At 41.7% G+C, this 72,089-nt stretch overlaps 2 protein-coding genes across 4 annotated transcripts; one reads left to right on the forward strand and one right to left on the reverse strand.

Annotated features, from left to right (window-relative positions):
* Nucleotides 1–1,961: 1,961 nt before the first annotated feature.
* On the forward strand, nt 1,962–8,724 carry LOC311309532 (tripartite motif-containing protein 3-like; the record flags this gene model as incomplete). 2 transcript variants are annotated; one of them, XM_084438858.1, is made up of 11 exons in its annotated part: nt 1,962–2,107; nt 2,928–3,192; nt 3,391–3,614; nt 4,359–4,539; nt 4,901–5,627; nt 5,749–5,852; nt 6,017–6,184; nt 6,276–6,444; nt 7,685–7,755; nt 7,972–8,112; nt 8,572–8,724. In XM_084438858.1, 11 exons carry the CDS (start codon nt 1,962–1,964, stop codon nt 8,722–8,724), a joined length of 2,349 nt encoding a protein of 782 aa, XP_084294984.1. The 2 variants fall into 2 exon arrangements, with proteins under 2 accessions (XP_084294984.1, XP_084294985.1); XM_084438859.1 differs by having other exon boundaries at nt 2,928–3,168; nt 3,463–3,614.
* Nucleotides 8,725–12,360: 3,636 nt separating this feature from the next.
* c4 (complement component 4) lies at nt 12,361–32,968 on the reverse strand. Of its 2 annotated transcripts, none has more exons than XM_084443587.1 (41): nt 32,744–32,968; nt 32,372–32,570; nt 32,042–32,264; nt 31,030–31,100; nt 30,153–30,238; nt 28,623–28,705; nt 28,148–28,235; nt 27,543–27,651; nt 27,333–27,456; nt 27,047–27,159; nt 26,756–26,935; nt 26,465–26,662; nt 21,920–22,120; nt 21,665–21,811; nt 21,403–21,541; nt 21,023–21,094; nt 20,626–20,826; nt 19,956–20,076; nt 19,777–19,847; nt 19,560–19,699; nt 19,247–19,441; nt 19,106–19,157; nt 18,913–18,996; nt 18,579–18,782; nt 18,139–18,214; nt 17,869–18,025; nt 17,464–17,565; nt 17,197–17,359; nt 16,833–17,047; nt 16,518–16,673; nt 16,332–16,391; nt 16,101–16,194; nt 15,823–15,997; nt 15,606–15,693; nt 15,434–15,508; nt 15,183–15,285; nt 14,753–14,842; nt 13,448–13,540; nt 13,272–13,358; nt 13,056–13,194; nt 12,361–12,913 (listed from the first exon to the last, which is right to left on the reverse strand). In XM_084443587.1, exons 1-41 carry the CDS (start codon nt 32,806–32,808, stop codon nt 12,772–12,774), a joined length of 5,181 nt encoding a protein of 1,726 aa, XP_084299713.1. In that variant the 5' UTR covers nt 32,809–32,968; the 3' UTR covers nt 12,361–12,771. The 2 variants fall into 2 exon arrangements, with proteins under 2 accessions (XP_084299713.1, XP_084299712.1); XM_084443586.1 differs by having other exon boundaries at nt 19,956–20,118.
* Between the last annotated feature and the right edge of the window lie 39,121 nt (nt 32,969–72,089).

Raw genomic sequence — 72,089 nt, forward strand, 5'->3', positions numbered from 1 at the left:
GTACATCCCACAAGGGTTTACTATCCACTATCAACAACGAATGTTGTTGAAGTTAGAGGCTGTCTTCTGGTTGTTGAAGTTAGAGGCTGTATAAGTAAGAGGCTGTCCTGGGTGTTGTTGAAGTTGGAGGCTGTAGATTTTAGAGGCTGTCCTGGGTGTTGTTGAAGTTAGAGGCTGTAGATTTTAGAGGCTGCCCTGGGTGCTGTAGAGGTTAGAGGCTGTAGATTTTAGAGGCTGTCCTGGGTGTTGAAGTTAGAGGCTGTAGAAGTTAGAGGCTGCCCTGGGTGTTGTAGAGGTTAGAGGCTGTAGAAGTTAGAGGCTGTCCTGGGTGTTTTTAACCCTTTCCTCAGCACACAGACACACTGACAGACAACGCTGGAGGTGGGGTCAACGCTGGAGTTGCTGCTATTAATTCCTCCATCGGCACAGCCAGGATTCATGGGAGAGAACAAGCCATACAACTTCTATGGATGCACATAAAATCTGTGTTTTTTTAACACATCCGTGTGTTTGGTCGAGGACAATAGAACACATCTGTGCGTTTGGTTAAGGAAAATATAACACTACATGTTTTGTTTTTAACATATCTGTTCTCAGAGTGTTCAGTTTCCATGATTCCTCTTTCTTCAGCAGCACCAGACCAGAAGGGCGACAGTAGCTCAGCTGTTTTGTGCCTGGCGGCCATGTAAGGCGCTGATCAGACAGTCTGGTGTGTGTGGGAAGGGAGAGAGAAGTACAGCTAATGTCGAAGTGGAACAGGAAGAGAGAGTGGGAAGTCATGGTGAGCAGGAAGCCACAAGCCCCAACAGTCTGCCACAGCTTAAAGCAGTATCAGTGAGAAATCGGTTGGGTTGGCTTCCTTTAAAGAGGGATTACAGTCATGGTCTTTGGTGCTGCGGATAACGTAGCCAGCCTAAAATCCCAAAATCCCAAAATCAATCGAAGCTGCAGTAGGTATCTTCTGTGCTGTGAGCCTGTTTCGAGCTCACTACAAGATAGTAACAAGGGGAAATTCTGTCTGACAAGTTAAATTCAGGTAGCTTCAGTCTCATGGTTTGAGGGTTTGGGTACCCGTTATGGTCAGCACACATTACATTACATTACAGTCATTTAGCAGACTAACAATAATTGACACACATATGTTACAGAACGAATATAATGGAATGTTTGCCCTAATTGAAAATTGAAATAGGATATCTCATAGACAGACATGCAACTGTTTCAGTAAGAGAAGCAATTTCAGCCTATAACAAATTGAATGTGCTTCTGCAGTTATAGCTGTTACAACCCGTTTTCTCTCCAGGGTATGAAGGGCTTCTAACACTATGACAACATCAATCACTGTGAGTGTGCACAACACAAAGCTCATTGACCTTTTCATGGAATGTTCTATTCAAAACAATAATACCACAGTTTACAGTGCAGTTTACTTGGGCCAAGACGTCCTTGCCCTAGTGACCAAAAGTTCCATGGAAAGGGTCTATATTATTAATGTTTTCTGAGCAGTTACAATTAACATACCGTTTTAATGCAAAACATGTAATCTTGCAATGTAGTATTATTTATCAGGCCTTTGAAATATTCACTAAAAAAAACCCACTGTGGTCTTCCTTGGAAGATGACACAATCTTTACCAGAGGGAGGGAAGCTGATTTGAGGTCTGCCGTTTGTATAGATTAAGTCTGACTCTGAACCAGTTATCTAGAGTTCTGTTACCATAGGTGACAAGTTCTGTACTTTTGATTGACTCTTTCTTGGTCTTCCGCTGGTCCCAATGAATTTCTAATTTCCGCCTTGTGATGATGCTGTTGTCCACACCTTGTAATACCCAATCTCGTCTTCAGAGGTGGCTTTCTTGTCTCTTATCTTATCCTTCTGTCTTCTTATCTTATCTTTCTCAGCGTATGAAGGTGAAGTGGTGCCTGTGCCCCCTCCTCCTCCTCCTCCTCCTCCTCCCGTGAATGTCTCTCACCATGGCCAAGCGTGAGACTGGCAGCACCAGCCCTGTGGTCAGGCAGATAGACAAGCAGTTCCTGGTCTGCAGCATCTGTCTGGACCACTACCACAACCCCAAAGTCCTGCCCTGCCTGCACACCTTCTGTGAGAAGTAAGATCAACCATCAGTTCAGTATACTGTAGCATTTTGTAATCTGGTGTAATTCTAGTTTTATTATTTTAGGGTTTTTTAGGTTTGATTGATTCACGCACATACAATAGACAACTGAAAGACAACCTGCAGATAATAAAAGAACATTTTCAGAAAGTGAAATTGTGCAGGTGGGATTTGAAGCCCAAAGGGCATTTATACGAGAACCCACGCCTAAAAAGAACAGTACAGATAAATATATTCAAGATAAAAGGTTGACAAGACACACTAATTACAATTACACACAAAATTAAAACGAAACAAAATACTAGTGTTAAATTATGTGAAGCATTATCAGGGATAGCATGTATGTATCTTCGTGTTCCATTTCACTGTGTAGGAGGTTGTGACAATATTACAATGAGATTTTGATACAGTAACTTGATTAGGGATGTAAACCAATAATTTAATAATTAAATAATCAGGGCACCAGTCCAAATGGACAGTCTTTTGCCTTGATTTTAGCGTTACAGTAAATTAAGAGAAATAATATCTCCACAGTTGTAAAGATGGGAAGCTGTTTTAATAGCTCCCCCTCTAATTTAATCTGATTTAACGACCACATACACACACGCACACACACACACCTGCTGTAGACTGCTTTTATTTATGCCGGGGTTTGGCTTGAATGTGCCTGGGCACTGCCTCTGGTGTGTTTGGGTAAATATTGAGGCAAACATTCCCAGACTGCATTATTGCGATATCTTTGACAACCAAACATATTGAAACCTCTGTTATCACGTTAATCTTTATCTTGTCTTCTCTCCCTGTGTCTGTGCAGATGCCTACTAAACTACATCCCCCCTCAATCCCTGACGCTGTCGTGCCCAGTGTGTCGGCAGACCTCCATCCTCCCAGAGAAGGGCGTGGCCGCACTGCAGAACAACTTTTTCATCACCAACCTGATGGAGGTGCTGCAGAGAGACCCAGAATGCACCAGGCCCGAGGCCTGCGGTGTGCTGGAGTCAGTCAGCGCTGCTGCAGCCTGCCAGCCCCTCTCCTGCCCCAACCACGAGGGCAAGGTAACCTGCTGGGCGCTACTGAGAGTATGGTGCTGGGCAGCCACATTATAACTTAGAGTATTGTGCTGCACCTATATACCTTAATAAATATATACCCAAGCATCATCTATATACCTTTATATATATACCCAAGCATCATCTATATACCGTTATATATATACCCAAGCATTCAAAATAAAACAGAAATGTAAAAGCTTTAATTTTGTTACTTATTATTGATAGCCTATATATTTTCATTGCATTGATAACTGTGTGTGTGTTCAGCTGTCCCTTGCTCCACTGCGCCCTCTGCAGGTGATGGAGTTCTACTGCGAGTCATGCGAGACGGCCATGTGTCTGGAGTGCACAGAAGGGGAGCACAGGGAGCACGTGACCGTCCCCCTGAGGGATGTGTTGGAACAGCACAAGTCAGCGTTGAAGAATCAGCTGGACGCCATCCGCAACAGGTACACGCGTGCACACACACAAACACACACACACGCGCACACACAAACAAACACAGACACACACATACACACACACGCACACACACACACACACAGACAGACACACACACCCACACACACACGCACACATACACACATACAAACACACACACACATGCACACACACACACAAGATCCCCTTCTGCACATACAGATATTATAGAGCAGGCATTCCCAAACTGTGAGGTGGGCCTCCCCTGGGGGGCCCCAAAGAAATTCAGGGGAGGCGCGGAGGGATGGTTAGAAAAAAAAAAAAGGAAACCTTTTTTTTGTTGTTTAATTTTCTATGGTTTTTATGAATGAAACATGATTTTAAAGGTCAGAAAATCTAAATAAATAATGGGAGAGATGTATATTAAATTTGCGGATAGTGCAGAGAGAGCCTCCCCCCGCAGGCATGAATGTATTGTGTGAAAACGTCATAACGTTAACTAGCAACAGCAGGTGCCACCAAGCTAACTTAGCTGTGTAACGTTAGCTAGCTAACGCTGCCTTGCAAAATGGACAAATTTGGGGGGTTGGGGGGGCCAGTGTGTCACTGTTTTCAGAGGGGAGGCCCACATTGATGGAGTTTGGGAACCCATGTTATAGAGCTTTATCAACAGCTTTACTCAGGCCACACACCATCTATCTTTGCCGGTCCTGCATGGCTCTGCATGCGCAGCCCTCCCCCCCTGACTGTGACTCCGACCCCTGACTACCCAGACTGCCCCAGCTGACGGCAGCCATAGACCTGGTGAACGAAATCTCCAAACAGCTGACGGACAGGAAGAACGAGGCGGTGACGGAGATCAGCAGCACGTTCGAGGAGCTGGAGAAGGCCCTGCACCTGCGTAAGACCGCCCTCATCACTGACCTAGAGAACATATGCAGCACCAAGCAGAAGGTCAGAGTCACTGGAACGCACCAGCGGTCATTACAGCTCTCTCGTGCCTAGATTCATCCCAAATTACTGTCTCTTCATTTGAAAGAGTAGCACTTGTGGTTGAATGCAACCGCTTTGCTGATGTGTAAATCTCACTGACTGCCATTCCCTGATCGTGTGTGTGTGTGTGCGTGTGTGTGTGTGTGTGTGTGTGTGTGCGTGCGTGTGTGTGCGTGTGTATGTGTGTGCGTGTGTGTGCGTGGGCGTGTGTGTATGTGTATGTGTGTGCGTGTGTGTGCTTGTGTGCGTGTGTGTGTGTGTGTGTGTGTGTGCGTGTGTGTGTGTGCGTGTGTGTATGTGTGCATATGTGTGTGTGTCGCAGGTGCTGCAGGCCCAGCTGGCCTGCCTGCTCCAGGGGAAGGAGAACATCCACAGCAGCTGCAGCTTTGCGGAGCAAGCCCTGAGCCACGGCAGCGCCACCGAGGTCCTGCTGGTCCAGAAGCAGATGGGCGAGCGGGTCGGCGCCCTGGCCCGCCACACCTTCCCCGAGCAGCCGCACGAGAACGGACACCTCCGGTGCCAGGTGGAGACCGAGGGCCTGCGCCGCTCCATCCAGAACCTGGGCGTGTTGATCACCACCGGCGCCGTGGGCCACACCAGCGTGGCGGCCGGCGAGGGTCTGAGGCACGCGCTGGTGGGCCAGCACACCACCGTCACCGTCACCACCAAGGACAAGGACGGCGAGCTGGTGAGGACGGGCAACGCCGCGCTGCGTGCCGAGATCGTCGGCGCCGATGGACGCGCCGAGGCGGAGGTGGTGGACAACAAGAACGGCACCTACGAGGTGGGCTACACCCTGCGCTCCGAGGGCGAGTTCGCCTTCTCTCTACTCCTGTACGAGCAGCCGGTGAGGGGGAGCCCGTTCCGCCTGAGGGCCGTCAAGCTCTCGGACGTCCTGCAGTCGCCGGACGACGTCAAGCGGCGGGTGAAGTCGCCCAGCGGGGGAGGCGGCCACGTCAGGCAGAAGGCGGTGCGACGCCCCTCTAGCATGTACAGCACCACCAAGAAGAAGGAGAACCCCATCGAGGACGAGCTCATCTACAGAGTGGGTGGGTACGGCCGCTGGCGTGTGAGCTAGCTGACTTTCATCGTAACTCATGACTGCGTTATATAAAGCGAGTGCAGGGTATTAGCGCTGAGACGCTGTTCTGGCTTATGTTGATGACACAGGAACAAGAGGACGAGATAAAGGGGAGTTTACCAACCTACAAGGCATCAGTACCTCCGGCAACGGCAGGATCGTGGTAGCGGACAGCAACAACCAGTGTATACAGGTGAGAGCGCTGTACTGTAGCATGATGTAGTGGAGTGTGGCGGTGTGGAATGAAATGAGTTTGCTTGAAGAAGAAATTGAGGCTTAGATATCCTGACCCACATGTGTGAAGTACCGATCCCAGTACCTGGGGCTAATGATGAGTGGCTGGGGTTTCCTCTACAGGTGTTCTCCAGCGATGGCCAGTTCAAGCTAAGGTTTGGGGTCAGAGGTCGTTCCCCAGGTCAGCTGCAGCGCCCCACGGGGGTGACCGTCGACATGAACGGCGACATCATTGTGGCCGACTATGACAACAGATGGGTCAGCATCTTCTCCTCCGACGGGAAGTTTAAGGTACGTTCAAGTTTAAGGTGTCCTGAAAGGAGAAAACAGTATTCCTATTACAGGTGCAAGTCTAAACATTCTCCTTGTTACTCTTTAACAGAACAAGATTGGGGCGGGGCGTCTCATGGGCCCCAAAGGCGTGGCGGTGGACAGGAATGGACACATCATCACCGTTGACAACAAGGCCTGCTGTGTCTTCATCTTCCAAGCCAATGGAAAACTGGTGACCAAGTTTGGAGCCAGAGGAACATCAGACAGGCAGTTTGCAGGTATACTGTCCATCTACTTTGGAAGCCCCCTTGTTTTTATGCAATGTACATTTCCCATAGCCTACGGTTGGGCGATTTGACGAGTCTCCTCAACTGCGCATTTCAAAGCTTGTGCCAATAGGCTCTGTGTTGGGCAGCAGTCAATGCACTAAGTTGCATTTTTATCATGTGAATGTTGTAATGTTTTTTCGGACCCAGGAAGACTAGATGATGTCTTGGCGTCAGCTAATGGAGATCCTTGCCAATAAACAAATAAACAAAACGTGATTGCTGGCGCACAGTAGGCTAGGCGCACAGCTGAGGGGAGAGGGGTTCCCTCCTGTTCCCTTTCTTAAGTCTCCTTTTACTGCACAACCAATAGCAACAGTAATCGGTCTAGGTCTAAAAAGAATGATTGGCCTGTACAATCCTATACAAATCACAAGGCAGGTGAGAGGTCTTACCTGCAGGTATACGTACCAGCACATGTCCTGAATGAAATGGAATATCGATCACTTTATTTAAATTATTGTTGTATGAGTTGGTCCTGAGCGGGGTGAGTTGTAGTTGATGCCAAGTATTTGATTTTATAATAATGGTTAAGCAATAAGAATGTCCTGTACCTGTTCTATGTCCAGTTCTTCAGAACTGGTTAGTGGGACTAATGTGATTTGGTTGCATTAATACAAAACCCCCGTTGATATGGCTTCAGGCTTGCTGCAGGGAGAGTGTACGTTATTATTTATGCAATCTATGAAGGCCTTTCAGTCATCTGAATCTAATTTGTCCTTGGTTCCCTTCAGAAAAAAGTGGTGCAAACATTGCTCTAGAACAAAAGCTGAGTAAATCGGTCCCTGCTTTCAGTAAGTATTTATATTTGTTTTGCCCTGACAAAGAATAGACCTGAAAGTAATAACTTACATGTATTTATCCTTTTATGAAGTTGTGCACTTGCTGAATGACCCAAGCCCCCCACCCAATGCTAACCATTTGCCGACATGAAATATATCACAGACAAAAACAATTGTCTACACAGGAAATAAAATAACAGAATAAGATATTAGGGCTGCATGAGCTCAAAAGCAGCTTCAGAAAGCAGTTTATAGGTATAACAGGTCAATTCAAATTGTACGTTTGCAAACTGCAAGGATTATGCATTCGATTTGTGAACAGTGTTAATAAAGTCCTGTTGTGTCGAGAGCACTAAAATAGTATGGAACTTCCTGTCATGTGACTAATCCTCTTTCCCTCTCCCCTCAAGGCCCACACTTTGTGGCCATAAACAACAGAAATGAGATTGTTGTAACAGACTTCCACAACCATTCAGTGAAGGTATGGCTTGCAATCGTTTTGGCACCGTGTGTCTACTGCCAACAAAAATCAAGTTGTCAGTATCTGGCATGACTCCAGGCCTTTTGTTCTCTGTTTTGTCAGATTCATGTCACATCCTTTGTGACTCACTCACATCCTTTACTTACATCACTATGTGACAGGAAAATGTCCCTCTCCAAATGCGTTTAATAACTGATAACTGGATCCCATCCCTAGGTATATAATGCTGATGGGGAGTTCCTGTTTAAGTTTGGCTCTCATGGAGAGGGGAATGGACAGTTCAACGCCCCAACAGGCGTGGCCGTGGACTCCAATGGGAACATCATTGTTGCCGACTGGGGCAACAGTCGAATTCAGGTGGGGGGATGCAGCATTTATGTCATAGTACCAGGACGTTTATGGTACTATATTCTAGTACTGTATCTGGTGACTATTCCATTGAGAAATATCTTAAGTAACAAGAATGAAAACCTCATCTTTGGGCCAGTGGTCTATGGTATTTGAGTGCATGTGATGTATTATTTATTTGTCACTTACAGTATAATACAGGTATCATTTGCAGTGAAATGTAAATGTATAGTAATACACAAATATTTTATATTTAAATAATAATAAATAGTAATAAATAAAAAAGATGATTCATTTATCAGATGTATATGACATGTTTACCATATATAATGACATGCTTAGCTGTACCCAATGTGGGGCTCCAGCCTTGAGAATTTAGTGTCATACGCTACAGACTGAGCTGGCACAGATTAGTACAATCCTATGTGTGTGTTGACATAAAGTATTTTTTTTTACGTTGTCTTTCAGGTCTTTGACAGTTCTGGCTCCTTCCTGTCCTACATCAACACGTCAGCGGACCCCCTGTATGGCCCACAGGGCCTGGCCCTGACCTCAGACGGACATGTGGCTGTGGCCGACTCTGGGAACCATTGCTTCAAGGTCTACCGCTACCTGCAGTAGAGCGGAGGCCTGAGCCACTCAGGCGCCCAAGCGTCCAGCCAGCCAGCTCCACCACAGCAAGCGAGGGCTGAGCTACGACACAACAAATAAACTCCACAGGGTGTAAGATTCCCCTTTTGTCCTTTTGATTTGCACATCAGATCAGACGTATCCTGTTACCGTTGGCAAAACCCCTCAGAAATGCGTGGGTAACCAGCCCATAGTTAATCCCCCCCATGGTGCGTGAAGGAGGCTATGGTCCCGCAAATGCTGGCCCTATCTCACTCACGCTTTAAGCAAAGATGTGCGCAGTAGGTCGTTTGGAATTTGTGAGCCACCTGAAGTGTCGGCAGGAGGCGTCTATCAGGTTAGCGTAGTGGTGTTTCAATTTACATATCAAAATGGGCACGACGGCAATAGCCCAAACAAATTGCATAAACATAATGTTTTGACATACGTTCTAGATAAGAACGATCATCCCAGCATGACTTCTTATAAACTATTCTATTTAACAAATTGGTCTCGGTCGCACAGCACAAGTTTTTATGTAGGGAAACCTTGATTGGCTTGGGGGAATGACACATCTTCAACAAATCATTCAATCATTCCACCCGCATGACAGCAGTCACCTCTACTGACGCTCGGACAGAGTACGAGCAACATACTCTACCAAACCATGTGACCATTGAGCCCACGGTATTTGCCTGTAGTGAGAGTCTGAGAGCGCCAGAAAGTTTGGGCCCTATGTATATAACGTTGGGGTTTCACCTCTTGTCAAGTGACATGAAGCTATGACTGGTGAAGAGAAGGTGTAAAGTGTGTGTATATATTGTTACTGATATCATGAAACCACCGTGTTCAGTGACTTGAGACAGAATCAGAGGTAAATTGAAGTATAACTATTGAGCCATTTTATAAAGGAACTGGTTAGAATGCATGAAGTATTCTACCTTGATTGCGAAGAGGGGAATATAGAATTGATGTTCTGGCTGCTTTTCAATGATCTAGTGAGTGCTGACAGTGATATCTAAAAACGTAATGCTTCCCCATTTAAAAAAAAAAAATCCCTTTCTGAGATCAACTGACTGAGAAACAACCCATCTTACATCATGTCATCACTATCTGGGCATTGATTTTCTGGTACTACTTTACATTACAGCATGGTAATAACATGGTAATACCCTGTTAATATCTACATTATTACTAGGGAATTATCAACAAATTACTAGTAGTTACCAGGAGTAGTTGCCATGTAGTTACCAACTAATAAACCCTGTAATAATCTACACAATTACTAGGAAATTACCAAGTAATTACTATTAGTTATCGGTAGTTATTAGTAGTAGTTACCATATAGTTACCCACTAATAAACCCTGTAATGTCTAGATTATTACTAGGAAATTACTAGGCAATTACTATTAGTTATCGGTAGTTATTAGTTGTAGTTACCATTACCCCCCAATCCCTATTTAAGGTACAATTTGTTACCTGGAAACAGAGGTTTTAGTTAATATGTAATATTGTGGAAACTGAGCTGAAAAATGCAGCTTTACCTGTTTATATGTAATTATATGGTTATTATCCTTCCTAGCATCCCAATTAAGCTCATAGTTAATTATCTGGAAACAGAGGTGGTAATGTGGTAATAACATGGAATCTGGACTGTAAAATGCAACTTTACCTGTTTCTAAGCAATGATATGGTTATATCCTTCCTAAAATCCAAATGAAGGTCACAGTTTATTACCTGGAATAAGATATGGTAGATTCTATGTAATAATGTGGAATCTGAGCTGGAAAATGCAACTTAACCAGTTTCTGTGTAATTATATGGTTATACAGTATCTTTCAGAAAATCCCAACCACCAGAGGTTCTTTGTTCACCCAATAACAGGTGCTCACTCCCAGCATCTTGAGAGAGCTTGGAGATCCTTCAAACAAGACGTCAACCACTACAGAGGCAACTTTACAGTGAAGACGCTGCATAACCTCGCCTTCATTCAGTGGAATTATTAGTTGGGACAAAAACACCGCAAGGGTGTCCTTGGTCACCTCTTTAAAGATATTAGAGCCAAATATTACGTCTACTCGTGTGTGTGTGTGTGTGTGTGTGTGTGTTTAGAGTGACCAGAAGCATCACTGACATTTATTTTATTTGTATATACATTTTATAAAATAAAATAAAATACATGTGATTTATTTAGTGTTACCATTAAAGTTCATATAACTTTTTCATTATTGGTTTGTAAATGGCTTGACATGCCTTCACCCATAATGTATCACCTACCAGCCTAGATTTCTTGGTAACAAACCATGACCTTAGTTCAGATTGTAGGAAGGATATAACTATATAATTAAACCGAAATAGGTAATATTACATTTTCCAGCTCTGATTCCATGTTATTGAATCTATCATCTCTGTTTCCAGGTAACAATCATTGAGTTTAGTTGGGATGTTGGGTAGGAAATAACCATATGATTACATAAAAACAAGTAAAGTTGTATTTTCCAGCTCAGATGCCATGTTATTACATATCATCTGTTTCCAGGTAATAAGCCATTAATTAGTTGGGATTTTAAGAAGGATATAACCAAATAATTACATAGAAACAGGTAAAGTTGCATTTTCCAGCTCTGATTCCACGTCATTTCATAGAAACTACCATCTCTGTTTCCAGGTAATAAACTTCTACCTTTGTTTTTTAGGAAGGATATAACCATACAGTATAATTACATAGAAACAGGTAAAGTTGCATTTTCCAGCTCAGATTCCACATTATTACATTGAAACTACAATCACACTAAGGAAACAAATCACACCTTAAATAGGGATTTGGGGGGGGGGGGTAACTATATGGTACCTACTACTGGTAACTACCGATAACTAATGGTAATTGTTTAGTAATTTCCTAGTAATAATGTAAATATTACAGGGTTAACTAGTGCGTAACTACATGGTAACTACTACAAGTAACTACCGGTAACTACTAGGAATTTGTTGGTAACTCCCTAGTATTAATGTAGATATCACCAGGGTATTACTATGTTATTACTGTGCTGTAATGTAAAGTGGTACCGATTTTCTGTATGTATTGCACATGCATACATGTATATTGTGTACATACTGGTTCACTCTGCAGCTTTATCTGTGCTATACTTTGGAAACACTACCTTTTGTTTATCCAGAGAACCGCTATCTAGTGTTCCAGCAAGTGTGTATGGCAGCTGTTTAAAATGTGCTTTGTAAAACAGGATTCCAGCACAAGCTGGTGTAGTATTTATTGCATACATGAGCAGCTCGAAAGTCATTTTTGTTAATATCTGATCATTTAAAAAGTACTGAACAAAAAAGGAATTGCTAATTTATTTTATTTTATATACTCAGCATTTATACGTTTTTCTAATTTGATCCAATTTTATTTTGTATTTTCATGCCTATGGTTTTTATTTATTTAGACAGTAGGAATCCCAGACCACATTGAAGGGATTTTTCAGTGTAAACAGTACAGATGGGTTAGGATTTGTATGATTTTATTTGCCAAAAAATACTTTTGTGAGAGACATCGAGAGAAATCACACTAATACACTCTTATTGTAGATTCGTTACTTTACTTCAGAATTTCATGCTTTACATTTCATGACAAGGTTAAAGACAAGGTTAACTGCCATCTTCCCAAGGAGATGTTTTTTGTTTTGTTTTTGTTTTTTTTTAAACCACAGTGAAAGCTCTTTTCCTTGGTGTTCAGTCCACATAATATCACAGAGCTCTTGGTGTCACTACAGTCTCCAAGTTTTAATTTGTCTCTCACTACTCCAAAGACTAGGAGCTCACACAGCTGTTAAAAGCCCCAAACAATTAAACATCATCATCATTTGTCCTTTCTGTGACATACTGTACAGAACTGTACACCAATGTCACACTTTTTCTTCTCTGTGAATATGAATACTGGTAATAAAAGCACATGGTTTATGAAGATACAGTATTGTATGTGTTTGTGTCATGTTATACGCAGTTGTTATGAGAATACACTCTTTGTCCCTCACAACCAGGAAGCAGATTATTCGGGTTTAGAAATGGCACTGATTGGTCTCATGCTTCTGCATGAAGTCTTGCAGCATGTTGCATGCTCCCCTGTTCTTTGATGCCCTGCACCTTTTCTCCTCTGGAATTTCCTCAAGCCACATCTCATTATCAAGGACATAGATAGGTCTGCGGGGGACAAAATCGATGTCTTTCAGTCACACGTCACTCCAATCATTTCATTATTTGCATGCACCTTCTAACACATATTGGTAGAACTTTCAAAAAAAAAAAAAAACTTTCAAAAAATTTTCAAAATCGTTTTACTCACTTTCCACTGTCATCTGTGATGTCAGAGATGGTCTTATCTCTACCCATGATCAGGTATTCCCGGTCAGTCTTCAGATCAATCTGACATGCTTTCCTCACAATCATATCACGCACCGCCCCATTCAACGTAACATCTTTACCTGTTATCACAGATACCATTGCAGTCATAAGGTAAAACAACTGACCAGAGCATTTTGAAGAAGTGTACAGGACTCACCTGCTATCTGTAGAATTCTAGTTAGCAGTGTGGTGTGATGTTTGAAGACACCGTCATCACTTGAGTTGATAATTTTGCCGGTGAATGCTGTCAAAAACATGACACAGGTTTAGTAAAATGCCTCATAAGGGAGACGTGTACTTTTTTGAGCTGTATGACCTCAGGAGAAATCTCACCATAGTCAACAGTTGGAGAGAAACAAGCAAAAGTGCTCCTTGTCTCATCCTTCATGTCTTTACTGTAAGTTATCTTCAGTTTGGGACAACCACCTACAACATGACAATGACACGACATGACAACATGAAAACCACCTACAACATGACAATGACACGACATGACAACATGACAACCACCTACAACATGACAATGACAGTGGATATACAGCGCCTTTGAAAGTATTCATGCGCTTAGACTTTTTCACATTTTATTGTGTTACAACATGGACATTCACAGTTCAGACATGTTCTCACCATCTTTGTCCCCCACCCGGCAACGCCGAAGGGGGAGGGGGATTAGATTGGCCCCTGTACGTGAATGCGTAGTATGTGGGTCCGGCACACATGTACCAGAGGCAACCACTAGGGGGCAATCGCCACAATTTTTCCCATTGCCAAGTACATTTTGCTTTGTACCTAAAAAACTATGCTTGGCGTCTCAGTGTGTAGTCTGGTCTACTTTCTAAATCCACAGAGTTCAGAGCTTGAGTTACGTAGCTCTTTTGGTGGCTATTCTTAGACCCTGTAAAATGCTCTGAGCAAATGAACAGTAGATTTATTATCATACCATTTTATTGCATGGCCTGTTTTCAATAGTGTTTTTTTTAAATAAACATTGTTGGTTCCTAAATGCTTACATTTTAGACCAAACAAAAAATATGATGGCCCTATATGCCAGCTCCATAGATACATCTAAACTAGAAAAGCCCACTCCAGTTATACATTCAACAACAGTACATGCTGACAGCATGCATCATGGGTTCACTGTTTTATGATGGACTTAACTGTGCTCGGGAGATATTCAATGCCTTGGGAATTTTCCTATATCCTTATATTGGTGCTTTTCAAGGACCTTGTCCCAGATTTGATTGGAATGTTCCTACTGTAGGTCTTCATGGTGTAGTCTTAGTTTGGGAATGCACTAACTAACCAATGGTGGGATCACTCAAGGACGGGTGTATTCTCAAATGCAATCCTGCTGCACACAGGCACCCACTAACTATGTGTCTACTGAAGAGCTTATTTAGAAGAGTCATAGCAATGGGGGTAAATACTTCAATCAATTATTTTTTTTTATTAATTTAGAATATGACGATTGACATCAAGTAACAAAAAATAAAATGTGAACGTGAAGTCCAAGAGGATGAATACTTTTCATAGGCACTGTACATGTAAATGTACACCCGCCCCCCCCTTAAAAAACAAAAGAACTAGCGTAAAACACACTTTTGTCTTTAGAATTGGAGATGAAAGCTGAGGACCTACCCTCTGCGCAAGAGCATACGTCCTTCTTGCAAAGTTTGGAAACCATGCTGCTTCTCTGCGGTACACTGTAGAACACCCCACACCTTATCTCTGCGAAGAGAGATTCACTATCAACCACACCGACAAAAACTACCGTCCCCAAACTGCAGATGACTGAGCAGCTTATCTAATAGACGGACAACACCATACCAGGCAGCCGCTGCCTTATTCAAGGTTCAAGGTGGTTTATTTCTCATATATTTTTAACATTATCTTTACCTTTTCTCATAAGATACTTGAACCATCTCAAAATGCTTAAGACCGTTATTGTCAGTGACACATGAAAATATGAGGACATAATCTATATATATACTGGCCTGGGTTATAATAATCATAATCCATATATATACTGGCCTGGGTTATAATAATCATAATCCATATATATACTGGCCTGGGTTATAATAGTCATAGACCACCACGCCAGCAGGCTGCACCAGCCCTATGGGACTGATCTGTTCAGCCCGGAACGTGACACACTGTGGAATCTCTGTGATCTGTAATTAAAAACATGATTTAAAACATATGACTTGCTTACTGTACATTGCTAAATCCATAGACATGTATCCATACATGTGGAATTTCTAGGTCAAATAATGATCAATGATAAAAATCTTTTGGAGTTGTTAATGCCAGGGTTCTTACCTTATCAAAGTAGAGATACACTTTGTTTGGGGCAATGTCATAATGGTCAATGTACCTCTCTGTACCCTTTACATTCTGTGAAAAATATAAAAAAAAGACAAATGTGATATGACATTCGATAGCTGTAGAAACATCAATGTAGAGACCTTCATAAACTTTAGCTGTACTATACTTCTTCAAGATCTTGTAAGTTTGGTTGTAATCCACTCAGAAGGGATACGTCCACTATAACCATTCCTGTAGATGTGCCGTTGTTCACTCTGCAGAAGAGTAGATGGTTAGATCTGATTGCGTCTTTTCTCCATGGAGCCACTCTTACCCCTGAGTGCACCCACTGTTAGGTTAATGCGCCCCACCTGTTATCTCTCTCACTGCTGCAGTACACTCACCCAACACAAACATGGTAGACCAGGGACTTCTCTCTCTCCTCCTCCTGGGGAGCCTGCCTCTTCCTGCGGGTGCGCAGGTCAAACCACTCCACCCTGCTCACAGGCTCATCACTCGGTTCGTCCTCTAGCTCATAGTTATAGTAGTCATCAAGCTCACCATCAGAGTCCTCACTCTCTGCAAGATACCACAGGCGTTTCACTGGGCCTGTACATTACTGTACACTAATGTGTCACGCTAGGAACACCTTTGATGTGGATGCATTCCTCCAGCGACTTACTTCTATACTTCACCTCTCCCTCCACAGAAATAGTGAGGTTGAAGTAATCGCACGAGGTTTCAGTCTGTTCCAGAGTTCTATATGTCTGTATAAGCTGTAGGGGGAACACACAATGGAATGTGGACATAAAAACTGTCCAAGCTCATAGGGTAATCATAACCAAACACAATGATTATTATAATCAACTATTAGGATTTCTGTCTGGAATATACTGTATGAGGCCTAACTTACTGATATTGTGCCATTCCCCTGCCCTCCTACGTTGACAGTTATCTTGCGTCCAGGAGTGACCTGTGCACACCAAGCAAAACAGTGATTAAAACAGAGACAAAAACATAGCTGTCAGCTCTCTGTGCAAAGTGTAAAGTGTAACTACTTGTACTCTGCATAGGTTTAAGAGCAGTGATAAAGTATTACCTGGAAGGCAGGTAAGTTAAGGGCACTGCGTTTGGTGATGTGCAGCCTATACTTCTGACCACCCTGCTCACACAGTTCAACATTAAGGTCCAGGTTATCCACAAGGTTGTCCAAGCTGCTGAATTTGACCAACGCCTCAAGGGCTAAAACTGTGTCCTTTAAGAAAGAAACATTTTAAGATGTGTCAGTATGGATGATCTTACACTGTAGCATCCTGAACAAGCCATGAGTGATATTGTAGGGGGATGACAGCATGTGCAGGTGTGTGTCCTGTGTCCTACCCTACAGTGAGCTGATGCTGGGGGTTCGTCCCACCTGTGTGGATTGGAATCCTCCTCCATACTTGCGTTGTTCAGTCAGCCACCTGGCGATACGAGTGGCGTAATGGATGTCCCTCGCAGCTACTGTCTGCAGGAGAGCGTACGCCGTGGTCTCCACGCTGATGGCGATAGCCTGGGGAACCTTATTGGCTCTTTCCTCCCCTATCAACGTCAGGTTCTTATTGGATTCCCAGTGGCAAGTGTCTGCTTCTGAAAAGAAGTAACTTAGGGGTGTCACATACGTGCTGTACAATATGGACAATTGGGAATTTGGTGCGCTCTGCTGTTGTACTGTAGTTGTATTGCTCTCAATGATAACTATTCCTGCGTCGATGTAATATCTAGTATGTCATACTGACCCTGGTCGCATATGGCCATGCCTCTGAGTTTGGTCTGGGCCTGCGTGGCCGCGCTGCTGGAGGTGAGAGACAGAGCGTAGGCTGTGATGGCCACAGCGAAGGGCCTCTGCAGGGAGTCCAGCTTGGCCTCCAGGTATCTTTGAGACTTTTGAATGGCTTGGCTCTTGAATTAGATGATAGATTATTGTATTTTTTAAACTTTCACATCAATATAGAAAATAATGATGTACAAAAAGAGGCAGTAAGTGATTCTGTATGACATTTTACCAGCTTTGAACTGTCCTCGGTGTATATTGGCAGGGCTTGGTGCATTGCTATCAGAACGTATGCCGTCAGAGACACATCTGCCTCAAACCCTCCGACTCCACCCTGTGATGAGAGAATGGAAAAGTTAATTGAGTAGCTGGTTACAATCCTTATTCCTAGTAACCCCAACAACAAACACCCATTCTTGCTCGATCGTCTCGTTGAGAGAGGTCAGGGAAGAATTTTTACAGCTCACTTTTCTGGCCCCCGGATGAAACTGTTTTTTTGCTTCCCTCTGAAATATGTAGGGGTGGGATCTATGCCCACCCTCCCATTGCTCTCTGTAAAGTGCATTGTGTTGCCTCTGTGTATGAAATGTGCTATACAAATAAAGTTTGATTTGATTCTCCCCAGGCCTGCTCCTACCTGCATGGTGCGGTCGTAGAGGGGGTTTGGGTCATTGAAGGCACCACTGTCCAGTTGTTTGGACACCAGGTAGGATATAGACTCCTGGATGTAGGAGTCCTCCACTACGATGACAGTCCTGGACTGGGTCAGCTCCTTGGCTATGAAGGCGGTTAGCCTGAGGAAAACACCAAAAGGATTTCAAAGGCTAAGGCAAAAAAGTGACAATTTAGGTTAAGCTCATTCAAGTTAGGTCATTGATTAATTGAAATTCCCAAAAGTATAGGTTACCAAATACTGCTTGGTCTTGACAAAAAAGCCCCATAAGAGCCATCTTGCTTCTTGAACATCAAGATTCGGCTGTATCCTTTAGAAGAAAGAAACTAATTTCAACATTTCTATTTTATTTTATAATAGTGTACTGGTTCTACAATAGGGATGGAAAGTGGCGAAATACTTTTCGAAATTCTCACACTTAGTAGGTTATTAGTGTAAAGACACTCACAAGTTTTTGTTTTGATAACTTCACCGAAATGGCTTCGTAATAATTATTAGAAAATCCGGTCTATGGGAGTTTACATTGAAACTCCTCTCAGATAGGAACAAATCCTCTAGGGGCGCATGTTTTCACTTTCCCTCAGTTATAACATTAATTATAATTATAACAGTTATAAAAAATAATCAATTTAGAACAATTGAAATTGTTCTATAATTTCTCCTGTCAGCCTCACCGCTCTGGATCATAGCCAGGGCCTCATCCCTGCGTTCAGCCCGAAGGTCAATCCATTCGCCAGTGGAATCCAGGTAGTTCATGGCGTGGATGGCTGGGGACATGGTCACCATGGTCTGTTCCGCACAACCCTTGGGCAGGGCTATAAGCTTATTAATCCCCTCCACGTTCAGACAGTTGTCCAAAGACTGACCCATCACTCCACCTATGAATGGAGTTGGACATAATGGCTACATTGAAAATACAGATCCTAAATACATCTGCTGTACAGTAATGCCACAATATTGTATTGCTCTGTCCTGTGTATGTCATTTGAAGTGACAAACTGGCCTCACCTTTGACACTAACATAGGCATCCAACTCTCCTCCAGGGACAGAATTTCGAGGTATTGGGACATCAAGTGTGACGGTATTAGCAGCTGTGTGACATCAGTGGACAGAGGGGTTGAAACCGGATATTACTGTACTGTACATCACGTTTCCATAAAATATGATATGATATGTGTTAAAGATAATGAAAACACATACTTCTGGGATCAATGTTGATTTCCGTTTGCTGAGAAAAAAGTTCCCCTTCCCCCTGAACAAAAAATTGTAAAATGATACAGTGCATACAATGTGTATACATACAATGTGTATGAGAAATGTTTTAGTCACTCATGTTCATACCAGGACTTTGAGATCTTTCTTGATTTGGTCCCGGGCCTTGTCTGTGTAGGCGTCCACGTGGATGGGGATGTTTCCGGTCCTCAGGGGTACGACGGTGAAATACACGGGCACTGCTGAGTTCGCAGGGACTGTGACTTCCTGTTTATCTCCCACTGCACTGCACAGCCCGTCCACTGGCGCCATTTCAACTGTCACCTACACAGAACATGGATGTGGTTATCCTGGCCGGTACAACTGTATCTAAAACAACTGAAAATAACCAGAGTATATGTCAACCGACAACTGTTTTTTTTGCATTGACTGCTGTCATTACCTCCAAACTTTCTGCCTGGTAGTTATACACAACAGCCTTAACCTCTAGCTGTTCATTTCGTTTGACGGAATATGGTAGCTTCAGAGAGACAAAGAAATCTTGGAAGACTGTTAGCGGCTTCGGCTCAGCAATACAAAATCCTGAGGTAAACAAAATGGCGTCAGTTACAATATAGGTTTGAGTGAGTAATATTTTAAGAATTTACTAATTCACCTGCCTTTTTTTGCAGAGATTCCCACTGCTTGAACCTCCCAGGTGGTTATGGAGTCTGGCACTGAAACCTTGTGACTAAAAAGGTGCATAATACAGTATGTGTTTACTGTATACAGTGTATGAATAGGCCGTGTTATGCAGTTCTGTGTAGAGTGAGTAGTGATGTGAAGAGTTGTAGGTTACCTTATATTACCAGAGACATCTACGTCTACAATGTCCCACATCCAGGTCTGAGGGAAGTAGCTACGCAGGCGCGCAGACATGTCGTTAAGCATTTCCTCTTCCTCCCCTACATCCTCGCCGGCTGGAGAGAGAGGATGAAGGCAACACGATGGGATCCCCTGAGCTGTTTGATCAGCCAGCGGGTTGTTGATTAATACAGTTGCTTGTGACAAATAAGATCTGACCTGTGGTATATTGTGGGTTGTAATGTTGTGAGTTGATCAGGTGGGTCCACCACCACTAGCTCTACCTAGGTTTCAGATGTTTAAAGGTGAAGAAGACTTTCCTTTGGGTGACCTCTCCTATTAGCCAGCCATGTGGCCTGCGTGTGTTTGGTGATTGAAAGTTAACGGTTGAACTACGGAGCTGTTTCGGTCTGACTCCTTTGCTGCCTGCTCAGGATATTATTTTATTTATTTACGATTTTATTTTTTACAGGGACAGTACATATTAATCAACAGCATACATTAAAAACATGACTATTAATATGTCAGTATTAGCTTAAAGCTAATTTTCAACTGTTGTCTCTGGGCGTGGTGTTTAGGCCGCTAAACCAGGCTCATTACATGAGCTCTCCTTTCCAGTAACGAGGCAGTGAGGAAATGGAGATCTAACAGGGACGTTCCTGTACCTCTGGCGAGGCTGTGAGTCTTCCTTTTTTTTATTTTGATGTCCTGCCTCAGCTTAGTGGCGTCTCTGCAGCATTTGAGGAAAGCGTCACGGCACTTCTGGGGTTGGTGTTGGGTATTGGCATAGCGTTGCTCACACGACAGGTCCCGGGGCTTGGCTCCATCGAAACAGCATCTCCTCTCTTTGTCCTTGTACCTGTTGACTGCAAGGCACATGACAGTCTCACTCACAGGGAAGAGAACCTCCTATTATAACACTTTTCCAATGAAATATTAAACTGAAGACTATAGGATTGAGGTATCAAGATATAACTTTTGCTATATATACTTCAATATTTCACTTTAAAGGTGTTTTTGTATGAAATATTCCTTTAAGATCAATGCAACTAGAACACCTACTAATCTTGGACATTTCCTGTTGCTGGTTCAAGGCCCTCTTCTGGCGTTTCCCTTGACTCTGACAGGTGTAATCTGGTGATCAGAACGGAAAATATTTAGCTCCACATAAAGTATAGAAATATTATGTTGTGCTGATATAATAGGGCCTATATATATATATCGATGGCCAAAGAGAGAGAGAGAAAACCATCTGTAAAATTCACTTTTTTGAGAAACGTTAAAAAAAACATTGTTTTCTTGCAGAATGAATTTTTTAAAGATACCCAATCATGCAGATAGGAGGTTTTGCTCTTCGGCCATCGATATATACAATATATACAACCATATATACTATACATATATGTATATATATATATACACACAACATATATACAACCAACCTTTTCTCACATCAGGTGCTTCAGACTGTTCACCCACATTGGTAATGAAGGCAAGACCAGCATTTCCAAGCACCAACGTATAATCTCTCCCTCCACCCATAGTACAGGCCAAGTCGTAGGAGTTCATGTAGTCAAACATCTGCAGGTGATAGCCATACATTACAAATTGTTACAGTATATTAGTGTATTTTACTGTAGAAAATTCATCAAGATTCAGATCGATTTGTATTTGTGTGTGTGAGTGTGTGCATGGAGGTCTTACCTTCTGGAGTGTTAGTTTGTTCTTCTTGTTGAGGATGTATACTGCCGTGTCCACAGCTGAGAGGGCCACCTTGTCTGCCTGGTCTGTGCGAACCTCCACACTAAATACCTCAGCAGGTTTGCGCTCCTTGAATGGAAGGATCTCAATCTAAAAACACAATCAGATTGTTTACACAAACGGGCTCTAATCTGCGCTTACTGATATCATACTTAACTCAATCGAAAAACAAACTGTGATATCAGGTGGCGGTATTACATTTCCTTGGCAGATATCTTTCACATCGGCCCACACAGAGTCAGCCACTATGGTCGCTTCAGCTGGGTCACGGTCCTCACTGAAGTAGTAGGCCAGCAGACGGAAGGAGGGGACCAGGTCCACACTGAAGGGCAGTCTGAGAGTGGTGAGCTCAGTCCTCTGAATCCTACTCATCTGGACAACCTTGCCTTTACTCAGAATCTGTGGAAAAAAGAAAGAAGTCACACTTACAGGTATTCACCATGGAAGTAAGGGATAATCAACGAGTAGGTGTGCGTTAATTAAGCAATAAACCACGAGAGGCCGTGTGTTATAGTGATTTTATAACAGCTAGGGGGCGTTGTTAGGCACGACACGAAGCAGAGTACAGAGTATTTTACCACTGCTTCTAGCCAATCAGAATCAAGTATCCCAACTCTCCGTTGTAGAAAAAGTATTTTAACATGGCTTCCAGCCAATCAGAATCAAGAACCAGAACTAAACGGTTTTGAGGCACGACGTGGAGGCGAAGAACCACCCGACGCGCAGCGGAGGATGGTTGCCTCCGCGAAGTGCCTTAAAACCGTTTAACGCACACCTATGAGTTGATTATCCCGCTTATACCATCGCCTCACATGCCAAAGGCAAATAAATATGTGCCATTTACTCGCATTTTCTTCATTAAAATATAAAGAAATTTTATTTATTTATGTGTTGCTCATTGCTGAGTGTCATTATAGTCTCTAACTGCTAAATCACGTTGCTATGGAATTACAAATTGAATATAATATTTCTTGGAGGAACAGCCATCCAATAGTTAACATGGGTTTGGAACCGTAAGTGAAATGGAAAGTGTCCGTTACCTTTTCTTTCAGCAATGTCTCTCAACCCTGGATACGACCTAGCAACCAAACAATGAGCCTAGCAACCCAAACTAGCTAATTCCATATTCTACAACTGAGAGTTTGGATACTTGATTCTGATTGGCTAGAAGCAGTGGTAAAATACTCTGTAACCAAGCCCCCAGGATTCGAAATCTAAAGTGAAGGCCTATTGAACCGCGCCATCTTGGCTAGATTTGTAGTCTTTTGGCTATTTCCGGTGACTTTTGTACTTGCGCAGTTAAGCTTTTCTGTCCGACGCGCGTCCACGAAAAAGTTCACGTTTATGTGAAATGTAGACGCACGTTCCCGGCTCTCTCCGCTTTGATTTAGCAATGAAAACCGGCTTGCATATTAACCTGTTTTTGTCAAATATATCCATTGGAGAAATTATTTTTTCATCCAGGCATCTTAGTTTTAACAGGTTAAATATAACTGAACATGTTTTGTTTGCTAGTAGATGGTATTCATTCCGTTCGCGATAACGTTATTGCAGCCAGGCTAAATTCCTCCAGGGAGCCAGTGACCGGCGAGTTGAAAAGCTTCACTCCCCGCCAGCAGGAGCTTTGGCCGCTGCTACCGCATCTCGGATAACCCGCTGAGTTCGTGGCTGCTATTTCACATTGGCCCTTGATCAATCCCAATACCGATCCATGGTAATAATGAATCAATCGTTCAGATCAGATCGGCAGTGCTGCATGCATGTTACAACATCATTGTTAGCTTTATTAACATAACCATAGCCTACATTTATCTCTCTAACGTTAGGCTATCCATCTTACACCAGTCGGCCATTCGATAGCTAGAAGCCGGGAACGTGCGTCTACATTTCACATAAAAGTGAACTTTTTCGTGGACGCGCGTCGGACAGAAAAGCTCAACTGCGCAAGTACAAAAGTCACTGGAAGACCAGAAAAGCACAACTGCGCAAGCACAAAAGTCACCGGAAATAGTCAAATGACTACAAATTTGCCAAGATGGCGCGGTTCAATAGGGCTTCATTGTTGATAGCGGTCAGTGAATGGAGTGACTGTATCCAGTTCTATTAATACATCCATGTCTGTAACCCACTGCTGCGACCGCATAACAATTAGTATTAATGCGCCGTCAATCTCATTGACGAGGCCATTGATAAAAAAAATCAAGTGGTAGGCTATGCTTTGCGTAGCAACCACTCGCAGCAACCTCGCCTTTTTCGTATTCTATTACAAAAACGCACTAATCAGTCCGACTCCAACACTTCCCCTACTAGCAAAAACGAGTGCTCTGGAGAACTGTTTTAATAACTGCACCATGGCTGGAAATATTCAAATAAACGTGAACCACCCGAATTATGCCTTATGGTTTATGCGAACAAGGCCAACCCAAATAGGCGAGATAGCTTATGTTGCCTGGCAACCATTTAATTCAGAACTATAGCCTATCGCGGATGATTTTGTAAATACTAAAATGATAATAATGATCAGTAAATAAATGATTGAATGTTACTACTGAGTGTTTTTTGTGAATATATATATGTAGTAACCGTTGTAGAAAAGCAATTGACCACTCGAGGCAGTGGGTTACCTGTAACCCACTGCCTCGAGTGGTCAATTGCTTAAGTCTACTGTACCCATATATCTATGACTGTAGCTACCTGATATTGCTAGATAGCAATGAGCGAAGTGTAGGCTACTGCATATTTGCTGTGCAACATAGAAATCGTCCAGCTGTCAAACCTAGTTGCCAACAAACTATGTATGATAGCCAGATTGTCCTCAACTCCAAAAGTATTGTTTTCATGTCGTGGTATATTATCAGTCGTATCCAATACATCCATGGTCGTATCGTTCATTGTGAGTTGATTTGCGAGGACGAGGTGTCGTATCATTATGTGAAGCAACAGGGTTATTAGAATCCAGCAATTGCCTCTTCACACTGTGATATATTTGGATGCCGTATATACTGTAAATGAATAAATGAGGCGGAGACAGTTTTCCATACGGCTGGCTTCTTTTACTGCAACTATTAGACTGAACAAAATCATATCTGGCTACTACACCACTAACGTGCACCACCACGTTATAACACAAAGTGAAAAAACAGTTTTTGATTTGGGGACAGTGAGGTGTCTGGCTATCATAAAGAGTTTGTTGGCAAATAGATTTGACAACTGGACAATGGATGTGCACAGCAAATATGCAGTATCCAACAATTCATTCATGGCTAGCTAGCAGCAATATGGTACCAGTGTTGCCAAGTCTTCAGTAAGGGAAGTAGCTATAGGCTGTGCCAGAAGTCGCTAGAAGTAGCTAGATGGCGGCGGGGGGGGGGGGGGGGGGGGAGGGGGGGGCTACAAACTATTGACATATTTACAAACTTTTTGTTGTTGTTGTTGCTGTATAATATTTTTTACAGTGCAACCCTAGTAGCCTACATCAGCCATGTGATGATGATGGCATGGAAAAAACAAACTATTTATTTATTTACAAACTTTTTTTGTTGTTGTTGCTGTATAACATTAGCTTTTTTCTTTTAAACAACGTATGTCTGTAAACCTAAAGAATAACAGAAAAATAATATAGCCTACAGGGCTAAAACTTAACCTAACGTCACCAGTATCTAGGTAAACTAGTCGTTTCTGACAATAGTTGTTGCGGGAGGGATCCCAGCGCGTGTGGTGTGTGTGGGCGATCGAGGGAGAGAGGACGTGAAGGCAGCAAAAAATGTTTTCTCTCGTCGTGAGTGAGCTTAGCTCGCTTCCTTGTCAACACAATAATTCCCCAAATGACCAGAAAAAGTAGCTAGATTTGTCGCTAATCGCATTTCATGAAATAAGTCGCCAGAGGGGTCTGGAAAGTCGCTAAATCTAGCGACAAAGTCGTTAAGTTGGCATCACTGTTGGGGTGAGCTCATTTGGGTTGCTGTCAAAGCCGGCGCAGTGATTTAGATCGGTAATTAAACTTCAGCCGAACTACGTGTGCTACGTGTGCGTATACACGGTTTTAACGCACGTCTGCTGGCCAATCAGGAAAGAGTATTAACCCAGGCTATGGTATAATGCAAATTAACCCACTGTATGTAGCACCCTACCCTTTCAACACTACTGTACCTCACATTGGGTATAGTATATGTATGGATTACACAAATGGGTCATATTGTAACCTGTCAATATACACCACGTCATAGTGGTGGCTGGGGGCACAGTGGTGAATAGATGGTTTAATATTCTGGTTTAATATTAATAGATAAAGACAGTAGCCTACCATATGCTATATTCACACAATTAATCAATACTGTTTACTTGATTATTAGGCTAGGTTTAGGCATAAAAAACAAATTCTTAGGTTTATGTTTAGGGATAGAAGGGGAAACCAGAATGGTTATGTTAGGTTTAGGCATGAAAAACAAAATAGGGTTAGTGAAAAATCATGGTTCTAGTTGCAATGCAACAATTTGCATATTGCCCAAACAGGTCTACAGACGACACCATTGCACTGGCACTTCACGCTGCCCTTTCACACCTGGACGAGAGACACACTTATGCAAGAGCTACAGCTTTGCATTAAACACCATACTTCCCTTAAAACTGGTGTCCAAGCTCAGCTCATATAGGAACATGGGAAATAATCAAAATCACACGCCCTCTACAGACAGACATAGTCTTGGGGGCTTTTCTTTTGCGTCTGGACTGATATTATTTTACCATGTAGTAGATATAACTAGGCCTGGGGGTGTTCGGAGGTGTGATGTCTCTGAGGGTGATCGTCATCTCCTGGCCTGGCTCCAGAATGCGGTTCTCGATCTCCACGCTGAGGTAACTCCCCCTCTCAGCTTTGGGCGCAGTCACTGTCATCTCAGCATCGCTCAGAATCACCTCCTTCTCCTCTCCCTCAGCAAACACCTAGAGTGATGGACGTATAAGTAGACTCATTATCAAACTATATCAAAACCATGTTATTTAATCCAAACAAGTCTCACTGTATCCGCCCTCGACCTTGATGTCCATAGACTTGGCCTGTCGGGGTGCCTTGAAGGTGAGGGCAACTTGTCCTTTGGAGTCGCTTGGACTCTCCACTTTTATAGATTCATCACTGCCCTCTGTGAGCTTCGCGGTGATGACGGCCTTCAAACGCAACTGAGGGGCTGCGATTCCATCTGGGTAGGTTGTGGTGGCCTGAGAATGAAGTAGAGAATGATGTCAAACGTCAAGTTATATGCTGAATTTCCAAGGCAAGGATGTGTGAAAACATGTGATGTCTTTGAGAGGGTGAACAACATACAGTACCAGAACTGAAAACATTCCTCCAGGAGTGAAGTATTCCTTAGTCTTAGACAAGTCAATGATGTAAGGAGTGTTTACTATTGGCACGGTGCTCTCTGCTTCCTCCAGATCCCCACCTGTGTGTGAGAGAAGAACTAATCACACTAGTCAACACTAAAACAACTAGTCACACTAATATCATAGGAATGTCTGGCGGTTGAGAATAATGGCATACAATCACAACATGTAGTTCTGTCTGTGTGACTATTTGATACCAGTCCAGTTTCCTTGCATTTTGTGTTGGACTTACTTGCTGTATCTATAGCTGTCACTGCTATATAAAGGCTGTAGCCTTCCATATGCTCAATTATTTGATGTACTTTTTCACGTAGGTCTCTTGTTAGCAGGGCAATGGTGACAATGCCATCTTGAATCTATAGCACAATACAACACAATAGAAAGGTTACCCTTTTCCTCCAGTTCTTTCAATTGAATTAAAAAGTTAAGGGTAATTGCTCACCAGATTCTTGTTCTCGAGCCCAGTAAGATAGGTTGTATTTCCTTGTTCATTGTCGATGAGTCCAAACCTCACATAAGCTATGCCATTGACTCGTTTGCCATAGGTATACCTGGAGTAATGTTTAGAATAAGTAGGGTTTAAATGGGTGGAAAGTGTTATATCCCAGCATTTACAAATGGAAAGATTGTGAACATGTATGTGTGCAAATATGTATGTGAAGGTTTGAAAAAACAATTCACATAAGTTCCCATGGAAGGTTTCCTCTTTTGAAAATTCTCAGAATGTTGAGAATGTTGTTATAATGGTGCATTCGTTTGTGGTCGGAGCTGGCAAGTCGCAAGTGGCAAAATACCTACCTCCGACGTGTGTGCATTCTAGCTATAGCGAATGATATGATGATGATATGATATGATATTGACGTCAGCCGGCAACTGGGGGCTGAGAAACATATCCGAATTTGCGACGAGGAAGTGCGAGTTCATGCGGCGTTTTATTTAATCATTCCTAGTAGCAAGTCGCAATTTGCCACCTCCCAGTTATAAAAGAACGCACCATAAGAAACAAATTGCAAGTCCATAGGCAAATATTCTATTAGTCAAACTCACCTTACTGTCACATTGAATGTAAATGAATCTTCTGTCAATAGATAGTATGGTTTCAAAGCTTCTATCTTCACCTCATATCTTGGAAGAACTAAGTACAGGGAAACATATTGTCGTAGTAATACAGCGTACTGTAACACCTGTCCACCGTCAGATGTACAATAGTGATGCCTAATACAGTACATTATAATCCCTTATAGTTGCTATGTCCATCTCCTATTTTGACAACATTAAGGTTAGGTAATGAACTCATGTGGTTGTGGTTAGGTATTAAACTCCTGTGGTTAGGGTTAGGTATTGTAGTAAGGGTTAGTGCTGGGGACTACTCCAACAATAAGCAATAGCACAACAAAAAGGGTTACACTTTGTTGGGATCAAACTTGGGACCATTTGATACTGTAGCAGCATTTTCTTGTTGTTATTGCGTTATGATATAAAGTCAAGAATATCTGTTTATAACGTTATACAAGTGGCTTACCATATTCCCTGACCTCAAACTGCACAGTAGAGTTGGACATCGGATGGTGAAGATATGATGCAAGAATTGTCCAATGGCCCGCTCTACAATGACAACATTATTCGTAATATACATTAATCGCATAGATGGTCAGAGCATTACACATGAACTGTACTGTATGTGCTATGGCATTACTTGTGTATCTTTATTTTCAATCAAATCATAAAGTCTTTGTTTACAAGTTGACAGCAGGCCTATGTATGAAAAGTTTAAAGGGGTAGTGTACTATTTTGAACATTTAGCCCTATTTGTGGTCTGTCTACCATGAACCTGAAATATAGAGACCATAATTTCACTGATCGTTCCAGTATTGAGCTAGCTGCAGTTTTTATGCAGGCTCTCACTGGGCTACAATGGAAGTCAATGGGGCATACGTAAATGCGTTGGGAAAACTATGATAAAGTGGTTTTCCGAGACGGGAAGCACAGGGTGTAATCTTACCAGTCTCAGTATGCTCTCCTGTGAAATGTAACTCAATCTGAATGTTTTTACATGTTTGGCATGACACACTACCCTTTTAATTCGCTTATATTATATATCATTTTTTCACACTCTTTTAAGGAATGTAATACTATCATCTGCACCATGGGTGGTTGTGCAATAGAGAGAGTATAAGTACGTAAGTAAGTATGTAAACTTTATTTATATAGCGCTCTTCAAAGCACGGATGCACAGAGTGCTTTACAGTAATAAATTAAAATCAAACATAAAATATGCAATCCGTATACCTGGGGATTTTTATTGATGAAAAGAAGAGAGGTTTTACAGTCTACTTTATTGTGGGGATGTTATTTTTATGCACGTTGCCCCTAGTACCTTGAAACAGCTTGACACAATCTATCACTCAGCACTTCGTTTTATATATCATTTTAGGATCCACCACTGTAATTTGTATCAGGCATTAGGTTGGACATCCCTGGCCGCTATCTTACAAAAGCTACCTAACATCCCTCATCACTTGCTAGTCATCACCAGACAAGGTCTCAAGACTGGTTGACTCTTCAAGTCCCTAGAGTCAATGCCAAAATGTTCTATTTAATAGGAAAGGCTGCTTATGGACTGCTCCTCAAGCATGGAATACATTAGATAACCTAGTCACCTTGGACATAAAAAAAAAAAAAGATTCAGGAATATTGGGTCAAGGTCTGTGTATGTCCTGGGTAATGTTGTCATGTATTTAAATGTGTATGTATGAATGTGATTTCATATTGTCTATATTGTTTTTATATTGTTTATAATGTATTGTGTAACCAGGGTACCATTGGAAATGAAGCCTTGCTCTCAATGGGCTCCTGTGGCTAAATTAAGGTACAATTAAAGCTAAAAAACATTATTTTTGTTTGCAGTTCTAATATGCTTGCTCAAAAAAATATAATAACAATAATAATATTAAGAATAATAATAATACATTTGTTGATTCTAAAAAAAGTGATTGAAAATTAAGTTACAAAATGAACACCATAATTTCTCTCCTATGGAAAGATCACTTACATCTCAACATCTGGGATCCTGATGGTTTTCTTGATGATATAACTCTCCTGCACTGTCTGTTTGTCCACCATCAAGCCTCTGGAGTTCTGGGAATAGGTCAGGGCAGTGAGGATAAGACCAGAAAATTCCAGTTTCCAAAAAAGTGCTACTAGTGGACATTACAGGTGTCGTGTGCGGTTTGTGATTTCCTGTTAGATTAGATTTTTTTTTGAAAGTTTTTGAAACATGCAACTGACAAAAGCCAAGCCCTTCCCTTCAGGCATCCCTCCAAAGCCACTCCCCAAACTGAGGGAAAACAAATGACAGTTGCTAGCAGGTAATGTAAGTACGTTGACTGGCAGGTAGCCTCACGTCACCAGGCGCTCCTCGGGGGAGAGCATGGCTTCTATTCACTGTTCAGTGCTTGGTTTCCGGTCTAGAGCCCGCTGGGATCCTGTCACACAAATGCTAAATCGAGCAGCCTAGTCTTGGTCAGAATAAAACATGGACATACCAAACGAAGTAGCCTATTCCAGAAGAAGTTCTTGAATAAACTTGCCACATCGTGTCGTAGGCTTATGGGTAGGGACGTTTTTGGACAGGGGGATCCAGATCCGCTTAGACCGGAAGCCACAACTGCAAAGCGAATAGGCCTCAGGGTGACTGGCAGATAAGCCATCCAATCATTTCAAGTTTGCAACTCAAAATGATTGGACGCACTTAATACAGTCCTGCGACTTCCCCAGATTATGGATTTATTTAATTTTAGTATCAGAGCACTTTATTTATTGATTGCTGCTGGGATGTAATGAGAATTGGAAAAAATATATAACAAAAAGTTATTCTGAGCCAAACCGCATACTGCACCTTTAAGTAGTCTGTATCTCGCAATACTTACAAATATCCTGACTTGGATTTTCTCATCTACAGGCATCAGATAGTTATCCAAAGTGAAGACCCTAAATTTGACTGTAAAGGGAAGATACAGTCAGGGCCATTGATCAAGATTTAAACAACAACAGTCTGCACATGCTGGCATTGTTTCACACAAGCCATAGACAATCGAATCGGCCACTTGATTCAATGTGAATACCAACCACCAAAAATAACAAACAAACTGCACCTTTAAAGGAGAATGTTCATTTTTGACAACCTGGACCTTACGGCATATTATAAGACGTTTGTCTCACAAGATAACTTTGGTGTAATTCGGAGGCCTGTAGAAGAAATTTAAAATCAAGTCATCTTCTATATCCTCAAAATCTGATAAATATTCAGCCATATTGCACACAATATTCCAGGCACCAACAAGCTGATCGTAGCGTAGAAGCTGCATTCTCAGTGCCCCGTCCGCCGCCATTACATGGATATACTTAGCTCACGCTGGATTTTAAATTTCTGCTACAGGCCTCCGAATTCCACCAAAGTTATTTCGGTGAGTCAAACATCTTATAATATGCCGTAAATAAGGTCCAGGTTGTCAAAAAGGAACATTATCCTTTAAGTGTTGGCCTCCATTGGAGTACATTGAAAGCCATTTATACTTTGTGGAGCCACTAGGGGGAGCTGGTAACAGCTATCCATCTGCATTACTCTCCCGTAAATCACAATAGTCATGCTAAATTCATTTATTTGCATTTCTCCTCCACTATTTTGCACATTCATGTAGAAATGTCCAAGCTTGCATATTCATTAAAGCAAACACAAAAATGGACAAGGCATATCTTGCAAATTTGAGAGATGCATTTCTCAGTGTACCCAGTTAGTAGATCAGCTTGGACATTTTTGTGCACATAGTTTTTAGTACAGTATGTGCCTTTAGTAGCTCAGTCCCCCAAGAGCGCCACCAAATCTGGACCCCATGTTTTTTTTGTTTTTTAAAAGTAGCACAACAGGATGGTATACTTCACCATTTTCCCCAGGATTGTAGATTGGTTTATCTGTCTGGATGAAGATATAACCCTTTCGTGTTGATAAAATTATGTTTTTTTTTGCATAATACTTCTTTGTTTCTTTATTTTGAAGAAAGATCTCTTCACTTTCTACTGTCAGTTGAATTGCAGGCCGTTGTTTTGTATTGGTTTGTCCAGAGTTTGTTCCACTTATTGCTGCAGTATACGCTTCCGTGATCACCTATAGAGCATGAAGATACTGTAGTTATGGTGGGAGTAGAAACACTGCAGTGGTCAGTTGAGCTTCTGAGGCATGGCTTAGTAAATAGGATGGAGAAATACATTTACCTTCATTTTAACCACAGCCAGGTAGTCATTTCCTTCATTAAGATATACATTCTGTCTTTTGGATATGATTTTGTTGACTTTTGCTGTTTGGTGCTCAAAGTACATATTAACTTGCATAGGTTTGGTTGCTCCATGGAGCTGCACTGTGACCGTTTCCTCCACTCCCAAATGAACTATGTTCGGAGCAGTGATCAGACATCTGTGGAGCATGGCACAGACACATACACACACACACACACACACACACACACACACACACACACACACACACACACACACACACAGAGATCATAGTACTACACATGTATACATACCTAATAAACAGACTGTAATCTTATGCAAACAAAACATTAAAGAAGACAATGTACTCACTTCGGTTTTTGTGTACTAACTGCAGCCAGTGCAGACATGAGAAGAAGTACTATTGTAAAACTCATCTTGCAGCTTCACTTTTTCATGCCTCTGCAGCAAAGTCCAAAACGACAATGAATTTACAAAATTCACTGTGGAAGTTATTTGTTTCTTCAGATGTTCTGTCAGACTGCTGAGTCACACTGGGCTGCTAAAAGCAAAGCTGAGCATCAACACATAGCCTTCCTCTGGGGTTCACTGAGGAACATTCCAAACTTGGCACTGGACATGGAGGGATTGTGAAAGAAGTCACATGATTTCCCAGAATCCAGACACAAAAAAAAATCTTTATTTGCACCACTTTGTGCCTCAGGTCTATGTTGAAATTACATATAGGACCAATGACCGTAGGGTCGGCAGATCAGGATAGTCTACTATCTAAACTAATACTGAAACTAATAACACCTAAACTTAAAGGAAAATGCTCGTTTTTGACAACCTGGACCTTATTTACGACATATTATAAGAAGTTTGACTCACCGAGATCACTTTTGTGTTGTTCGGAGGCCTGTAGAAGAAATTTAAAATCCAGCGCGAGCCAGTATATCCATGTAATGGCGTCGGACGGGGCAACGGGAATGCAGTTTCTCAAAATCCATTTTCGGCCGCTAAACGGTTGTTTTCATCAATCAGATTGGATGAATCGACAGTTGAGATTCCAGCTCCAGCACGCATGCGCACAGGCCAGCGCGCAGACTGGCTATTCTCCCTCACATTCTCTGCGCTACGATCGTTGTTGGTGCCGAGAATATTGTCGTCGTCATTCGTCCGCAACAATCCGATCGTAGCGCAGAGAATGTGAGGGAGAATAGCCAGTCTGCGCGCTGGCCTGTGCGCATGCGTGCTGGAGCAAGTGGGGGAGAGGCGTGTAAAGATCATATTACAGAGGCTAAAGACCCGGTATTTGAAAACAAAAACAACAATGGCTCGCGTTGCGGAATCTCAACTGTCGATTCATCCAATCTGATTGATGAAAACAACCGTTTAGCGGCCGAAAATGGATTTTGAGAAACTGCATTCCCGTTGCCCCGTCCGACGCCATTACATGGATATACTGGCTCGCGCTGGATTTTAAATTTCTTCTACAGGCCTCCGAACAACACAAAAGTGATCTCGGTGAGTCAAACTTCTTATAATATGTCGTAAATAAGGTCCAGGTTGTCAAAAACGAGCATTTTCCTTTAAACTAAGCATTTTTTTTTTTTTTTTTTTTTAAATAAATAAACTAAACTATTACATGTATGAATGCAGAGAGAGATATATATAGAGATATATATAGAGAGAGATCAGAAGAGGCCAGTTAGCCTGGGATACATTGAACCTACAATCAGGGTCAGGTGATGGTTCCAATGGCTGGAAGGATTTCAACAGTGCTCCTAATAGTGGAGGAACCATTCATCCATCCATCCATCTTCATCCGCTTATCCGGGGTCGGGTCGCGGAGGCAGCAGTTCCAGCAGGGGGCCCCAGACATCCCTTTCCCTAGCAGCATCAACCAGCTCTGCCTGGGGAATCTTTAGCCGCTCACAGGCCAGTGCGGGGATGTAGTCCCGCCACCTAGTCCTGGGTCTACCCCGCAGCCTCCTCCCAGCCGGACACGCCTGGAACACCTCCCTAGGGAGGCGCCCAGGAGGCATCCTCACTAGATGCCCGAACCACCTCAACTGGCTCCTTTCGACGCAAAGGAACAGTGGCTCTACTCCGAGTCTCTCCCGGATGACTGAACTTCTCACCCGATCTCTCAGGGAGACCCCAGCCACCCTCCGGAGAAAACTCATTTCGGCCGCTTGTATCCGTGATCTCGTTCTCTCGGTCATGACCCATCCTTCATGACCATAGGTGAGGGTGGGGACGAAGATAGACCGGTAGATCGAGAGCTTTGCCTTTTGGCTCAGCTCTCTTTTCGTCACAACAGTGCGGTAAAGCGACTGCAGAACCGCACCAGCTGCTCTCCCTAGTACCTCTCTCTCTCCCTCCTATCTTCTAACCAGGTCCAGTGGATGCCCCACTGTCACCAGCAGACCTTGCGGAGTCCGATAGATACCCCCCGTGTCTGCTGTGGATGTCGTAGCATGTCCGTAGAATGTTCTCTCTCCTATGATGCTTTTTAGCCTCTCTTACTCTGAAATGTAATTTAATGTAATGTATTGCTTTATAAATGTTCTTAGCCGGTAGACAAACATACTCCTAGAGCTTGCTCGATCGCCTTGTTGAGAGGGGTCAGGGAAGAATTTTTACAGCTCACTTATCTGGCCCCCGGGTGATTACTGTTTTTTTGCTTCCCTCTGGAATATGTAGAGAGTGGGTCGTATGCCCACCTCCCTTGTTCTCTGTAAAGCGCATTGTGTTGCCTCTGGGTATGAAATGCGCTATACAAATAAAGCTTTGATTGATTGATTGATTGATTCTCCGGCCAAACTCCCTCTCCATGGTTCCCTCACTCGTGAACAAGACCCCCAGATACTTGAACTCCTTCACTTGGGGTAAGGACTCATTTCCTACTCGGAGCGGACAGGCCACCGGTTTCCTGCTGAGAACCATGGTGCTGATTCTCATCCCAGCCGCTTCACATTCGGTTGCGAACCTATCCAGAGAGTGCTGGAGGTCGCAGGCAGATGATGCCATCAGGACCACATCATCTGCAAAAAGCAGCGACGTGATCCCCAGCTCACCGAACTGCAAACCCACCTCCCCACGGCTACGCCTTGATATCCTGTCCATGAAAATCACAAACAGGATTGGTGACAAAGCGCAGCTCTGGCGGAGGCCAACCCCCACCGGAAAGGAAGACGACTTACTGCCGAGGACCCGGACACAGCTCTCGCTCTGGGTGTACAGGGATTGGATGGCCCTAAGTAGGGACCCCCTCACCCCATGCTTCCGCATAACCCTCCACAAGACCTCTTGAGGGACCCAGCCTTCTCCAAGTCCACAAAACACATGTAGACAGGTTGGGCAAACTCCCAAGCACCCTCCAAGATCCTTGCGAGAGTAAAGAGCTGGTCGGTGGTTCCACGACCAGGACGAAATCCGCATTGTTCCTCTTCGATCTGAGGTTCGACTATCGGCCGGACCCTCCTTTCCAGCACCTTGGAGTAAACCTTCCCTGGGAGGCTGAGTAATGTGATGCCTCTATAATTCGCACACACCCTCTGATCCCCTTTTTTGAAAATTGGGACCACCACCCCCCCCACCACCACCACCCCTTAGTGGAGGAACCAAACCCTCAAAATTGGAGATACCCCTCCCCGGGGTAGAACAAAACAGGACATTGTTTTTTCATATCTTTAATATGTTCCTTTCATGAAATGGATTGTCCCAAGTTTTACTTTTACTGCACAAGTCATGAAATTCATCCATGAAGTGACTGAAAGTGGCTAAAAAAGTGCAAAAAACGCCTAACCTGAAAGAGGGAACTCCAAGATAATCTTTGTCATTTTCTTCCAGATGGTTGTTTTTACATCATACTTGCACAGATGGTCTACAGGTAGTGTCCCTACATCCCAAAGCAACCAGGATGCCAATATTTGGTTCTATTTTGAATCAGCAGCCTTCTATATAAGGCCTTATTATAGGCGGAAAGAGCAAAAAGTTATTTTGTATGAGGAATATTCACTTTTAATCCTGGTCATTCTTCTATCATAGAACAAAACCTGACCTTATTTTTTCATAACTTTGACTTATCCCCTTCATAAAATGAATGATCAAACTTTTTACGTGTTTTGAAAAAGCCATGAAATTCTTCAATAAAGTGATTCACCACATTTGCAAAAAAGAGCCAAATACTCCAGGCCTGCCCTGAAAAAGGAGTTCCAAGGTAATCCTGCATCATTTCCCATCTACTGGTTGGATTTACTTTATATTTCCACAGATTGTCTACAGGTAGAACCCTAACATTCCAAACCAACAGTGTCACAATATTATTGTATTGTGAATCAGCAGGCTTTTATAGACCACTAGGCCGTGTTACAGACAGATACCTCAAAGTTTTTGTTTTTTTCTGAGTTACTTCTAATCCTGGTGTAATTCATTAGGTCGTCCTCAGACGAGCTTGACAGCGAAGTCTCCAATTCTCTTGGTCTTCCATACATCCAGCCAGTTCTGCAGAACTCTCTACTCCTGCGTCCCTCCTCAGTACATCCACGTATGTTGGAGTGGTACGTCCTCTTAATCGGTGCCCGTGTGTTGACTCCCAGAGCACCATCTTGCTGGCTGGGAGTTCATGATTTGATAGTAGCATAGTTGGGATGTACAGTAGCTAGCACATTGGTTTGATAGTAGCATAGTTGGGATGTACAGTAGCTAGCACATATGTTTGATAGCATAGTTGGGATGTACAGTAGCTAGCACATTGTTTTGATAGTAGCATAGTTGGGATGTACAGTAGCTAGCACATTGGTTTGATAGCATAGTTGGGATGTACAGTAGCTAGCACATTGGTTTGATAGTAGCATAGTTGGGATGTACAGTAGCTAGCACATAGGTTTGATAGCATAGTTGGGATGTACAGTAGCTAGCACATTGTTTTGATAGTAGCATAGTTGGGATGTAGCTAGCACATAGGTTTGATAGTAGCATAGTTGGGATGTACATTAGCTAGCACATTGTTTTGATAGTAGCATAGTTGGGATGTACAGTAGCTAGCACATTGTTTTGATAGTAGCATAGTTGGGATGTAGCTAGCACATAGGTTTGATAGTAGCATAGTTGGGATGTACAGTAGCTAGCACATTGGTTTTATAGTAGCATAGTTGGGATGTACAGTAGCTAGGACATTGGTTTGATAGTAGCATAGTTGGGATGTACAGTAGCTAGCACATTGGTTTGATAGTAGCATAGTTGGGATGTACAGTAGCTAGCACATTGGTTTGATAGTAGCATAGTTGGGATGTACAGTAGCTAGCACATTGGTTTGATAGTAGCATAGTTGGGATGTAGCTAGCACATAGGTTTGATAGTAGCATAGTTGGGATGTACAGGAGCTAGCACATTGGTTTGACAGTAGCATAGTTGGGATGTACAGTAGCTAGCAAATTGGATTGATAGTAGCATAGTTGGGATGTACAGTAGCTAGCACATTGGTTTGATAGTAGCATAGTTGAGATGTACAGTAGCTAGCACATTGTTTTGATAGTAGCATAGTTGGGATGTACAGCAGCTAGCACATTGGTTTGATAGCATAGTTGGGATGTACAGTAGCTAGCACATTGGTTTGATAGTAGCATAGTTGGGATGTACAGTAGCTAGCACATTGGTTTGATAGTAGCATAGTTGGGATGTAAAGTAGCTAGCACATTGGTTTGATAGTAGCATAGTTGGGATGTACAGTAGCTAGCACATTGGTTTGATAGTAGCATAGTTGGGATGTAGAGTAGCTAGCACATTAGTTTGATAGTAGCATAGTTGGGATGTACAGTAGCTAGCACATAGATTTGATAGCATAGTTGGGATGTACAGTAGCTAGCACATTGTTTTGATAGTAGCATAGTTGGGATGTAGCTAGCACATAGGTTTGATAGTAGCATAGTTGGGATGTAGCTAGCACATAGGTTTGATAGTAGCATAGTTGGGATGTAGCTAGCACATAGGTTTGATAGTAGCATAGTTGGGATGTACAGTAGCTAGCACATTGGTTTGATAGTAGCATAGTTGGGATGTACAGTAGCTAGCACATTGGTTTGATAGTAGCATAGTTGGGATGTACAGTAGCTAGCACATTGGTTTGATAGTAGCATAGTTGGGATGTAGCTAGCACATAGGTTTGATAGTAGCATAGTTGGGATGTACAGGAGCTAGCACATTGGTTTGACAGTAGCATAGTTGGGATGTACAGTAGCTAGCAAATTGGATTGATAGTAGCATAGTTGGGATGTACAGTAGCTAGCACATTGGTTTGATAGTAGCATAGTTGAGATGTACAGTAGCTAGCACATTGTTTTGATAGTAGCATAGTTGGGATGTACAGCAGCTAGCACATTGGTTTGATAGCATAGTTGGGATGTACAGTAGCTAGCACATTGGTTTGATAGTAGCATAGTTGGGATGTACAGTAGCTAGCACATTGGTTTGATAGTAGCATAGTTGGGATGTACAGGAGCTAGCACATTGGTTTGACAGTTGCATAGTTGGGATGTACAGTAGATAGCACATTAGTTTGATAGTAGCATAGTTGGGATGTACAGTAGCTAGCACATTGGTTTGATAGTAGCATAGTTGGGATGTAGCTAGCACATAGGTTTGATAGTAGCATAGTTGGGATGTACAGTAGCTAGCACATTGGTTTGATAGTAGCATAGTTGGGATGTACAGTAGCTAGCACATTAGTTTGATAGTAGCATAGTTGGGATGTACAGTAGCTAGCACATTGGTTTGATATCATAGTTGGGATGTACAGTAGCTAGCACATTGATTTGATAGTAGCATAGTTGGGATGTAGCTAGCACATAGGTTTGATAGTAGCATAGTTGGGATGTACAGTAGCTAGCACATTGGTTTGATAGTAGCATAGTTGGGATGTACAGTAGCTAGCACATTAGTTTGATAGTTGCATAGTTGGGATGTACAGTAGCTAGCACATTGGTTTGATAGTAGCATAGTTGGGATGTAGCTAGCACATAGGTTTGATACTAGCATAGTTGGGATGTACAGTAGCTAGCACATTGGTTTCATAGTAGCATAGTTGGGATGTACAGTAGCTAGCACATTAGTTTGATAGTAGCATAGTTGGGATGTACAGTATCTAGCACATTGGTTTGATAGCATAGTTGGGATGTACAGTAGCTAGCACATTGATTTGATAGTAGCATAGTTGGGATGTAGCTAGCACATAGGTTTGATAGTAGCATAGTTGGGATGTACAGGAGCTAGCACATTGGTTTGATAGTAGCATAGTTGGGATGTACAGTAGCTAGCACATTGGTTTGATAGTAGCATAGTTGGGCTGTACAGTAGCTAGCACATTGGTTTGATAGTAGCATAGTTGGGATGTACAGTAGCTAGCACATTGGTTTGATAGTAGCATAGTTGGGATGTAGCTAGCACATAGGTTTGATAGTAGCATAGTTGGGATGTAGCTAGCACATATGTTTGATAGTAGCATAGTTGGGATGTAGCTAGCACATAGGTTTGATAGTAGCATAGTTGGGATGTAGCTAGCACATAGGTTTGATAGTAGCATAGTTGGGATGTACAGGAGCTAGCACATTGGTTTGACAGTTGCATAGTTGAGATGTACAGTAGCTAGCACATTATTTTGATAGTAGCATAGTTGGGATGTACAGCAGCTAGCACATTGGTTTGATAGCATAGTTGGGATTTACAGTAGCTAGCACATTGGTTTGATAGTAGCATAGTTGGGATGTACAGTAGCTAGCACATTGGTTTGATAGTGGCATAGTTGGGATAGACAGTAGCTAGCACATTGGTTTGATAGAAGCATAGTTGGGATGGACAGTAGCTAGCGCATTGGTTTGATAGTAGCATAGTTGGGATGGACAGTAGCTAGCACATTGGTTTGATAGTAGCATAGTTGGGATGTAGCTAGCACATAGGTTTGATAGTAGCATAGTTGGGATGTACAGGAGCTAGCACATTGGTTTGACAGTAGCATAGTTGGGATGTACAGTAGCTAGCAAATTGGATTGATAGTAGAATAGTTGGGATGTACAGTAGCTAGAACATTGGTTTGATAGTAGCATAGTTGAGATGTACAGTAGCTAGCACATTGTTTTGATAGTAGCATAGTTGGGATGTACAGCAGCTAGCACATTGGTTTGATAGCATAGTTGGGATGTACAGTAGCTAGCACATTGGTTTGATAGTAGCATAGTTGGGATGTACAGTAGCTAGCACATTGGTTTGATAGTAGCATAGTTGGGATGTACAGTAGCTAGCACATTGGTTTGATAGTAGCATAGTTGGGATGTAGAGTAGCTAGCACATTAGTTTGATAGTAGCATAGTTGGGATGTACAGTAGCTAGCACATAGATTTGATAGCATAGTTGGGATGTACAGTAGCTAGCACATTGTTTTGATAGTAGCATAGTTGGGATGTAGCTAGCACATAGGTTTGATAGTAGCATAGTTGGGATGTACAGTAGCTAGCACATTGGTTTGATAGTAGCATAGTTGGGATGTACAGTAGCTAGCACATTGGTTTGATAGTAGCATAGTTGGGATGTACAGTAGCTAGCACATTGGTTTGATAGTAGCATAGTTGGGATGTACAGTAGCTAGCACATTGGTTTGATAGTAGCATAGTTGGGATGTACAGTAGCTGGCACATTGGTTTGATAGTAGCATAGTTGGGATGTACATTAGCTAGCACATTGGTTTGATAGTAGCATAGTTGGGAAGTAGCTAGCACATAGGTTTGATAGTAGCATAGTTGGGATGTAGCTAGCACATAGGTTTGATAGTAGCATAGTTGGGATGTACAGGAGCTAGCACATTGGTTTGACAGTAGCATAGTTGGGATGTACAGTAGCTAGCACATTAGTTTGATAGTAGCATAGTTGGGATGTACAGTAGCTAGCACATTGGTTTGATAGCATAGTTGGGATGTACAGTAGCTAGCACATTGATTTGATAGTAGCATAGTTGGGATGTACAGTAGCTAGCACATTGATTTGATAGTAGCATATTTGGGATGTACAGTAGCTAGCACATTGGTTTGATAGTAGCATAGTTGTGATGTACAGTAGCTAGCAGATTAGTTTGATAGTTGCATAGTTGGGATGTACAGTAGCTAGCACATTGGTTTGATAGTAGCATAGTTGGGATGTAGCTAGCACATAGGTTTGATACTAGCATAGTTGGGATGTACAGTAGCTAGCACATTAGTTTGATAGTAGCATAGTTGGGATGTACAGTAGCTAGCACATTGGTTTGATAGCATAGTTGGGATGTACAGTAGCTAGCACATTGATTTGATAGTAGCATAGTTGGGATGTAGCTAGCACATAGGTTTGATAGTAGCATAGTTGGGATGTACAGTAGCTAGCACATTGGTTTGATAGTAGCATAGTTGGGATGTACAGTAGCTAGCACATTAGTTTGATAGTAGCATAGTTGGGATGTACAGTAGCTAGCACATAGATTTGATAGCATAGTTGGGATGTACAGTAGCTAGCACATTGTTTTGATAGTAGCATAGTTGGGATGTAGCTAGCACATAGGTTTGATAGTAGCATAGTTGGGATGTACAGTAGCTAGCACATTGGTTTGATAGTAGCATAGTTGGGATGTACAGTAGCTAGCACATTGGTTTGATAGTAGCATAGTTGGGCTGTACAGTAGCTAGCACATTGGTTTGATAGTAGCATAGTTGGGATGTAGCTAGCACATAGGTTTGATAGTAGCATAGTTGGGATGTAGCTAGCACATAGGTTTGATAGTAGCATAGTTGGGATGTAGCTAGCACATAGGTTTGATAGTAGCATAGTTGGGATGTACAGGAGCTAGCACATTGGTTTGACAGTTGCATAGTTGGGATGTACAGTAGATAGCACATTAGTTTGATAGTAGCATAGTTGGGATGTACAGTAGCTAGCACATTGGTTTGATAGTAGCATAGTTGGGATGTAGCTAGCACATAGGTTTGATAGTAGCATAGTTGGGATGTACAGTAGCTAGCACATTGGTTTGATAGTAGCATAGTTGGGATGTACAGTAGCTAGCACATTGGTTTGATAGCATAGTTGGGATGTACAGTAGCTAGCACATTGGTTTGATAGCATAGTTGGGATGTACAGTAGCTAGCACATTGATTTGATAGTAGCATAGTTGGGATGTACAGTAGCTAGCACATTGATTTGATAGTAGCATATTTGGGATGTACAGTAGCTAGCACATTGGTTTGATAGTAGCATAGTTGTGATGTACAGTAGCTAGCAGATTAGTTTGATAGTTGCATAGTTGGGATGTACAGTAGCTAGCACATTGGTTTGATAGTAGCATAGTTGGGATGTAGCTAGCACATAGGTTTGATACTAGCATAGTTGGGATGTACAGTAGCTAGCACATTAGTTTGATAGTAGCATAGTTGGGATGTACAGTAGCTAGCACATTGGTTTGATAGCATAGTTGGGATGTACAGTAGCTAGCACATTGATTTGATAGTAGCATAGTTGGGATGTAGCTAGCACATAGGTTTGATAGTAGCATAGTTGGGATGTACAGTAGCTAGCACATTGGTTTGATAGTAGCATAGTTGGGATGTACAGTAGCTAGCACATTAGTTTGATAGTAGCATAGTTGGGATGTACAGTAGCTAGCACATAGATTTGATAGCATAGTTGGGATGTACAGTAGCTAGCACATTGTTTTGATAGTAGCATAGTTGGGATGTAGCTAGCACATAGGTTTGATAGTAGCATAGTTGGGATGTACAGTAGCTAGCACATTGGTTTGATAGTAGCATAGTTGGGATGTACAGTAGCTAGCACATTGGTTTGATAGTAGCATAGTTGGGCTGTACAGTAGCTAGCACATTGGTTTGATAGTAGCATAGTTGGGATGTAGCTAGCACATAGGTTTGATAGTAGCATAGTTGGGATGTAGCTAGCACATAGGTTTGATAGTAGCATAGTTGGGATGTAGCTAGCACATAGGTTTGATAGTAGCATAGTTGGGATGTAGCTAGCACATAGGTTTGATAGTAGCATAGTTGGGATGTACAGGAGCTAGCACATTGGTTTGACAGTTGCATAGTTGAGATGTACAGTAGCTAGCACATTATTTTGATAGTAGCATAGTTGGGATGTACAGCAGCTAGCACATTGGTTTGATAGCATAGTTGGGATGTACAGTAGCTAGCACATTGGTTTGATAGTAGCATAGTTGGGATGTAGCTAGCACATAGGTTTGATAGTAGCATAGTTGGGATGTAGCTAGCACATAGGTTTGATAGTAGCATAGTTGGGATGTAGCTAGCACAGAGGTTTGATAGTAGCATAGTTGGGATGTAGCTAGCACATAGGTTTGATAGTAGCATAGTTGGGATGTAGCTAGCACATAGGTTTGATAGTAGCATAGTTGGGATGTACAGGAGCTAGCACATTGGTTTGACAGTTGCATAGTTGGGATGTACAGTAGATAGCACATTAGTTTGATAGTAGCATAGTTGGGATGTACAGTAGCTAGCACATTGGTTTGATAGTAGCATAGTTGGGATGTAGCTAGCACATAGGTTTGATAGTAGCATAGTTGGGATGTACAGTAGCTAGCACATTGGTTTGATAGTAGCATAGTTGGGATGTACAGTAGCTAGCACATTAGTTTGATAGTAGCATAGTTGGGATGTACAGTAGCTAGCACATTGGTTTGATAGCATAGTTGGGATGTACAGTAGCTAGCACATTGATTTGATAGTAGCATAGTTGGGATGTAGCTAGCACATAGGTTTGATAGTAGCATAGTTGGGATGTACAGTAGCTAGCACATTGGTTTGATAGTAGCATAGTTGTGATGTACAGTAGCTAGCACATTAGTTTGATAGTTGCATAGTTGGGATGTACAGTAGCTAGCACATTGGTTTGATAGTAGCATAGTTGGGATGTAGCTAGCACATAGGTTTGATACTAGCATAGTTGGGATGTACAGTAGCTAGCACATTGGTTTCATAGTAGCATAGTTGGGATGTACAGTAGCTAGCACATTAGTTTGATAGTAGCATAGTTGGGATGTACAGTAGCTAGCACATTGGTTTGATAGTAGCATAGTTGGGATGTAGCTAGCACATAGGTTTGATAGTAGCATAGTTGGGATGTAGCTAGCACATAGGTTTGATAGTAGCATAGTTGGGATGTACAGGAGCTAGCACATTGGTTTGACAGTTGCATAGTTGGGATGTACAGTAGATAGCACATTAGTTTGATAGTAGCATAGTTGGGATGTACAGTAGCTAGCACATTGGTTTGATAGTAGCATAGTTGGGATGTAGCTAGCACATAGGTTTGATAGTAGCATAGTTGGGATGTACAGTAGCTAGCACATTGGTTTGATAGTAGCATAGTTGGGATGTACAGTAGCTAGCACATTAGTTTGATAGTAGCATAGTTGGGATGTACAGTAGCTAGCACATTGGTTTGATAGCATAGTTGGGATGTACAGTAGCTAGCACATTGATTTGATAGTAGCATAGTTGGGATGTAGCTAGCACATAGGTTTGATAGTAGCATAGTTGGGATGTACAGTAGCTAGCACATTGGTTTGATAGTAGCATAGTTGTGATGTACAGTAGCTAGCACATTAGTTTGATAGTTGCATAGTTGGGATGTACAGTAGCTAGCACATTGGTTTGATAGTAGCATAGTTGGGATGTAGCTAGCACATAGGTTTGATACTAGCATAGTTGGGATGTACAGTAGCTAGCACATTGGTTTCATAGTAGCATAGTTGGGATGTACAGTAGCTAGCACATAGATTTGATAGCATAGTTGGGATGTACAGTAGCTAGCACATTGTTTTGATAGTAGCATAGTTGGGATGTAGCTAGCACATAGGTTTGATAGTTGCATAGTTGGGATGTACAGTAGCTAGCACATTGGTTTGATAGTAGCATAGTTGGGATGTACAGTAGCTAGCACATTGGTTTGATAGTAGCATAGTTGGGCTGTACAGTAGCTAGCACATTGGTTTGATAGTAGCATAGTTGGGATGTAGCTAGCACATAGGTTTGATAGTAGCATAGTTGGGATGTAGCTAGCACATAGGTTTGATAGTAGCATAGTTGGGATGTAGCTAGCACATAGGTTTGATAGTAGCATAGTTGGGATGTAGCTAGCACATAGGTTTGATAGTAGCATAGTTGGGATGTACAGGAGCTAGCACATTGGTTTGACAGTTGCATAGTTGAGATGTACAGAAGCTAGCACATTATTTTGATAGTAGCATAGTTGGGATGTACAGCAGCTAGCACATTGGTTTGATAGCATAGTTGGGATGTACAGTAGCTAGCACATTGGTTTGATAGTAGCATAGTTGGGATGTACAGTAGCTAGCACATTGGTTTGATAGTAGCATAGTTGGGATGTAGCTAGCACATAGGTTTGATAGTAGCATAGTTGGGATGTAGCTAGCACAGAGGTTTGATAGTAGCATAGTTGGGATGTAGCTAGCACATAGGTTTGATAGTAGCATAGTTGGGATGTAGCTAGCACATAGGTTTGATAGTAGCATAGTTGGGATGTACAGGAGCTAGCACATTGGTTTGACAGTTGCATAGGTAGGATGTACAGTAGATAGCACATTAGTTTGATAGTAGCATAGTTGGGATGTACAGTAGCTAGCACATTGGTTTGATAGTAGCATAGTTGGGATGTAGCTAGCACATAGGTTTGATAGTAGCATAGTTGGGATGTACAGTAGCTAGCACATTGGTTTGATAGTAGCATAGTTGGGATGTACAGTAGCTAGCACATTAGTTTGATAGTAGCATAGTTGGGATGTACAGTAGCTAGCACATTGGTTTGATAGCATAGTTGGGATGTACAGTAGCTAGCACATTGATTTGATAGTAGCATAGTTGGGATGTAGCTAGCACATAGGTTTGATAGTAGCATAGTTGGGATGTACAGTAGCTAGCACATTGGTTTGATAGTAGCATAGTTGTGATGTACAGTAGCTAGCACATTAGTTTGATAGTTGCATAGTTGGGATGTACAGTAGCTAGCACATTGGTTTGATAGTAGCATAGTTGGGATGTAGAGTAGCTAGCACATTAGTTTGATAGTAGCATAGTTGGGATGTACAGTAGCTAGCACATAGATTTGATAGCATAGTTGGGATGTACAGTAGCTAGCACATTGTTTTGATAGTAGCATAGTTGGGATGTAGCTAGCACATAGGTTTGATAGTAGCATAGTTGGGATGTACAGTAGCTAGCACATTGGTTTGATAGTAGCATAGTTGGGATGTACAGTAGCTAGCACATTGGTTTGATAGTAGCATAGTTGGGATGTACAGTAGCTAGCACATTGGTTTGATAGTAGCATAGTTGGGATGTACAGTAGCTAGCACATTGGTTTGATAGTAGCATAGTTGGGATGTACAGTAGCTGGCACATTGGTTTGATAGTAGCATAGTTGGGATGTACATTAGCTAGCACATTGGTTTGATAGTAGCATAGTTGGGAAGTAGCTAGCACATAGGTTTGATAGTAGCATAGTTGGGATGTAGCTAGCACATAGGTTTGATAGTAGCATAGTTGGGATGTACAGGAGCTAGCACATTGGTTTGACAGTTGCATAGTTGGGATGTACAGTAGATAGCACATTAGTTTGATAGTAGCATAGTTGGGATGTACAGTAGCTAGCACATTGGTTTGATAGTAGCATAGTTGGGATGTAGCTAGCACATAGGTTTGATAGTAGCATAGTTGGGATGTACAGTAGCTAGCACATTGGTTTGATAGTAGCATAGTTGGGATGTACAGTAGCTAGCACATTAGTTTGATAGTAGCATAGTTGGGATGTACAGTAGCTAGCACATTGGTTTGATAGCATAGTTGGGATGTACAGTAGCTAGCACATTGATTTGATAGTAGCATAGTTGGGATGTACAGTAGCTAGCACATTGATTTGATAGTAGCATATTTGGGATGTACAGTAGCTAGCACATTGGTTTGATAGTAGCATAGTTGTGATGTACAGTAGCTAGCAGATTAGTTTGATAGTTGCATAGTTGGGATGTACAGTAGCTAGCACATTGGTTTGATAGTAGCATAGTTGGGATGTAGCTAGCACATAGGTTTGATACTAGCATAGTTGGGATGTACAGTAGCTAGCACATTAGTTTGATAGTAGCATAGTTGGGATGTACAGTAGCTAGCACATTGGTTTGATAGCATAGTTGGGATGTACAGTAGCTAGCACATTGATTTGATAGTAGCATAGTTGGGATGTAGCTAGCACATAGGTTTGATAGTAGCATAGTTGGGATGTACAGTAGCTAGCACATTGGTTTGATAGTAGCATAGTTGGGATGTACAGTAGCTAGCACATTAGTTTGATAGTAGCATAGTTGGGATGTACAGTAGCTAGCACATTGGTTTGATAGCATAGTTGGGATGTACAGTAGCTAGCACATTGATTTGATAGTAGCATAGTTGGGATGTAGCTAGCACATAGGTTTGATAGTAGCATAGTTGGGATGTACAGTAGCTAGCACATTGGTTTGATAGTAGCATAGTTGTGATGTACAGTAGCTAGCACATTAGTTTGATAGTTGCATAGTTGGGATGTACAGTAGCTAGCACATTGGTTTGATAGTAGCATAGTTGGAATGTAGCTAGCACATAGGTTTGATACTAGCATAGTTGGGATGTACAGTAGCTAGCACATTGGTTTCATAGTAGCATAGTTGGGATGTACAGTAGCTAGCACATAGATTTGATAGCATAGTTGGGATGTACAGAAGCTAGCACATTGTTTTGATAGTAGCATAGTTGGGATGTAGCTAGCACATAGGTTTGATAGTAGCATAGTTGGGATGTACAGTAGCTAGCACATTGGTTTGATAGTAGCATAGTTGGGATGTACAGTAGCTAGCACATTGGTTTGATAGTAGCATAGTTGGGCTGTACAGTAGCTAGCACATTGGTTTGATAGTAGCATAGTTGGGATGTAGCTAGCACATAGGTTTGATAGTAGCATAGTTGGGATGTAGCTAGCACATAGGTTTGATAGTAGCATAGTTGGGATGTAGCTAGCACATAGGTTTGATAGTAGCATAGTTGGGATGTAGCTAGCACATAGGTTTGATAGTAGCATAGTTGGGATGTACAGGAGCTAGCACATTGGTTTGACAGTTGCATAGTTGAGATGTACAGAAGCTAGCACATTATTTTGATAGTAGCATAGTTGGGATGTACAGCAGCTAGCACATTGGTTTGATAGCATAGTTGGGATGTACAGTAGCTAGCACATTGGTTTGATAGTAGCATAGTTGGGATGTACAGTAGCTAGCACATTGGTTTGATAGTAGCATAGTTGGGATGTAGCTAGCACATAGGTTTGATAGTAGCATAGTTGGGATGTAGCTAGCACAGAGGTTTGATAGTAGCATAGTTGGGATGTAGCTAGCACATAGGTTTGATAGTAGCATAGTTGGGATGTAGCTAGCACATAGGTTTGATAGTAGCATAGTTGGGATGTACAGGAGCTAGCACATTGGTTTGACAGTTGCATAGGTAGGATGTACAGTAGATAGCACATTAGTTTGATAGTAGCATAGTTGGGATGTACAGTAGCTAGCACATTGGTTTGATAGTAGCATAGTTGGGATGTAGCTAGCACATAGGTTTGATAGTAGCATAGTTGGGATGTACAGTAGCTAGCACATTGGTTTGATAGTAGCATAGTTGGGATGTACAGTAGCTAGCACATTAGTTTGATAGTAGCATAGTTGGGATGTACAGTAGCTAGCACATTGGTTTGATAGCATAGTTGGGATGTACAGTAGCTAGCACATTGATTTGATAGTAGCATAGTTGGGATGTAGCTAGCACATAGGTTTGATAGTAGCATAGTTGGGATGTACAGTAGCTAGCACATTGGTTTGATAGTAGCATAGTTGTGATGTACAGTAGCTAGCACATTAGTTTGATAGTTGCATAGTTGGGATGTACAGTAGCTAGCACATTGGTTTGATAGTAGCATAGTTGGGATGTAGCTAGCACATAGGTTTGATACTAGCATAGTTGGGATGTACAGTAGCTAGCACATTGGTTTCATAGTAGCATAGTTGGGATGTACAGTAGCTAGCACATTAGTTTGATAGTAGCATAGTTGGGATGTACAGTAGCTAGCACATTGGTTTGATAGTAGCATAGTTGGGATGTAGCTAGCACATAGGTTTGATAGTAGCATAGTTGGGATGTAGCTAGCACATAGGTTTGATAGTAGCATAGTTGGGATGTAGCTAGCACATAGGTTTGATAGTAGCATAGTTGGGATGTACAGGAGCTAGCACATTGGTTTGACAGTTGCATAGTTGAGATGTACAGAAGCTAGCACATTATTTTGATAGTAGCATAGTTGGGATGTACAGCAGCTAGCACATTGGTTTGATAGCATAGTTGGGATGTACAGTAGCTAGCACATTGGTTTGATAGTAGCATAGTTGGGATGTACAGTAGCTAGCACATTGGTTTGATAGTAGCATAGTTGGGATGTAGCTAGCACATAGGTTTGATAGTAGCATAGTTGGGATGTAGCTAGCACAGAGGTTTGATAGTAGCATAGTTGGGATGTAGCTAGCACATAGGTTTGATAGTAGCATAGTTGGGATGTAGCTAGCACATAGGTTTGATAGTAGCATAGTTGGGATGTACAGGAGCTAGCACATTGGTTTGACAGTTGCATAGGTAGGATGTACAGTAGATAGCACATTAGTTTGATAGTAGCATAGTTGGGATGTACAGTAGCTAGCACATTGGTTTGATAGTAGCATAGTTGGGATGTAGCTAGCACATAGGTTTGATAGTAGCATAGTTGGGATGTACAGTAGCTAGCACATTGGTTTGATAGTAGCATAGTTGGGATGTACAGTAGCTAGCACATTAGTTTGATAGTAGCATAGTTGGGATGTACAGTAGCTAGCACATTGGTTTGATAGCATAGTTGGAATGTACAGTAGCTAGCACATTGATTTGATAGTAGCATAGTTGGGATGTAGCTAGCACATAGGTTTGATAGTAGCATAGTTGGGATGTACAGTAGCTAGCACATTGGTTTGATAGTAGCATAGTTGTGATGTACAGTAGCTAGCACATTAGTTTGATAGTTGCATAGTTGGGATGTACAGTAGCTAGCACATTGGTTTGATAGTAGCATAGTTGGGATGTAGCTAGCACATAGGTTTGATACTAGCATAGTTGGGATGTACAGTAGCTAGCACATTGGTTTCATAGTAGCATAGTTGGGATGTACAGTAGCTAGCACATTAGTTTGATAGTAGCATAGTTGGGATGTACAGTAGCTAGCACATTGGTTTGATAGTAGCATAGTTGGGATGTAGCTAGCACATAGGTTTGATAGTAGCATAGTTGGGATGTAGCTAGCACATAGGTTTGAAAGTAGCATAGTTGGGATGTACAGGAGCTAGCACATTGGTTTGACAGTTGCATAGTTGGGATGTACAGTAGATAGCACATTAGTTTGATAGTAGCATAGTTGGGATGTACAGTAGCTAGCACATTGGTTTGATAGTAGCATAGTTGGGATGTAGCTAGCACATAGGTTTGATAGTAGCATAGTTGGGATGTACAGTAGCTAGCACATTGGTTTGATAGTAGCATAGTTGGGATGTACAGTAGCTAGCACATTGGTTTGATAGTAGCATAGTTGTGATGTACAGTAGCTAGCACATTAGTTTGATAGTTGCATAGTTGGGATGTACAGTAGCTAGCACATTGGTTTGATAGTAGCATAGTTGGGATGTAGCTAGCACATAGGTTTGATACTAGCATAGTTGGGATGTACAGTAGCTAGCACATTGGTTTCATAGTAGCATAGTTGGGATGTACAGTAGCTAGCACATTAGTTTGATAGTAGCATAGTTGGGATGTACAGTAGCTAGCACATTGGTTTGATAGCATAGTTGGGATGTACAGTAGCTAGCACATTGATTTGATAGTAGCATAGTTGGGATGTAGCTAGCACATAGGTTTGATAGTAGCATAGTTGGGATGTACAGTAGCTAGCACATTGGTTTGATAGTAGCATAGTTGGGATGTACAGTAGCTAGCACATTAGTTTGATAGTAGCATAGTTGGGATGTACAGTAGCTAGCACATTGTTTTGATAGTAGCATAGTTGGGATGTAGCTAGCACATTGTTTTGATAGTAGCATAGTTGGGATGTAGCTAGCACATAGGTTTGATAGTAGCATAGTTGGGATGTACAGTAGCTAGCACATTGGTTTGATAGTAGCATAGTTGGGATGTACAGTAGCTAGCACATTGGTTTGATAGTAGCATAGTTGGGCTGTACAGTAGCTAGCACATTGGTTTGATAGTAGCATAGTTGGGATGTACAGTAGCTAGCACATTGGTTTGATAGTAGCATAGTTGGGATGTAGCTAGCACATAGGTTTGATAGTAGCATAGTTGGGATGTAGCTAGCACATAGGTTTGATAGTAGCATAGTTGGGATGTAGCTAGCACATAGGTTTGATAGTAGCATAGTTGGGATGTAGCTAGCACATAGGTTTGATAGTAGCATAGTTGGGATGTACAGGAGCTAGCACATTGGTTTGACAGTTGCATAGTTGAGATGTACAGTAGCTAGCACATTATTTTGATAGTAGCATAGTTGGGATGTACAGCAGCTAGCACATTGGTTTGATAGCATAGTTGGGATGTACAGTAGCTAGCACATTGGTTTGATAGTAGCATAGTTGGGATGTACAGTAGCTAGCACATTGGTTTGATAGTAGCATAGTTGGGATGTAGCTAGCACATAGGTTTGATAGTAGCATAGTTGGGATGTAGCTAGCACAGAGGTTTGATAGTAGCATAGTTGGGATGTAGCTAGCACATAGGTTTGATAGTAGCATAGTTGGGATGTAGCTAGCACATAGGTTTGATAGTAGCATAGTTGGGATGTACAGGAGCTAGCACATTGGTTTGACAGTTGCATAGTTGGGATGTACAGTAGATAGCACATTAGTTTGATAGTAGCATAGTTGGGATGTACAGTAGCTAGCACATTGGTTTGATAGTAGCATAGTTGGGATGTAGCTAGCACATAGGTTTGATAGTAGCATAGTTGGGATGTACAGTAGCTAGCACATTGGTTTGATAGTAGCATAGTTGGGATGTACAGTAGCTAGCACATTAGTTTGATAGTAGCATAGTTGGGATGTACAGTAGCTAGCACATTGGTTTGATAGCATAGTTGGGATGTACAGTAGCTAGCACATTGATTTGATAGTAGCATAGTTGGGATGTAGCTAGCACATAGGTTTGATAGTAGCATAGTTGGGATGTACAGTAGCTAGCACATTGGTTTGATAGTAGCATAGTTGTGATGTACAGTAGCTAGCACATTAGTTTGATAGTTGCATAGTTGGGATGTACAGTAGCTAGCACATTGGTTTGATAGTAGCATAGTTGGGATGTAGCTAGCACATAGGTTTGATACTAGCATAGTTGGGATGTACAGTAGCTAGCACATTGGTTTCATAGTAGCATAGTTGGGATGTACAGTAGCTAGCACATTAGTTTGATAGTAGCATAGTTGGGATGTACAGTAGCTAGCACATTGGTTTGATAGCATAGTTGGGATGTACAGTAGCTAGCACATTGATTTGATAGTAGCATAGTTGGGATGTAGCTAGCACATAGGTTTGATAGTAGCATAGTTGGGATGTACAGTAGCTAGCACATTGGTTTGATAGTAGCATAGTTGTGATGTACAGTAGCTAGCACATTAGTTTGATAGTAGCATAGTTGGGATGTACAGTAGCTAGCACATTGGTTTGATAGTAGCATAGTTGGGATGTAGCTAGCACATAGGTTTGATAGTAGCATAGTTGGGATGTACAGTAGCTAGCACATTGGTTTGATAGTAGCATAGTTGGGATGTACAGTAGCTAGCACATTAGTTTGATAGTAGCATAGTTGGGATGTACAGTAGCTAGCACATTGGTTTGATAGCATAGTTGGGATGTACAGTAGCTAGCACATTGATTTGATAGTAGCATAGTTGGGATGTAGCTAGCACATAGGTTTGATAGTAGCATAGTTGGGATGTACAGTAGCTAGCACATTGGTTTGATAGTAGCATAGTTGTGATGTACAGTAGCTAGCACATTAGTTTGATAGTTGCATAGTTGGGATGTACAGTAGCTAGCACATTGGTTTGATAGTAGCATAGTTGGGATGTAGCTAGCACATAGGTTTGATACTAGCATAGTTGGGATGTACAGTAGCTAGCACATTGGTTTCATAGTAGCATAGTTGGGATGTACAGTAGCTAGCACATTAGTTTGATAGTAGCATAGTTGGGATGTACAGTAGCTAGCACATTGGTTTGATAGCATAGTTGGGATGTACAGTAGCTAGCACATTGATTTGATAGTAGCATAGTTGGGATGTAGCTAGCACATAGGTTTGATAGTAGCATAGTTGGGATGTACAGTAGCTAGCACATTGGTTTGATAGTAGCATAGTTGTGATGTACAGTAGCTAGCACATTAGTTTGATAGTAGCATAGTTGGGATGTACAGTAGCTAGCACATTGGTTTGATAGTAGCATAGTTGGGATGTAGCTAGCACATAGGTTTGATACTAGCATAGTTGGGATGTACAGTAGCTAGCACATTGGTTTCATAGTAGCATAGTTGGGATGTACAGTAGCTAGCACATTAGTTTGATAGTAGCATAGTTGGGATGTACAGTAGCTAGCACATTGGTTTGATAGCATAGTTGGGATGTACAGTAGCTAGCACATTGATTTGATAGTAGCATAGTTGGGATGTACAGTAGCTAGCACATTGGTTTGATAGTAGCATAGTTGGGATGTACAGTAGCTAGCACATTGGTTTGATAGTAGCATAGTTGGGATGTAGCTAGCACATAGGTTTGATAGTAGCATAGTTGGGATGTACAGGAGCTAGCACATTGGTTTGACAGTAGCATAGTTGGGATGTACAGTAGCTAGCAAATTGGATTGATAGTAGCATAGTTGGGATGTACAGTAGCTAGCACATTGGTTTGATAGTAGCATAGTTGAGATGTACAGTAGCTAGCACATTGTTTTGATAGTAGCATAGTTGGGATGTACAGCAGCTAGCACATTGGTTTGATAGCATAGTTGGGATGTACAGTAGCTAGCACATTGGTTTGATAGTAGCATAGTTGGGATGTACAGTAGCTAGCACATTGGTTTGATAGAAGCATAGTTGGGATGTACAGTAGCTAGCACATTGGTTTGATAGTAGCATAGTTGGGATGTACAGTAGCTAGCACATTGGTTTGATAGTAGCATAGTTGGGCTGTACAGTAGCTAGCACATTGGTTTGATAGTAGCATAGTTGGGATGTACAGTAGCTAGCACATTGGTTTGATAGTAGCATAGTTGGGATGTAGCTAGCACATAGGTTTGATAGTAGCATAGTTGGGATGTAGCTAGCACATAGGTTTGATAGTAGCATAGTTGGGATGTAGCTAGCACATTGGTTTGATAGTAGCATAGTTGGGATGTAGCTAGCACATAGGTTTGATAGTAGCATAGTTGGGATGTAGCTAGCACATAGGTTTGATAGTAGCATAGTTGGGATGTAGCTAGCACATAGGTTTGATAGTAGCATAGTTGGGATGTAGCTAGCACATAGGTTTGATAATAGCATAGTTGGGATGTACAGGAGCTAGCACATTGGTTTGACAGTTGCATAGTTGGGATGTACAGTAGATAGCACATTAGTTTGATAGTAGCATAGTTGGGATGTACAGTAGCTAGCACATTGGTTTGATAGTAGCATAGTTGGGATGTAGCTAGCACATAGGTTTGATAGTAGCATAGTTGGGATGTACAGTAGCTAGCACATTGGTTTGATAGTAGCATAGTTGGGATGTACAGTAGCTAGCACATTAGTTTGATAGTAGCATAGTTGGGATGTACAGTAGCTAGCACATTGGTTTGATAGCATAGTTGGGATGTACAGTAGCTAGCACATTGATTTGATAGTAGCATAGTTGGGATGTAGCTAGCACATAGGTTTGATACTAGCATAGTTGGGATGTACAGTAGCTAGCACATTGGTTTCATAGTAGCATAGTTGGGATGTACAGTAGCTAGCACATTAGTTTGATAGTAGCATAGTTGGGATGTACAGTAGCTAGCACATTGGTTTGATAGTAGCATAGTTGGGATGTAGCTAGCACATAGGTTTGATAGTAGCATAGTTGGGATGTAGCTAGCACATAGGTTTGATAGTAGCATAGTTGGGATGTACAGGAGCTAGCACATTGGTTTGACAGTTGCATAGTTGGGATGTACAGTAGATAGCACATTAGTTTGATAGTAGCATAGTTGGGATGTACAGTAGCTAGCACATTGGTTTGATAGTAGCATAGTTGGGATGTAGCTAGCACATAGGTTTGATAGTAGCATAGTTGGGATGTACAGTAGCTAGCACATTGGTTTGATAGTAGCATAGTTGGGATGTACAGTAGCTAGCACATTGGTTTGATAGTAGCATAGTTGTGATGTACAGTAGCTAGCACATTAGTTTGATAGTTGCATAGTTGGGATGTACAGTAGCTAGCACATTGGTTTGATAGTAGCATAGTTGGGATGTAGCTAGCACATAGGTTTGATAGTAGCATAGTTGGGATGTAGCTAGCACATAGGTTTGATAGTAGCATAGTTGGGATGTAGCTAGCACATAGGTTTGATAATAGCATAGTTGGGATGTACAGGAGCTAGCACATTGGTTTGACAGTTGCATAGTTGGGATGTACAGTAGATAGCACATTAGTTTGATAGTAGCATAGTTGGGATGTACAGTAGCTAGCACATTGGTTTGATAGTAGCATAGTTGGGATGTAGCTAGCACATAGGTTTGATAGTAGCATAGTTGGGATGTACAGTAGCTAGCACATTGGTTTGATAGTAGCATAGTTGGGATGTACAGTAGCTAGCACATTAGTTTGATAGTAGCATAGTTGGGATGTACAGTAGCTAGCACATTGGTTTGATAGCATAGTTGGGATGTACAGTAGCTAGCACATTGATTTGATAGTAGCATAGTTGGGATGTAGCTAGCACATAGGTTTGATACTAGCATAGTTGGGATGTACAGTAGCTAGCACATTGGTTTCATAGTAGCATAGTTGGGATGTACAGTAGCTAGCACATTAGTTTGATAGTAGCATAGTTGGGATGTACAGTAGCTAGCACATTGGTTTGATAGTAGCATAGTTGGGATGTAGCTAGCACATAGGTTTGATAGTAGCATAGTTGGGATGTAGCTAGCACATAGGTTTGATAGTAGCATAGTTGGGATGTACAGGAGCTAGCACATTGGTTTGACAGTTGCATAGTTGGGATGTACAGTAGATAGCACATTAGTTTGATAGTAGCATAGTTGGGATGTACAGTAGCTAGCACATTGGTTTGATAGTAGCATAGTTGGGATGTAGCTAGCACATAGGTTTGATAGTAGCATAGTTGGGATGTACAGTAGCTAGCACATTGGTTTGATAGTAGCATAGTTGGGATGTACAGTAGCTAGCACATTGGTTTGATAGTAGCATAGTTGTGATGTACAGTAGCTAGCACATTAGTTTGATAGTTGCATAGTTGGGATGTACAGTAGCTAGCACATTGGTTTGATAGTAGCATAGTTGGGATGTAGCTAGCACATAGGTTTGATACTAGCATAGTTGGGATGTACAGTAGCTAGCACATTGGTTTCATAGTAGCATAGTTGGGATGTACAGTAGCTAGCACATTAGTTTGATAGTAGCATAGTTGGGATGTACAGTAGCTAGCACATTGGTTTGATAGCATAGTTGGGATGTACAGTAGCTAGCACATTGATTTGATAGTAGCATAGTTGGGATGTAGCTAGCACATAGGTTTGATAGTAGCATAGTTGGGATGTACAGTAGCTAGCACATTTGTTTGATAGTAGCATAGTTGGGCTGTACAGTAGCTAGCACATTGGTTTGATAGTAGCATAGTTGGGATGTACAGTAGCTAGCACATTGGTTTGATAGTAGCATAGTTGGGATGTAGCTAGCACATAGGTTTGATAGTAGCATAGTTGGGATGTAGCTAGCACATAGGTTTGATAGTAGCATAGTTGGGATGTAGCTAGCACATAGGTTTGATAGTAGCATAGTTGGGATGTAGCTAGCACATAGGTTTGATAGTAGCATAGTTGGGATGTACAGGAGCTAGCACATTGGTTTGACAGTTGCATAGTTGAGATGTACAGTAGCTAGCACATTATTTTGATAGTAGCATAGTTGGGATGTACAGCAGCTAGCACATTGGTTTGATAGCATAGTGGGGATGTACAGTAGCTAGCACATTGGTTTGATAGTAGCATAGTTGGGATGTACAGTAGCTAGCACATTGGTTTGATAGTAGCATAGTTGGGATGTAGCTAGCACATAGGTTTGATAGTAGCATAGTTGGGATGTAGCTAGCACAGAGGTTTGATAGTAGCATAGTTGGGATGTAGCTAGCACATAGGTTTGATAGTAGCATAGTTGGGATGTAGCTAGCACATAGGTTTGATAGTAGCATAGTTGGGATGTACAGGAGCTAGCACATTGGTTTGACAGTTGCATAGTTGGGATGTACAGTAGATAGCACATTAGTTTGATAGTAGCATAGTTGGGATGTACAGTAGCTAGCACATTGGTTTGATAGTAGCATAGTTGGGATGTAGCTAGCACATAGGTTTGATAGTAGCATAGTTGGGATGTACAGTAGCTAGCACATTGGTTTGATAGTAGCATAGTTGGGATGTACAGTAGCTAGCACATTAGTTTGATAGTAGTATAGTTGGGATGTACAGTAGCTAGCACATTGGTTTGATAGCATAGTTGGGATGTACAGTAGCTAGCACATTGATTTGATAGTAGCATAGTTGGGATGTAGCTAGCACATAGGTTTGATAGTAGCATAGTTGGGATGTACAGTAGCTAGCACATTGGTTTGATAGTAGCATAGTTGTGATGTACAGTAGCTAGCACATTAGTTTGATAGTTGCATAGTTGGGATGTACAGTAGCTAGCACATTGGTTTGATAGTAGCATAGTTGGGATGTAGCTAGCACATAGGTTTGATACTAGCATAGTTGGGATGTACAGTAGCTAGCACATTGGTTTCATAGTAGCATAGTTGGGATGTACAGTAGCTAGCACATTAGTTTGATAGTAGCATAGTTGGGATGTACAGTAGCTAGCACATTGGTTTGATAGCATAGTTGGGATGTACAGTAGCTAGCACATTGATTTGATAGTAGCATAGTTGGGATGTAGCTAGCACATAGGTTTGATAGTAGCATAGTTGGGATGTACAGTAGCTAGCACATTGGTTTGATAGTAGCATAGTTGGGATGTACAGTAGCTAGCACATTGGTTTGATAGTAGCATAGTTGGGATGTAGCTAGCACATAGGTTTGATACTAGCATAGTTGGGATGTACAGTAGCTAGCACATTGGTTTCATAGTAGCATAGTTGGGATGTACAGTAGCTAGCACATTAGTTTGATAGTAGCATAGTTGGGATGTACAGTAGCTAGCACATTGGTTTGATAGCATAGTTGGGATGTACAGTAGCTAGCACATTGATTTGATAGTAGCATAGTTGGGATGTACAGTAGCTAGCACATTGGTTTGATAGTAGCATAGTTGGGATGTAGCTAGCACATAGGTTTGATAGTAGCATAGTTGGGATGTACAGGAGCTAGCACATTGGATTGATAGTAGCATAGTTGGGATGTACAGTAGCTAGCACATTGGTTTGATAGTAGCATAGTTGAGATGTACAGTAGCTAGCACATTGTTTTGATAGTAGCATAGTTGGGATGTACAGCAGCTAGCACATTGGTTTGATAGCATAGTTGGGATGTACAGTAGCTAGCACATTGGTTTGATAGTAGCATAGTTGGGATGTACAGTAGCTAGCACATTGGTTTGATAGTAGCATAGTTGGGATGTACAGTAGCTAGCACATTGGTTTGATAGTAGCATAGTTGGGATGTACAGTAGCTAGCACATTAGTTTGATAGTAGCATAGTTGGGATGTACAGTAGCTAGCACATAGATTTGATAGCATAGTTGGGATGTACAGTAGCTAGCACATTGTTTTGATAGTAGCATAGTTGGGATGTAGCTAGCACATAGGTTTGATAGTAGCATAGTTGGGATGTACAGTAGCTAGCACATTGGTTTGATAGTAGCATAGTTGGGATGTACAGTAGCTAGCACATTGGTTTGATAGTAGCATAGTTGGGCTGTACAGTAGCTAGCACATTGGTTTGATAGTAGCATAGTTGGGATGTAGCTAGCACAGAGGTTTGATAGTAGCATAGTTGGGATGTAGCTAGCACATAGGTTTGATAGTAGCATAGTTGGGATGTAGCTAGCACATAGGTTTGATAGTAGCATAGTTGGGATGTACAGGAGCTAGCACATTGGTTTGACAGTTGCATAGTTGGGATGTACAGTAGATAGCACATTAGTTTGATAGTAGCATAGTTGGGATGTACAGTAGCTAGCACATTGGTTTGATAGTAGCATAGTTGGGATGTAGCTAGCACATAGGTTTGATAGTAGCATAGTTGGGATGTACAGTAGCTAGCACATTGGTTTGATAGTAGCATAGTTGGGATGTACAGTAGCTAGCACATTAGTTTGATAGTAGCATAGTTGGGATGTACAGTAGCTAGCACATTGGTTTGATAGCATAGTTGGGATGTACAGTAGCTAGCACATTGATTTGATAGTAGCATAGTTGGGATGTAGCTAGCACATAGGTTTGATAGTAGCATAGTTGGGATGTACAGTAGCTAGCACATTGGTTTGATAGTAGCATAGTTGTGATGTACAGTAGCTAGCACATTAGTTTGATAGTTGCATAGTTGGGATGTACAGTAGCTAGCACATTGGTTTGATAGTAGCATAGTTGGGATGTAGCTAGCACATAGGTTTGATACTAGCATAGTTGGGATGTACAGTAGCTAGCACATTGGTTTCATAGTAGCATAGTTGGGATGTACAGTAGCTAGCACATTAGTTTGATAGTAGCATAGTTGGGATGTACAGTAGCTAGCACATTGGTTTGATAGCATAGTTGGGATGTACAGTAGCTAGCACATTGATTTGATAGTAGCATAGTTGGGATGTAGCTAGCACATAGGTTTGATAGTAGCATAGTTGGGATGTACAGTAGCTAGCACATTGGTTTGATAGTAGCATAGTTGTGATGTACAGTAGCTAGCACATTAGTTTGATAGTAGCATAGTTGGGATGTACAGTAGCTAGCACATTGGTTTGATAGTAGCATAGTTGGGATGTAGCTAGCACATAGGTTTGATACTAGCATAGTTGGGATGTACAGTAGCTAGCACATTGGTTTCATAGTAGCATAGTTGGGATGTACAGTAGCTAGCACATTAGTTTGATAGTAGCATAGTTGGGATGTACAGTAGCTAGCACATTGGTTTGATAGCATAGTTGGGATGTACAGTAGCTAGCACATTGATTTGATAGTAGCATAGTTGGGATGTACAGTAGCTAGCACATTGGTTTGATAGTAGCATAGTTGGGATGTACAGTAGCTAGCACATTGGTTTGATAGTAGCATAGTTGGGATGTAGCTAGCACATAGGTTTGATAGTAGCATAGTTGGGATGTACAGGAGCTAGCACATTGGTTTGACAGTAGCATAGTTGGGATGTACAGTAGCTAGCAAATTGGATTGATAGTAGCATAGTTGGGATGTACAGTAGCTAGCACATTGGTTTGATAGTAGCATAGTTGAGATGTACAGTAGCTAGCACATTGTTTTGATAGTAGCATAGTTGGGATGTACAGCAGCTAGCACATTGGTTTGATAGCATAGTTGGGATGTACAGTAGCTAGCACATTGGTTTGATAGTAGCATAGTTGGGATGTACAGTAGCTAGCACATTGGTTTGATAGTAGCATAGTTGGGATGTACAGTAGCTAGCACATTGGTTTGATAGTAGCATAGTTGGGATGTACAGTAGCTAGCACATTAGTTTGATAGTAGCATAGTTGGGATGTACAGTAGCTAGCACATAGATTTGATAGCATAGTTGGGATGTACAGTAGCTAGCACATTTTTTTGATAGTAGCATAGTTGGGATGTAGCTAGCACATAGGTTTGATAGTAGCATAGTTGGGATGTACAGTAGCTAGCACATTGGTTTGATAGTAGCATAGTTGGGATGTACAGTAGCTAGCACATTGGTTTGATAGTAGCATAGTTGGGCTGTACAGTAGCTAGCACATTGGTTTGATAGTAGCATAGTTGGGATGTACAGTAGCTAGCACATTGGTTTGATAGTAGCATAGTTGTGATGTACAGTAGCTAGCACATTAGTTTGATAGTAGCATAGTTGGGATGTACAGTAGCTAGCACATTGGTTTGATAGTAGCATAGTTGGGATGTAGCTAGCACATAGGTTTGATACTAGCATAGTTGGGATGTACAGTAGCTAGCACATTGGTTTCATAGTAGCATAGTTGGGATGTACAGTAGCTAGCACATTAGTTTGATAGTAGCATAGTTGGGATGTACAGTAGCTAGCACATTGGTTTGATAGCATAGTTGGGATGTACAGTAGCTAGCACATTGATTTGATAGTAGCATAGTTGGGATGTACAGTAGCTAGCACATTGGTTTGATAGTAGCATAGTTGGGATGTACAGTAGCTAGCACATTGGTTTGATAGTAGCATAGTTGGGATGTAGCTAGCACATAGGTTTGATAGTAGCATAGTTGGGATGTACAGGAGCTAGCACATTGGTTTGACAGTAGCATAGTTGGGATGTACAGTAGCTAGCAAATTGGATTGATAGTAGCATAGTTGGGATGTACAGTAGCTAGCACATTGGTTTGATAGTAGCATAGTTGAGATGTACAGTAGCTAGCACATTGTTTTGATAGTAGCATAGTTGGGATGTACAGCAGCTAGCACATTGGTTTGATAGCATAGTTGGGATGTACAGTAGCTAGCACATTGGTTTGATAGTAGCATAGTTGGGATGTACAGTAGCTAGCACATTGGTTTGATAGAAGCATAGTTGGGATGTACAGTAGCTAGCACATTGGTTTGATAGTAGCATAGTTGGGATGTACAGTAGCTAGCACATTGGTTTGATAGTAGCATAGTTGGGCTGTACAGTAGCTAGCACATTGGTTTGATAGTAGCATAGTTGGGATGTACAGTAGCTAGCACATTGGTTTGATAGTAGCATAGTTGGGATGTAGCTAGCACATAGGTTTGATAGTAGCATAGTTGGGATGTAGCTAGCACATAGGTTTGATAGTAGCATAGTTGGGATGTAGCTAGCACATTGGTTTGATAGTAGCATAGTTGGGATGTAGCTAGCACATAGGTTTGATAGTAGCATAGTTGGGATGTAGCTAGCACATAGGTTTGATAGTAGCATAGTTGGGATGTAGCTAGCACATAGGTTTGATAGTAGCATAGTTGGGATGTAGCTAGCACATAGGTTTGATAATAGCATAGTTGGGATGTACAGGAGCTAGCACATTGGTTTGACAGTTGCATAGTTGGGATGTACAGTAGATAGCACATTAGTTTGATAGTAGCATAGTTGGGATGTACAGTAGCTAGCACATTGGTTTGATAGTAGCATAGTTGGGATGTAGCTAGCACATAGGTTTGATAGTAGCATAGTTGGGATGTACAGTAGCTAGCACATTGGTTTGATAGTAGCATAGTTGGGATGTACAGTAGCTAGCACATTAGTTTGATAGTAGCATAGTTGGGATGTACAGTAGCTAGCACATTGGTTTGATAGCATAGTTGGGATGTACAGTAGCTAGCACATTGATTTGATAGTAGCATAGTTGGGATGTAGCTAGCACATAGGTTTGATACTAGCATAGTTGGGATGTACAGTAGCTAGCACATTGGTTTCATAGTAGCATAGTTGGGATGTACAGTAGCTAGCACATTAGTTTGATAGTAGCATAGTTGGGATGTACAGTAGCTAGCACATTGGTTTGATAGTAGCATAGTTGGGATGTAGCTAGCACATAGGTTTGATAGTAGCATAGTTGGGATGTAGCTAGCACATAGGTTTGATAGTAGCATAGTTGGGATGTACAGGAGCTAGCACATTGGTTTGACAGTTGCATAGTTGGGATGTACAGTAGATAGCACATTAGTTTGATAGTAGCATAGTTGGGATGTACAGTAGCTAGCACATTGGTTTGATAGTAGCATAGTTGGGATGTAGCTAGCACATAGGTTTGATAGTAGCATAGTTGGGATGTACAGTAGCTAGCACATTGGTTTGATAGTAGCATAGTTGGGATGTACAGTAGCTAGCACATTGGTTTGATAGTAGCATAGTTGTGATGTACAGTAGCTAGCACATTAGTTTGATAGTTGCATAGTTGGGATGTACAGTAGCTAGCACATTGGTTTGATAGTAGCATAGTTGGGATGTAGCTAGCACATAGGTTTGATAGTAGCATAGTTGGGATGTAGCTAGCACATAGGTTTGATAGTAGCATAGTTGGGATGTAGCTAGCACATAGGTTTGATAATAGCATAGTTGGGATGTACAGGAGCTAGCACATTGGTTTGACAGTTGCATAGTTGGGATGTACAGTAGATAGCACATTAGTTTGATAGTAGCATAGTTGGGATGTACAGTAGCTAGCACATTGGTTTGATAGTAGCATAGTTGGGATGTAGCTAGCACATAGGTTTGATAGTAGCATAGTTGGGATGTACAGTAGCTAGCACATTGGTTTGATAGTAGCATAGTTGGGATGTACAGTAGCTAGCACATTAGTTTGATAGTAGCATAGTTGGGATGTACAGTAGCTAGCACATTGGTTTGATAGCATAGTTGGGATGTACAGTAGCTAGCACATTGATTTGATAGTAGCATAGTTGGGATGTAGCTAGCACATAGGTTTGATACTAGCATAGTTGGGATGTACAGTAGCTAGCACATTGGTTTCATAGTAGCATAGTTGGGATGTACAGTAGCTAGCACATTAGTTTGATAGTAGCATAGTTGGGATGTACAGTAGCTAGCACATTGGTTTGATAGTAGCATAGTTGGGATGTAGCTAGCACATAGGTTTGATAGTAGCATAGTTGGGATGTAGCTAGCACATAGGTTTGATAGTAGCATAGTTGGGATGTACAGGAGCTAGCACATTGGTTTGACAGTTGCATAGTTGGGATGTACAGTAGATAGCACATTAGTTTGATAGTAGCATAGTTGGGATGTACAGTAGCTAGCACATTGGTTTGATAGTAGCATAGTTGGGATGTAGCTAGCACATAGGTTTGATAGTAGCATAGTTGGGATGTACAGTAGCTAGCACATTGGTTTGATAGTAGCATAGTTGGGATGTACAGTAGCTAGCACATTGGTTTGATAGTAGCATAGTTGTGATGTACAGTAGCTAGCACATTAGTTTGATAGTTGCATAGTTGGGATGTACAGTAGCTAGCACATTGGTTTGATAGTAGCATAGTTGGGATGTAGCTAGCACATAGGTTTGATACTAGCATAGTTGGGATGTACAGTAGCTAGCACATTGGTTTCATAGTAGCATAGTTGGGATGTACAGTAGCTAGCACATTAGTTTGATAGTAGCATAGTTGGGATGTACAGTAGCTAGCACATTGGTTTGATAGCATAGTTGGGATGTACAGTAGCTAGCACATTGATTTGATAGTAGCATAGTTGGGATGTAGCTAGCACATAGGTTTGATAGTAGCATAGTTGGGATGTACAGTAGCTAGCACATTTGTTTGATAGTAGCATAGTTGGGCTGTACAGTAGCTAGCACATTGGTTTGATAGTAGCATAGTTGGGATGTACAGTAGCTAGCACATTGGTTTGATAGTAGCATAGTTGGGATGTAGCTAGCACATAGGTTTGATAGTAGCATAGTTGGGATGTAGCTAGCACATAGGTTTGATAGTAGCATAGTTGGGATGTAGCTAGCACATAGGTTTGATAGTAGCATAGTTGGGATGTAGCTAGCACATAGGTTTGATAGTAGCATAGTTGGGATGTACAGGAGCTAGCACATTGGTTTGACAGTTGCATAGTTGAGATGTACAGTAGCTAGCACATTATTTTGATAGTAGCATAGTTGGGATGTACAGCAGCTAGCACATTGGTTTGATAGCATAGTGGGGATGTACAGTAGCTAGCACATTGGTTTGATAGTAGCATAGTTGGGATGTACAGTAGCTAGCACATTGGTTTGATAGTAGCATAGTTGGGATGTAGCTAGCACATAGGTTTGATAGTAGCATAGTTGGGATGTAGCTAGCACAGAGGTTTGATAGTAGCATAGTTGGGATGTAGCTAGCACATAGGTTTGATAGTAGCATAGTTGGGATGTAGCTAGCACATAGGTTTGATAGTAGCATAGTTGGGATGTACAGGAGCTAGCACATTGGTTTGACAGTTGCATAGTTGGGATGTACAGTAGATAGCACATTAGTTTGATAGTAGCATAGTTGGGATGTACAGTAGCTAGCACATTGGTTTGATAGTAGCATAGTTGGGATGTAGCTAGCACATAGGTTTGATAGTAGCATAGTTGGGATGTAGCTAGCACATAGGTTTGATAGTAGCATAGTTGGGATGTACAGTAGCTAGCACATTGGTTTGATAGTAGCATAGTTGTGATGTACAGTAGCTAGCACATTAGTTTGATAGTTGCATAGTTGGGATGTACAGTAGCTAGCACATTGGTTTGATAGTAGCATAGTTGGGATGTAGCTAGCACATAGGTTTGATACTAGCATAGTTGGGATGTACAGTAGCTAGCACATTGGTTTCATAGTAGCATAGTTGGGATGTACAGTAGCTAGCACATTAGTTTGATAGTAGCATAGTTGGGATGTACAGTAGCTAGCACATTGGTTTGATAGCATAGTTGGGATGTACAGTAGCTAGCACATTGATTTGATAGTAGCATAGTTGGGATGTAGCTAGCACATAGGTTTGATAGTAGCATAGTTGGGATGTACAGTAGCTAGCACATTGGTTTGATAGTAGCATAGTTGGGATGTACAGTAGCTAGCACATTGGTTTGATAGTAGCATAGTTGGGATGTAGCTAGCACATAGGTTTGATACTAGCATAGTTGGGATGTACAGTAGCTAGCACATTGGTTTCATAGTAGCATAGTTGGGATGTACAGTAGCTAGCACATTAGTTTGATAGTAGCATAGTTGGGATGTACAGTAGCTAGCACATTGGTTTGATAGCATAGTTGGGATGTACAGTAGCTAGCACATTGATTTGATAGTAGCATAGTTGGGATGTACAGTAGCTAGCACATTGGTTTGATAGTAGCATAGTTGGGATGTAGCTAGCACATAGGTTTGATAGTAGCATAGTTGGGATGTACAGGAGCTAGCACATTGGATTGATAGTAGCATAGTTGGGATGTACAGTAGCTAGCACATTGGTTTGATAGTAGCATAGTTGAGATGTACAGTAGCTAGCACATTGTTTTGATAGTAGCATAGTTGGGATGTACAGCAGCTAGCACATTGGTTTGATAGCATAGTTGGGATGTACAGTAGCTAGCACATTGGTTTGATAGTAGCATAGTTGGGATGTACAGTAGCTAGCACATTGGTTTGATAGTAGCATAGTTGGGATGTACAGTAGCTAGCACATTGGTTTGATAGTAGCATAGTTGGGATGTACAGTAGCTAGCACATTAGTTTGATAGTAGCATAGTTGGGATGTACAGTAGCTAGCACATAGATTTGATAGCATAGTTGGGATGTACAGTAGCTAGCACATTGTTTTGATAGTAGCATAGTTGGGATGTAGCTAGCACATAGGTTTGATAGTAGCATAGTTGGGATGTACAGTAGCTAGCACATTGGTTTGATAGTAGCATAGTTGGGATGTACAGTAGCTAGCACATTGGTTTGATAGTAGCATAGTTGGGCTGTACAGTAGCTAGCACATTGGTTTGATAGTAGCATAGTTGGGATGTAGCTAGCACAGAGGTTTGATAGTAGCATAGTTGGGATGTAGCTAGCACATAGGTTTGATAGTAGCATAGTTGGGATGTAGCTAGCACATAGGTTTGATAGTAGCATAGTTGGGATGTACAGGAGCTAGCACATTGGTTTGACAGTTGCATAGTTGGGATGTACAGTAGATAGCACATTAGTTTGATAGTAGCATAGTTGGGATGTACAGTAGCTAGCACATTGGTTTGATAGTAGCATAGTTGGGATGTAGCTAGCACATAGGTTTGATAGTAGCATAGTTGGGATGTACAGTAGCTAGCACATTGGTTTGATAGTAGCATAGTTGGGATGTACAGTAGCTAGCACATTAGTTTGATAGTAGCATAGTTGGGATGTACAGTAGCTAGCACATTGGTTTGATAGCATAGTTGGGATGTACAGTAGCTAGCACATTGATTTGATAGTAGCATAGTTGGGATGTAGCTAGCACATAGGTTTGATAGTAGCATAGTTGGGATGTACAGTAGCTAGCACATTGGTTTGATAGTAGCATAGTTGTGATGTACAGTAGCTAGCACATTAGTTTGATAGTTGCATAGTTGGGATGTACAGTAGCTAGCACATTGGTTTGATAGTAGCATAGTTGGGATGTAGCTAGCACATAGGTTTGATACTAGCATAGTTGGGATGTACAGTAGCTAGCACATTGGTTTCATAGTAGCATAGTTGGGATGTACAGTAGCTAGCACATTAGTTTGATAGTAGCATAGTTGGGATGTACAGTAGCTAGCACATTGGTTTGATAGCATAGTTGGGATGTACAGTAGCTAGCACATTGATTTGATAGTAGCATAGTTGGGATGTAGCTAGCACATAGGTTTGATAGTAGCATAGTTGGGATGTACAGTAGCTAGCACATTGGTTTGATAGTAGCATAGTTGTGATGTACAGTAGCTAGCACATTAGTTTGATAGTAGCATAGTTGGGATGTACAGTAGCTAGCACATTGGTTTGATAGTAGCATAGTTGGGATGTAGCTAGCACATAGGTTTGATACTAGCATAGTTGGGATGTACAGTAGCTAGCACATTGGTTTCATAGTAGCATAGTTGGGATGTACAGTAGCTAGCACATTAGTTTGATAGTAGCATAGTTGGGATGTACAGTAGCTAGCACATTGGTTTGATAGCATAGTTGGGATGTACAGTAGCTAGCACATTGATTTGATAGTAGCATAGTTGGGATGTACAGTAGCTAGCACATTGGTTTGATAGTAGCATAGTTGGGATGTACAGTAGCTAGCACATTGGTTTGATAGTAGCATAGTTGGGATGTAGCTAGCACATAGGTTTGATAGTAGCATAGTTGGGATGTACAGGAGCTAGCACATTGGTTTGACAGTAGCATAGTTGGGATGTACAGTAGCTAGCAAATTGGATTGATAGTAGCATAGTTGGGATGTACAGTAGCTAGCACATTGGTTTGATAGTAGCATAGTTGAGATGTACAGTAGCTAGCACATTGTTTTGATAGTAGCATAGTTGGGATGTACAGCAGCTAGCACATTGGTTTGATAGCATAGTTGGGATGTACAGTAGCTAGCACATTGGTTTGATAGTAGCATAGTTGGGATGTACAGTAGCTAGCACATTGGTTTGATAGTAGCATAGTTGGGATGTACAGTAGCTAGCACATTGGTTTGATAGTAGCATAGTTGGGATGTACAGTAGCTAGCACATTAGTTTGATAGTAGCATAGTTGGGATGTACAGTAGCTAGCACATAGATTTGATAGCATAGTTGGGATGTACAGTAGCTAGCACATTTTTTTGATAGTAGCATAGTTGGGATGTAGCTAGCACATAGGTTTGATAGTAGCATAGTTGGGATGTACAGTAGCTAGCACATTGGTTTGATAGTAGCATAGTTGGGATGTACAGTAGCTAGCACATTGGTTTGATAGTAGCATAGTTGGGCTGTACAGTAGCTAGCACATTGGTTTGATAGTAGCATAGTTGGGATGTACAGTAGCTAGCACATTGGTTTGATAGTAGCATAGTTGGGATGTAGCTAGCACATAGGTTTGATAGTAGCATAGTTGGGATGTAGCTAGCACATAGGTTTGATAGTAGCATAGTTGGGATGTAGCTAGCACATAGGTTTGATAGTAGCATAGTTGGGATGTAGCTAGCACATAGGTTTGATAGTAGCATAGTTGGGATGTAGCTAGCACATAGGTTTGATAGTAGCATAGTTGGGATGTAGCTAGCACATAGGTTTGATAGTAGCATAGTTGGGATGTAGCTAGCACATAGGTTTGATAGTAGCATAGTTGGGATGTAGCTAGCACATAGGTTTGATAGTAGCATAGTTGGGATGTACAGGAGCTAGCACATTGGTTTGACAGTTGCATAGTTGGGATGTACAGTAGATAGCACATTAGTTTGATAGTAGCATAGTTGGGATGTACAGTAGCTAGCACATTGGTTTGATAGTAGCATAGTTGGGATGTAGCTAGCACATAGGTTTGATAGTAGCATAGTTGGGATGTACAGTAGCTAGCACATTGGTTTGATAGTAGCATAGTTGGGATGTACAGTAGCTAGCACATTAGTTTGATAGTAGCATAGTTGGGATGTACAGTAGCTAGCACATTGGTTTGATAGCATAGTTGGGATGTACAGTAGCTAGCACATTGATTTGATAGTAGCATAGTTGGGATGTAGCTAGCACATAGGTTTGATAGTAGCATAGTTGGGATGTACAGTAGCTAGCACATTGGTTTGATAGTAGCATAGTTGTGATGTACAGTAGCTAGCACATTAGTTTGATAGTTGCATAGTTGGGATGTACAGTAGCTAGCACATTGGTTTGATAGTAGCATAGTTGGGATGTAGATAGCACATAGGTTTGATACTAGCATAGTTGGGATGTACAGTAGCTAGCACATTGGTTTCATAGTAGCATAGTTGGGATGTACAGTAGCTAGCACATTAGTTTGATAGTAGCATAGTTGGGATGTACAGTAGCTAGCACATTGGTTTGATAGCATAGTTGGGATGTACAGTAGCTAGCACATTGATTTGATAGTAGCATAGTTGGGATGTAGCTAGCACATAGGTTTGATAGTAGCATAGTTGGGATGTACAGTAGCTAGCACATTGGTTTGATAGTAGCATAGTTGGGATGTACAGTAGCTAGCACATTAGTTTGATAGTAGCATAGTTGGGATGTACAGTAGCTAGCACATAGATTTGATAGCATAGTTGGGATGTACAGTAGCTAGCACATTGTTTTGATAGTAGCATAGTTGGGATGTAGCTAGCACATAGGTTTGATAGTAGCATAGTTGGGATGTACAGTAGCTAGCACATTGGTTTGATAGTAGCATAGTTGGGATGTACAGTAGCTAGCACATTGGTTTGATAGTAGCATAGTTGGGCTGTACAGTAGCTAGCACATTGGTTTGATAGTAGCATAGTTGGGATGTACAGTAGCTAGCACATTGGTTTGATAGTAGCATAGTTGGGATGTAGCTAGCACATAGGTTTGATAGTAGCATAGTTGGGATGTAGCTAGCACATAGGTTTGATAGTAGCATAGTTGGGATGTAGCTAGCACATAGGTTTGATAGTAGCATAGTTGGGATGTAGCTAGCACATAGGTTTGATAGTAGCATAGTTGGGATGTACAGGAGCTAGCACATTGGTTTGACAGTTGCATAGTTGAGATGTACAGTAGCTAGCACATTATTTTGATAGTAGCATAGTTGGGATGTACAGCAGCTAGCACATTGGTTTGATAGCATAGTTGGGATGTACAGTAGCTAGCACATTGGTTTGATAGTAGCATAGTTGGGATGTACAGTAGCTAGCACATTGGTTTGATAGTAGCATAGTTGGGATGTAGCTAGCACATAGGTTTGATAGTAGCATAGTTGGGATGTACAGTAGCTAGCACATTGGTTTGATAGTAGCATAGTTGGCATGTACAATAGCTAGCACATTGGTTTGACAGTAGCGTAGTTGGGATGTACAGTAGCTAGCACATTGGATTGATAGTGGCATAGTTGGGATGTACAGTAGCTAGCACATTAGTTTGATTGTAGCATAGTTGGGATGTACAGTAGCTAGCACATATGTTTGATAGCATAGTTTGGATGTACAGTAGCTAGCACATTGGTTTGATAGTAGCATAGTTGGGATGTACAGTAGCTAGCACATTAGTTTGATAGTAGCATAGTTGGGATGTACAGTAGCTAGCACATTGGTTTGATAGTAGCATAGTTGGGATGTAGCTAGCACATAGGTTTGATACTAGCATAGTTGGGATGTACAGTAGCTAGCACATTGGTTTCATAGTAGCATAGTTGGGATGTACAGTAGCTAGCACATTAGTTTGATAGTAGCATAGTTGGGATGTACAGTAGCTAGCACATTGGTTTGATAGCATAGTTGGGATGTACAGTAGCTAGCACATTGATTTGATAGTAGCATAGTTGGGATGTACAGTAGCTAGCACATTGGTTTGATAGTAGCATAGTTGGGATGTACAGTAGCTAGCACATTGGTTTGATAGTAGC

The sequence above is a fragment of the Borostomias antarcticus genome (genome assembly GCF_949987555.1).
Source record: "Borostomias antarcticus genome assembly, chromosome: 1".
In the NCBI taxonomy this organism is placed as follows: domain Eukaryota; kingdom Metazoa; phylum Chordata; class Actinopteri; order Stomiiformes; family Stomiidae; genus Borostomias; species Borostomias antarcticus.

What these genes read in the sequence shown, in the direction of transcription:
- c4 (XM_084443586.1), bottom strand. Translation starts at nt 32,808, where the DNA reads ATGAGTTTTACAATAGTACTTCTTCTCATGTCTGCACTGGCTGCAGTT. An exon ending in AAATCCAAGTCAGGATATTT is followed by an intron (nt 30,239 to 31,029) that starts GTAAGTATTGCG and finishes ACCTATTCCCAG; the next exon opens with AACTCCAGAGGCTTGATGGT. An exon ending in CATGGCCATATGCGACCAGG is followed by an intron (nt 17,048 to 17,196) that starts GTCAGTATGACA and finishes ACTTCTTTTCAG; the next exon opens with AAGCAGACACTTGCCACTGG.